Source organism: Pteropus medius, unplaced genomic scaffold, assembly GCF_902729225.1.
Source record: "Pteropus medius unplaced genomic scaffold, Ma_sr-lr_union100, whole genome shotgun sequence".
In the NCBI taxonomy this organism is placed as follows: domain Eukaryota; kingdom Metazoa; phylum Chordata; class Mammalia; order Chiroptera; family Pteropodidae; genus Pteropus; species Pteropus medius.
The window spans coordinates 4,550,261-4,622,349 of record NW_024340699.1 but is presented as its reverse complement, the minus strand read 5'-3'; the positions used below and the strand labels follow the sequence as shown (position 1 = coordinate 4,622,349).

The 72,089-nt window shown below is 35.6% G+C and overlaps 1 pseudogene; it reads right to left on the bottom strand.

Annotated features, from left to right (window-relative positions):
* Window positions 1–29,341: 29,341 nt before the first annotated feature.
* LOC120617263 (uncharacterized) lies at window positions 29,342–29,459 on the bottom strand (annotated as a pseudogene).
* Window positions 29,460–72,089: the final 42,630 nt, after the last annotated feature.

Below are 72,089 nucleotides of genomic sequence, written 5' to 3'. Positions count from 1 at the left end.
AACAGTATTCATAATAACATGCAAATATCAATAATATGATTTGGGTTCTTGTCTATTTACATTACAAACCCCATTATCCCCATTAAGCAGATGAGAAAACTGAGGCAGGAAAATAGGTTAACTACCCAAGAGTCTTTCTCTTAAACCAATTTAACTTTTTTGCTAATTTTCTTGCCCTAATTGTCTTTCTCTCTACTTCACAAAAAATGCAAACATGATACAATTCATAGAGATAATGATGATGCAAGGAAATTGTATAAAGGTTTGTAGGCACATACATATACACACATATACATACTCATTCATATTCAAAAAGCTGCATGAGAAGAATGAATAGTAGAAACAATAAATAATGAAGGAAGGAAGAAGAAATGAAAACAGTCTTGAAGAGCACTTGGGAACACATCCTTCTCCAAGTCTGGATAACAGTAAAAGAGGAATGTTTTGTGGTAGGCGTCAGGAATTTTGAGGAAATTCATGCCTGAAAGCAGTTTTTGGAGAAGTATCATGCAGAGAGATCTAGGAAAAAAAACACTGTTCATCTTTTTGCTGAGTCTACTGGTCTGGAGCAGTTTCCCCTTTTCTAACAATCCATCCTTTATCCATGTAGGATATAGATATTTGTCTTTGATGAACATTAAATAAATGTTTATGGAACAAATCAATCATGTGTGGTTGCATTATGTTTATATACATTCTAACTAACAGCTTTTTCCAGATCTCATAGGACTATTTTTAGAAATTTTATAATTTTTTCACAAACTTTCAGTTCAGTCAGGTTTTGTCAAAAATGCCAATGTCTCTGTTTTACATTTATTCTAAAATCATGAAAAATGTTTCAAAATCAGAAGTCATTTTGGTCAAGTGCCCCGAACTCAAATAACCTCAGAATCTAGGCAAATGGCATAAGTGAATGAAGCAATCTGTGTGTGAAAAAAAAAAAAAATTGTATGGTCATCTTTATCTGCCTCTCATTTGCCTACTTTTCATAATGGCCTGGAAGAAGAATAGAATCTCCCTTTAAAAAGTTACCACAAAAGTACAACAGTAATGACAAATCAACATTGGTTTTAGTCTCAGAGAGATGATGAGTGAGTAGGCACTGTCATAAATTGGCAAATGCACAACCATCTAGAGTGGCCAGCTCCCACCCCCCAGCCTTACCTATTGTGCTATACCTGAAGTGTGATTCCAATATTGTCAAATGCACTGAATTTTTAAGCAAAATGTATTAGATAACAAAAATGCCCCCTCTTCCTTTGTCTATGTCCTTTGCCATACATTTATGCAGCGTCTTCATACCCTGACTACAGGAATCACCTGTCACACTTGCTTAGACCAACAGAATGGCATACGAGTGACAGTAATGCCAGAGTTTCTGAGCCTAGAGCTTAGGAGGTCTTGCATGTTCTCATTTACCATCAGCATGAGAATACACTACAACTAGCCTGAGGTGTAAGAGAGACAAAGATGTGAGAAAGGACAAACTACCATGGCTGACAGCCAGATAGGTGACCCACCAAGATCATTGGAGCTGCATGGCCAACCCCCCAACTCACCCCAGACCCATGAGCAATAAACTTACTTTTACATGCTGTGGAAGCTCTGCGGTTGGTTATTATGCAGCATTATCATGATAGTAGATCACTGTGCACAAATCTAGGTTCTTGGGTGAAATATTCATGCCTGAAAGAAGTTCTTTGAAAAGTATTGTGCAGGGTGACCTGGGTGAAGGAAAAAAACCTTTTCAGTCTGTTTATTGAGTCTATTGGTCTGGACTATCTTTCCTTTATCTAATAACTCATTCTTAATCCAAGTATTGTATAAATATTTTTCTATAACAGAAGTATGCAGGGTTTTTTTGTTTGTTTGTTTTTTGTAATTTAGCAACCAATTCATTTTTTTTAAAAAACACAACACAGTGTTTCTGTGGATCTGATCCTGACCACAGAGTACTATTTTGCATTCTCTGTTATGGTCTAAGCCCTTCATTTGGCAATGAAGAAAAGACATTCAAAGAGATAAAATATCGTTTCCAACGCCAACTAGACCTCAGATAGGTTGAGTCACCTAATTCGGTCACTTTTTAAAAAGAATCTTAGTGTTCTCCTTTGAGTGAATGGGTATTTCCAGAATCACTCAGGTCTTTCCTCCCCGGCCTTCCTACCACTCTGTTTTTGTCCAGAGGCTAGACCCACAAAACGGACCGACACTGCATTGATCTCTACAAGACTCAGCTGAGCCCTGTCAACTACTTTTGTTTGAGCAGGGGATTTGAATTCTCCTTTTCCCAGGAAAGGTAATATTTCTAAAAATGTGCTCGAGGCCATGAACTGGGTACATTCTTTCAGCGTGAAACTCACACTACCTCTCTCTACAAAACAAATTAATAAATAATGCTTCTACTTTAAAATGGAATAATTTTTACACAATGCTGACTAAGGCCAAATTTCCATGAAATCAGGATAACATTGGTCTTGACCAAGCAAAAACAATCTAGGCTAAAAGCACACAGGCAATTCTAATAGGGCGTGTGTCCATTCACTTAGAAAACCATAGTTTCTTTTTTACAGAGCTACTGAAGGAGAACCCATATTGAAAATTGTGATTATTGTTTTAGCCAGGATTCATAAAGAGACTGAACAGCTGCCCACTTTATTAGATCTAATCTAAATACCTGCTCCTTGTATTTTGTGCTGGGAGATATTTATGATATCAATTCAACTTTATACTAACCATCAGGAAGTATACTCCCTGTAGCTCTGCCGACTCAAAATAATGATTTGTAAGGGAGCCCTAATGACAGAACAAGGGGCAATTATAGACACAGCATGAGACTTGGAATAACTGTGTGATATATTTTGTGCACTTGATTGACCTCATGTTCAAGTTCGTTTGTGCCTCACTGTTGTAGATATGACCTGTGCCTCAGGGTATATGCCTTGTTAATTTCAATATAAGAAGACAGAATGGATTAGATCAGATGGCTCAGAACAAAAAGCAAAGCTGCACTAGTGCTTGGTGGAAAAGTGATGGCACACTGGAGTCTACCAGAAAGAACCATCAAATATCTTTCAGGAAAGAATGAGAAGTTAGAATAATCAATATGGAGTGTTAATTTATATCTACTCTTGGGATAACTAAAACAACATATATTTTTTAGTGTCTTTACATAATTGTGTAGCTGAGAGAGGGATAGGAAAATAGAGAACAAGAACTCAATGTAAAATAAGGTTATTGTGAGATGTCCATAGATTGTATTGCTTTAGAGCAAAATCACTTGGCAGTCTCTTCTATACATGTCACTGAAATACACGCTTGCTGTGCTGTAATTCACTGAATGAGATAGAGGGGAAGTCTTTTCTCATGGGTTGTTTATAGTCCCAGTTCCAAACATGCTTCCTAGAATGGGAAGTAAAAGAAGGGGCATATAGGAAAAGAACTGTTCTTTGTTTGTGTTTTTATCAATTTTAGTATTTATCAAAAAAAAAGAAAGTAAAACAAATCCTCTTGTTTGTTGTACATAAAATTATAGAGGGAATTCAAGCACATAACGATATCGCAAACTGACTTGAAAACAACATGAATAACTGGCACTTATGCAATTTCTCAGAAATACAGCTTTGATTCTAAATTGGTTGAAAAGAGGCGTTTCGAAACAGCCGTTTCATCAGTCTTGGTTGTTTGCTAATAGTACCATCCAGTCAACTCCGCCTACTCTTCCAAAGTGGTTGTTAGAAAAACCTACAAAAGCTTTGGTAGAAATTTGAAATCGATGTTTTCTAAATGATACTGGGAACCACATTTTTGCTATTCTATTGTGAGACATGTAATCTTTGAGAAAGTACATAACTAATATCTAATATTGAATGAGGAAGTGCCCAACTCAGAATATACAAATAAACTGCCCTGCCAAACTAGAGAGGAATACAGGAAAACAAAGCCAAGCGATCACAAATTGGAACATTGGGATTCTATTCCATATTTATCTGGCCTGAAAATTAAGGCTGGAAATGAGTCATAATTGAAACTATAGGAATGTATGAGATATTATAGGAAGAGACAAGATTCTGATGAAAATACCTATTTTCACCTCAAATGTTAGGGAAAGAGTAGGAAATATATACTTAAACATATAGCACTTTTTTTAAAAAAAAGACCTAATTTTCAATAAACTAAGTTGGAAAAAAAATTAGCCAATTCTCTTTAAGACACTAGTCAGATAAATATACTGCTTTTAAAGAGTATCTAGAAAAATAGATTCCCAGATTGCTCTGAAAAATACATTTCTGACTGAAAGCCCTTGCTTTAGGAAAGATGTTTCTTCTCCACTGAGGCAATATCCTTTACTTAGAGTAACTAATAAGATGCAGGCAATCCTAATAAAACAAGTATCACACATGTGATTGATTCATTAATTTTAAATCACTGCCTTGCAATTGTATTTTAACAGCACTGCAAAATTAAACCAAAGAGAAAATTCTCAGAAATAAGATGGTAATGGCATTATTTTATAGTACAGTTGACCCTTGAACAACATGGGTTTCAAGTGTGCAGGTCCACGAACATGCGGATTTTTTCAATAAATACAATAAATGTATTTTCTCTTCCTTGTGATGTTCTTAATACTTTTTTTCTAGCTTACTTTATTGTAAGAATAAAGTATATTATTTATGTGTGTGTGTGTGTGTGTGTGTGTGTGTGTGTGTGTGTGTGTGTGTAATGACTGTTTCTTATTGTAAAGGCCCTGGTCAACAGTAGGTTATTAGTGGTTAAGTTTTTGGGGAAGTCAGAGTTATATGCGAATTTTCAACTGTGCAGGGGCCACTGCCCCTAATCCCCTGTTGTTCAAGGGTCAACTATGCATGTTTTTGAAGAAGTATGACCTCGCTGATTTTAAAGTCCATAAGTTAGAAAAGTAAAGCTATTTTTATGATATCAACAATTAGAAATTAGGAATTCAGAAAAAAGTTTTGTCATATGACAGCCTTTGATTCAATATTTCAGCATGTTATCCAACTAAAGCTCAAGACTGTTGGGTAAAAAAAAGATTATGATTTGAACATATTTTGGCTGGAAAGTATCTATTCATCATGCGAACAGTAAGGTGATTTTCTTCTAGAAGCCACCTACCCAACTTTCAATTTACACATTTGGGGATGTTCATAATTCCACTCCTGGCATGTGAGTCAAGTCTAGCGAATCAGACCTTATTTTTCCTGGTGATGGTAGTTGTTTCAAAATAAAATGACATAGCTGAGATCCACGAAAAAGTGAAACCCTGAAAATGTTCTGCAATTATTGAGTCACCGAATTTACACCTGGACACATTTGACTTGTTCTACTTATAGCCATCCTAACATATAGGGCCTGAAAATGACTCTATCAAAATAGAAGATAGCTCCACAAGATAAAGTGAAAATAAATTCTGATACGTTCATTAATTTATTAATTTATTCATTCAACAAACATTTACTATGGACGAGGATAGTTATAAATAAAGTAGCAAATAAAATAACAAATGTTCTTACCCTCATAATGCTTACTTGGTAGTGAATAAGACCAATTTTTAAAAAGTAAAATATTTTTAGAGTGATCTCAGCCCTTGTAATGAATAAAGCAAAGCATACTAAGAAAAAATGACAAAGTGGGTGTGCTATATTGTCTAGAGCATGGGTTGGCAAATTCCATGTCATAGATCAAACTTTTTGCATTTTTAAAAATTGTTAATGAGAGCTAGAGATGAGAGATAGGAGAGGAAAGGGACAAAAGGAGGAAGAGAATATGCAACAGAGACTAAAATAGTTACTATCTGGCCCTTTATAGAAAAAAAGTCATCGGTCTTCCAAGGTAGTTGTCAAGAATCCCTCCTGTCCCTCTAAAAGCATTCTATTGATTCTTTCAAAAAGTAGAGCCTATTATCCACCCCCTGTATCTTGGCTGTGCTTGTAAATATTGTTGGCCAACAGAATAATGTAGAAGTAGTATTCTGAGACTTCCAAACTTACATCTTAAGAGGCCTTGTAAAGAAGTCTAGGCTATCTTACTAGAGAGAGAAGCTTTAGGGAGAATTAGGCCCTGGAAGATGAGAGATCACAGATGGAGAGAAAAGCCACATAGAGGAGAATTGAAGCATCATAGGTAGTACTAAGGCCCTCGACATATTAGTGAAGCCATATTTGGTCTTCTAACCCCAGCTAAGGCACCCAACAGTCACCATGTGGAACAGAGAGAAACCATCCCTACTAAACCACACTGGAATTCCTGATTCACAGAATTATGGACAATAAAATGACTGTTGTTTTAAGCTACTAAGTTTTGAGGTGCTCTGTTTTGCAGTAATAGATAAGTCAAACAGAAATTGGTACGAGAATTAGAGTACCACTTTGACAAAAACCTAAAACACATAATATTGTCTTTGGAATTGGGTGACAGGCAGAGGCTTGAAGAGAGGTGAGGAACCATAAATGGAGGTTGGAAGAGCATCGAAAAAAATGCATGCTATGAAAGACTGGAGAAAGGATGACCTGTGTTACATAGAGGTGGAAGATTTGGAAACACTTGTGAATCTAGCTAAGATTTTCAGGCATAAATCTGAAAGCGTTAATTGGTTTCTTGTAGTTGTGTATGATAAAGTATAGGAGAGGAAGAAACTAAAGAATAATTACTCTATATACAAGCGGAATTTAAAGGGAATATAGAGGACACAGGACAGGTTTTCCAGACAGAAAAATGTTCTCAGGGTATGAAATGGACTCCAGGTAAAAACAAAGTCAAGAGTGCGGCCTTTGTTAAGGACTCAGAAGACATACTTCAGCTAAATTAAGTCCAAGAATCTTAAAGCATTGCCCTACATCAGCCTGACATGCCCAAAGTAGAGCAGAAAAAGAAATGTCATAACTTTGGGACATGGAATAAGCTCTGATAAGACATAAAAAATCTACAAATATTTTATTGGTAGAAGATCTACCAACTTGGGTAAAATGGGATTGAGAAAGAATAAAATGAAGAGTCCCCTGAGTCCTCAACTTTGTGTAGGCAGAAAGCAGGGTAGGAAGCCGCTAAACTGCAAGCACAGGAATTCTCAGGGAACATAGCCATGAGTCAAGGAAAACAGTGCACTGGAGAACCACTGTCAGGGAGCAGAAGAACCATACTCTAGTAAAGAAGCATTCTCTGGAGTATGGAAACAAGAGACTGGTGCCTAGATGGATATTGGAATTGTTATGAGCCAGTGACTGTTATGGGTCTTCCATTCACCCATTGTTGAATGGGAGTGTCTACTGCAGTTAGCCTGTCCTTGTCTCACCATTGTATGCTGGTGTGGGGAGATGATAACTTGACTTTTAGTTCACAAATCTCTAGATCAAGAACTATATTCAGGGGGCCTTATCTTCTCTAGAGCAGATATAGACCACAAGACACTGAATTTTGGCCCCGGTGCTATATTTGGATAGAATTCAGGGGTCTTGAGTATATTTTGCATATGGAACAGATGAGAAAGCCTATAAGCAGAAAGTGGACTGTAGATTTTCTGCAAAAATACTCACCAAAGAAGATCATCCTGTCCTTAGACACACATGACACAGCTGCCACTGGTAGAAAGTCTATTTCTCCATGACTTGAATCTATGGGGGTCTTATAACTTATTCTGACCCATAGAACAAGATACAAATGACATTCTGGAACTTCTAAACACAGATCTTTAAAGGCTCGATAGCTTCAGCTTTCACTCTTGGAAGAAAGCTACTATATAGCAAAGTCCGGAGAGGCCACATGGAAAGAGAAGGTCCAAAAGATGAGAGATCATATCATGTGAGAAGAGAAGCCAGGTGGAGAAGAATTGAGATGTCTCATCTAACAGCTGCCACCAAGACCCTGGCCAGTGAGTAAAGTTATATTGTTTCTCCAGCCCTCGTTGATCCACCCCACCCCACCACATTTCACTCCCCCCAAAAAAAACACATTGAGGAGAGAGAAGCTACCCACAGAGTCTTCCTGGATTATGACACAAAGAATCATGAGCAATAAACAGTTATGGAACTAAGCTTTACAGTAGTTATGAAGCAGTAGATAAAAGACACGTGGTCTATGTTAGATAGGGTAGCCAAAGAATTCCATTCTCAAAGAAGTGGTATTTGAACTGTGCTCAAAATATATGGATGAGGAAACCATAAGATTGAACATTTCAGTCAAATAGACATAGCTATAAAACTTAATTAATTTAATTTAATCTAGAAACTTCAATAAATTTACTGAAGCTGGAGTGGTGTGGATAAGATGAGTAAAAAGAGATAAGTGAATAGTAAGAAAATGGAAAAATTCAGATGTTCTAAGACCCTTTAGTTCAAAGAAAATAACTGGCTTTTATTCTAAACCTGTTTTAGAGTTCCTAAATCAAGCATACTACTCCAGAACTTTTAACTTTTATGGACCAATAATTCCCTAAGTTTGTTGTATTTGTATCTGAAAGAGCCCTAACTAAAGAATTTGATTCACTGAAATGATTGAATGATTGCAAAGTAACAGTATTTTAGCACCTTGCATTGAAACCTTAGGATAGTATTCCATTAACTACAGAGAGTAAGAGAAACTTTATCCGGATAGCACAGTTCTGCACAAAAGTAGGATCCTGTGAAATGAGGAACATAGTCCTGATCTAGAGTGTGTTCAGATTTGGCAGATTCTATATGTAAGTGCTTTCAGAGTTTATTTTAATTAATTTTAACACATATTTATATTCATTTCCTATGGCTAACATAACAAATTACCACAAACTTGGTGATTTGAAACAACAGAAATTTTTTCTCTAGCAGTTCTGGAGGCCAGAAGTCTAAAATCATGGTGTCAGCAGTTCTCTCAGCAGAGGTTCTAAGAAAGAATCCTTCCTAGCCCCCTCCACTTTCTGGTGGCTCTAAGTGTTCCTTGTGGCTACATTACACCAATATTGGCCTCCATTGTCAAATGGCCTTCTTCCATTCTCTATCTCATATGAAGACATTTGTCATGAGACTTAGGTCTCAACCAGTGCAAGAATGATCTCATCTCCAAATCCCTATCTTAATTATATCTGCAAAAGTTTTTCTTTATCCCATATAAGATCACATTCACAGGTATCAGTGGTTAAGGCTTGGACATATTTGGCAGGAGGACACCATTAGACCCACCAAAATATTAAAAATGCAAGAAAAAAAAAGTAAAACACTGCCTAAAGCACCATTGCAAGGAACCAAGTTTGAAAATTGTGACTTTAATTTCAGAGGCATGTTAATTTATTTTTAATGTTACAATTTCACAGGATGATGAAGAATTGAGTTCAAGGGGGACCAAGAGATGGAAGAAATGAGCTTTTACTTTATGTATGGCATACCCACAGCACCAGCCTACTGAAAACATTTGAAACTACTGAGAAAATCATTTTGAGAGTCCCAACACTTAAGATGCCGACCTCCATCTCCATACATAAGACATTTTTATTTTTCATCTTCCTTTCACTGAACCATCCTTACTCCATTTACATAGTGAATTACAGTTTATATCGCTGCCCTACATGCCTGAAGGTGACTCAGTAGGGAACAGAAGAAGGAATCACTGCGATATAGACAAGCTTGGCACTATCAGTCAAACAAAAAGAGCATCCTGTGAATGTTTACTGACTGTTGTATACTGCAGCCAGTTGAACACTTCAATTGAAAATAATTGTAGAGAAACAGAGATTAAAGATAACACTGAAAAGCAGTATATGATTACGCCAATCTAAAACTATATTTAATAGCAATTTTCATTTTTGACTACAAATGCAAATAATGGGTCCATACTCTTAACATGAGGAATGTTTCCATATCCTTTATGTGCATATTTATAATCATCGTGTCTAAGAATATAGTGTTGGTCAGAATGATTTCTGTTCTAAGTGACAGAAAATGCAGCTCAAATTGGATTTAAGGGAAAAAAAAGGAAAATCAAAAACAAACAATAAAAAAACTTAGTAACTTAATTAAAGAGTCAAGAGTTTCGGTTGTGGGTAGAGTCAGTTCCCCAAATGGCCAGTTTCCTAAATGACCTCTCTCCACATCTTAAATCTAATTTTCTACATACTGGCTTTATTCTCAAAAAGGGAAGACCTGATGTATACCTGCAAGTACTGCGTTACATTTTTTCAGGTTCAAATCCAATAGGAAAGCAAAAGTGTTTTTTTTCTCAAACACTCCAGCAAAAGCCTCAGATTTATTTCGGCAAGGTCACGTGCTTGATCCTGTACCAATCACTGAAAGTGGAAAGATATAATGCTCTGATTGGCCAAGACAAATACACATACCCAGCCTGGAAACTTCAGTGAAGTCACCCCATCATTAATGGAAATTTGCTTTTATTTTCATTATAGACTTCTCTTCAAGGAAAATCCTTATTTATGACTATGTATTACTTTCTGTTCTTAATAGGATAAATTTGTAGATGTGGTATTGCTGTGTCAAAGTGTATACATATTTTGAAATTTTTTTAAAAATGTATAAAATTACCTCCCAGGAAAGTGGTATCAATTTCTGTTTCACTAAATAGTGTATGAATTTGTCTTCTTGTGGTCTCATCATATTTGGATGTTATCACTTTTGCTAATCTTCCTCAGATTGAAAGACAAAATAAATTAATTCATGTTTATATATCATTGAGCACATATCAAACTTCGGTTGAAACTTTTGAAAATAAGTTGCAGACATTAAGACACATTACCTCTATATATTGTAGCAAATATCTTATATAGCCAAAATATCATAATCATAACCAAGAAATTTAATTTTGATATTACTTCATAAACAATCCATATTCAAATTTTTGCAATTGTCTACAAAATGTTTTTAAAAATATTTTTGGATCAAGAATCCAATCAAATCATGAATTACATGTAGATATCATGACTTTACTTCTTCTTTCCCAAATTATATTTCAAAACTTTTATTTTATTTTCTTGTACTATTGCATTCATTAGGACTTCTAGTATGACATTGAAAAGTAGTAAGGGAAAACTGTTTTGCCTTTTTCCTGATATTAGAAGGAAAGTTTCTAAGTATTCACCACTAAGTACAATTCTAGCAGTAGGTTTTTGTAGATGTTCTTTATCAAGTTGAGGAAGTTACCCTCTATTTCTAGTTTACTGAGAGTTTTTATCATGAATGTTGGATATTGTCAAATGCTTTTTCTACATCTGTTCATATGATCATGCGGTTATGCTTCTTCAGCATGTTGATGAGTTTTATTAATTGATTTTTGAATGTTTAACCAGCCTTGTACAGCTGAGATAAATCCCACTTGGTCCTGATGTATAATTTTTTTATACATTGTTGGATTCCTTTTTATACATTGCTCAATTTGCTAATATTTTGTTAAGAACTCTTGCATCCATGCTCATGAGAGATTTTGTTCCACAGTTTCCTTTTTTTTTTTTAACATCTTTTTTCTGGTTTTAGTATTAAAGTAATGCTGGCTTCATCAAATGAAGTAGAGAGTATACCCTCTGCTTCTATCTTCTGATAGAGATTATAGAAAATTGGTATAATTTTTGCCTCAAATGTAGGTAGAACAGTGAACCAACCTAGGCTTGGTACCTTCTGTTTTGGAAGGTTATTTGTTATTGATTCAATTTCTTTAGTATGTATAGAACTATATATTGTCTATTGTTCATATTGTCTATTTCTTCTTGTGAAAGTTTTGCAGACTGTGTCTTTCAAGTAATTGGTTCATTTCAATAGGGCACAAATGTGTGGGCACAAAGTCGTTCATTGTATTTCTTTACCATCCTTTCAATGAACATCATCTGTAGTAATGTCCCCTCTTTCATTTCCATTTTAGTAATTTGTGCCATCTCTTTTTCTTCCCTTAATTAACCTGACTAAAGGCTCATATATTTTATTGTTTTTTTCAAAAAATTGATTTTAGTTTTGTTGATTTTCTCAATGACTACCTGCTTTCAATTTCATTGATTTTGCTCTCATATCTTTTTTAATTTCATTTCTTCTGTTTTCTTTGGATTTAATTTGCTCTTTTTTTTTTTCAATTAGAGTTGATATTCAATACTATTGGGGTTTTTTTTGTATCTTTCAAAGGAGAAAATTCCTTGATTTTAAATTTTTCTTTTTAATATATGCATTCAATGCTCTAATTTTCCCCCAAACACTGCTTTCACTGTACCCCATAAATTTTGATAAGTTGTATTTTCATTTTGTTTAACATATTTTTTTTTTACTTTCACTTCAGAATTCTTTTTTGACTCATGTTATTTAGAAGTGCTGTTTAAAATGTTTCATCTCCAAGTATTTTGGTATTTTCCAGCTATCTTTCTGTTATTGATTTCTACTTTAATTCCACTGTGGTCTGTGAGAAGACATATATTTTCTACTCTTAAATTTGTTAAAGTATGTTTTATGGTGCAAAATGTAGTCTTTCTTGGTAAATGGTCCATATGAGCTTGAAAAAAAAATGTGTATTCTGCTATTGTTGGAAGAAGTAGTCAATAAATGTCAACTATATCCAGTTGACTGATGGTGCTGTTGAGTTCAACAATGTCCTTACTGATTTTCTGCCTGCTGGATCTGTCCATCTGACATAGGGATGCAAGAGTCTCCAACTACAATAGTGGTTTCATTTATTTCTCCTTGCAGTTCTACCAGTTTTTCCCTCACTTATTTTGCCACTCTGTTGTTAGGTCTTCTTAGAGAATTAACCCCTTTACCATTATGTAATGCCTCTCTTTATCCATAAAAACTTTCCTTTCTCTGAAGTCTGCTCTTCTGAAATTAATAGAGCTACTCCCTCTTTCTTTTAAATAGAGCTAGCATGGTATATCATTCCCCATCCATTTACTGTCACTCCATATGTCTTTAAATTTAAAGTGGGTATTTTGTATACAACATATATTTGGGTCTTGTTTATTACCTACTCTGCCTATCTTTGTCTTTTAATGTAAGCATTTAGACTACTGATGTTCAAAGTGATTATTGATATAATATTTGATTAATATCTCTCATATTTATTACTATTTTCTATTCATTGTCCTGTTCCTTGTCTTCCACTCTTTTTCTGCCTTTTGTAGTTATAACTGAGCATTTTATATGATTTCGTGTTCTCTCTTTTTTAACATATCAGTTACACTTTTTTTACTTTTATTTTAGTGGTTGCTCTATAGTTTGCAATATATGTTTACAACTAACCCAAGTCCACTTTCAAATAACACTATACCTCTTCACAGGCTGGTAGAAGTACTTTATAATAACAAATGATCCTCATTCTTCCCTCTCACCATTCCCTGCATCATTATTTTACTTAGACGTAAGCACACGTAAGTACACAATCAAATACATTGCTGCTATTATTATTTTGGACAAATTGCCTTGTAGATAAATTAAGAATAAGAAAAATAAAACTTTCATTTTACCTTCATTTATTCTTCTCTAAGGCTCTTCCTTTCTTTATGCAGATCTGAGTTTCTGACCTATATCATTTGTCTTCTGAGGAACTTATTTTAACATTTTTTTTATAAAGTAAGACTACTGACTGAAAAAAAAACCCTCAACATATGTTTGTCTGAGAGTATTGAACTTGCATTTTTGAAGAATAATTTTTAGGAGCACAGAATTCTAGATTGGCGGGTTTTTTGCTCTCAACACTTTAAAAACTTCATACCACTTTCTTGTTTGCATATTTTTTGAGGGGAAGTTTAATATAATTGTTCTTTGTTTCTCTCTATGTGTGGTGTTTTTCTCTGTCTGGCTCCTTTCAAGAGTTTGTATTTTTATCTTTGATTTTCTGCAGTTTGAATATAATATGCCTAGGCATAATTTTTTGACCTTTGTCCTACTACTGTCTCTGAGCTTCCTGGATATGTGGTTTTGTGTTTAACATTAATTTGGAAGAAATTCTCAGTCATTAATGCTTCCTATTTCTTCCATTCCTTTCTCTCTTTCTTCTCCTCTGATATTGCAATTACATGTGTGCTATTCTATACCTTTTATAGTTATCCTACAATTTTTAGATAGTCTGGGTTTTGTTTGTTTTTAGTCTTTTTTTTTTTTTAATTTGCTTTCAGTTTGGGAAGTTTCTATTGTCATATCCTCAAGATCAGAGATTCTCCCCTCACTCATGTCTAGTCTCCTAATGAGCTCATAAAAGAAGGTCTTCATTTCTGTTACAGTGTTTTGAACCTCTAGCATTCATTTTTATTCTTTCTTGGAATTTCCATCTCTCTCTGCTTACATTTCCTATAGTCTTGCATGGCATCTATTTTATCCATTAGAACCCTTAGCATATTAATCATAGCTGTTTTAAATCCTCAGTCTGATCATTTCAACATCCCTCCCACATCAGAGTCTGGTTCTGATGCTTCTTCTGTCTCTACAAACTGTTTTCTGTTATTATTTTTTGTTTGTTTTAGTTTTGCTTTGTTTGCTTTTTTTAGTATACCTTGTAATGTTTGTTTGTTTGTTTTTTCTTCTTGATAGCTAAACATAATGTATTGGCAAACAAAAAACCAAAAAAAAACTACAGTAAATAGGCTTGTTATGATGAAGTACAGTGGAGGGGGGAAGAAAAGCCTTCTATATTCCTGTGATTAGGTCTCAGTCTTTTATTTAGTTTGTGTCTCTGGACTGTGAACTTCTCAAGTGCTTCTCAGTTTCTCCCTTCTCCTTAGGTAGACAGGATAGTTAGAACAGGCTGGATGGAAATGGGTATTTTCCATTCCCTAGGTTAGTTAGGCTCCACCGGAATTAAATGCAATAGTTAGGCTCTCGTAAAATAGTTCCTTTGAGAGTGAGTCTTATTAGGAACAGAATGCTCTGGTGTATTTCAAAACGTATTTCTCCTCTTCTCTACTGGAACCATGAAAAGCTTTTTCTCTGATATTCGATGAGAGAACATGTTCGAGTTCCTGGAGATAAAACTCATATACCCCTAATGACTGTCCTCTCCTCTGCAGTTTTAACTCTCATGGTGAGCCTCCAGCAACTCATGAATTATAGTTTAGGTTTTCTAACTCCATCACTGGTATCTGTGATTTCTGCTCAGGAGTTTCTCCTCTAGTAAATTGTTATTCTCTGTACATTTCTTTCTTTCTTATTGTGGGGGCAGAAGTTTTCCCTCTGATCTCAGTTCTCTGATGAATCTAAAAGAGCTGTTGATTTTTCAATTTGTTTAGCTTTTTGCTTATTAGGACAAAGTGGTGACTTAAGAGCTCTTTACATACAGGAATGGAGACCAGAAGTCCCAAGTTTTTTCTCTAGTTTATCATGTCCCTCATTTCTAATACCCATGCTGAGGCTCAAAGAGGGCCCAGAATATGATCTCCAACTTCCATAATGTTTCCCCTTGGCACATAGCTACATGACTTTGTTTACACTCATCAGCATCCTTCTGCTAGAGTCATCTTCTGTTTTCTCATAATAGAATTCTTATCATAACTTTTAGCATTTTGATGAAGCCCATTTTCATACATCACCAAGAAAACTGATTAAATAACAAACAACTGGATTATGTAGTCTGTATATACTCAAATGAGTACTCTTTAATCCTTTTAGCTAAGTTTGTGCTCATGGCAACATGGAAAATAAAAGCACTTAATTGCCTGATACTTCCTTTATAGCAGATATAAATTTCTGCTATTAATTTTTTTATAGCAGAAAATTCTAAGTTCTTCCTCCACAATGCTGGCATTGTTTCAGGCCCTGAATTTGCTGGTATGCTGGAAAGTTATCATCTATCTCTGATGAAAATGTATTCTCTTACCCACAGTGAGAAACTAAGAATTGTCATCCCTTATATGCCCTCTTCATATTGCCAGAGCTTCAAATGAGAGAAAGCCCAAAGCAAATGATATTATGCCAAAGGAAATTTACTGGCTGGCTCTTATAAATGGAAAGCTCAGGGTAGCAGAGCTCACTTCAGATGCAGCTTGATGTTTCAAGGACACTCTTCCAACCCAACCCTGCTCCCTCTGTGAGCTAGCTTTGCTCTCAGGTAGGTCTCCCTCAGTGTTTCTATGATGAGTACATTGAATCCAGACCTTCTCTTCTCAACTTAAAGTTCAGTGGGGGAAGAATGAGAGATTGCCTTCCAGGATTTCAGAAAGATTTCATTGCATCATTGGTTCTGGGTGGTTCTAAACAGCCTGGGACCCACCCCTGATCCAATCACTGTTTCCCAGGGGAATGCAAGATGCTGGTTAGCTATGGTTCAGGCCACATGATCCACTCATGAAAAAGGAATGGAGTCAACTCCCCAGGAAATCCTTAGACAGAGAGTGGGATATGGTGAGTAGCATAGAAGAGAATAGGGGTACAGTTAGTAGAAGATGGATGAATGCATACCAGGCAGCCAAATCAATATATATTATCCACCCAGGAAGACTAGTTAATTGTGGTTATTTAGATCAGCAGATCTTGGACAAACAATTCAAAAATAAATTTTACTAGTTTTTGATAATTTTTTTCCCTTTTTTTCCAGATCATATTTGCATGACTATAGTATCATAATTTTGATATTTATTCAATACTTCCCTTAGATTATTATTTCCCATCTCAACAATGTCCTACTCATGACATCACAATTAAATTAGTTACTTTGGAAGAGATTTTGATACCATACTGAAGATTACGACTACAGGTGAAAAATAAATCGCAGAAATCAAGAACAGAGAGAAAAAAGGCTCTACTTTCATTAAAATACTCCTGCCACTCCACATGAGGACTGAGATTTAAAAAACTAATACATTTTAACTGTGATATGTGATTTATTAGTTTCTTTGTTTTTAAACACACACACACACACACACACACACACTTATTTTCTCATTGGGTATGCACTTGGGTATTATAATAGTTAATGATAATTTATAAATGTTAAATTGCTATGAATTGCATTTGCACTATTATTTTGAATCCAAAATAATAACTATGAAGTTGCTCTACAATGTATACAATTGTCGGTATAAGACAAACTAGAGAGTTGATAAAATCCAAAGTAAATTTGACAGGACATGTAGTCTGTAAGAAATAACAATTGTATAATAGGTGGTGTGCATAGGCAAAAACTAAAGATATTTTTCAGTAATCAATTATAATTCTGACTAAAAATGATGAGAAACTATAACCTGAAGTAAAAGGCTTCTTATATTCAATATCACTGATATGGTTATAAGTTGCAGAAATGATGGAATACAATAGAAACTGCATCTGACAAAGGAAGTCCTGAACAGTACTTCATTGGGGTTAAATGAATATTCAGCATTCGCTTTCCATAACATTGACATGCTGGCAGGCTGAATCCCAAAATCCTGGCAGACCTGATTCTCACAGACATGTGGTTTTGAATTAACAAAACATGTGGAGCTCAGTAAAGAGACTTTATTTCTCAGGCCCGGGAGGCCATGTGAGGAAAAGAGGGAGATGTGCTAAGATGTCAAATTTGGTTTCTGTTCTCTTCTCACCTTGTGGAGGAAAAAAGTAGAAATCACATTGCATCCTCTATAAGCTAATGAACTTTGTGCATTTTAAAAATATTTACTGAGCCTCTCAAAAGTGTCAGGTGTGCTTTCCAAATGTGTTTAAAGTTTTGAGTTCATGGTACACTTTCATATTCGCCAAAATCTCAGAATGATTCTCTGGAAAACTCTAATTAACAAGACATCAGGTGGGCCAAGGAAGAATATAAAGGTAAAAAAGGTGGCTTTGGTTCTTGGAAAATGTCTTCTCTGAGTAACCAGAATTCCAATATATTGTAGTGAGTGGGGAGGGGGTGACATCTGGAGTTAAGCACACCTAAATATGAGTCTTGACACCCACCAGCTGCAGACTACAGACTCTGGTCAACTTACTGAAGCTTGAGTATGATCACCCAGACTGGAGATCGCTCCAGTGTTATGGGTTTGTTTAGAGCAAAGACTCCATTAAATCTAAATGCTGGGGAGATTTCTTCATTGACCTGAAATTATGTGGAAAAAGTACATCTGCATATGTATTATTTTGTGTGGATAGCCATATCATTACTCTTAATGGTATACCATCATTAGGCAGAGCAATAAACTAGCATATTAAATCTTATATACCTTCAGATTTTATTTTAAAGTGTATTTTATGTATTATGTGGTAATTCATCATCTAACTCTCTATGTCCAGGGGCGGGGAAAAGGATCATAATTTCACTTTCACTATGTTTTCAAAACTGCCATGAATTTCTGTGTATCAGTTAAGATTTTGGAGCATAGGATTTCCAGGGAGCATCTTGCTTTACCTCAGCACCCAAGAGATTATTTTCACTATGTCTAAAATATCTTATCTAGTAAGGATGAGAGGGAAAAGAAACTTTTGCATTTAATTGCTTCTTTGATTTCTATCAGCTGCCCTAGCTTTGTTGCTGATGCCAAGCATAGTTAGACAAGTTGGAAGGTGTGAGATAACAGAGGACTAGCTCCTGTATGACTTATAAATGCAAAGCAAAGCATTTTTATTGATATTCTTTTTAAAGAGTTCACTGAGGTGCAGCTCACAGTTGTCAAATGAAATGGAAAACAGAAATCCCTTTTAAAATAAGAGATAGAATTCAAGGTCAGTCTCCCACAGGCCAGTAGTCTCTCTACCCTCACCTTTTTGGAAATAGTAAATTATTTATCTGGGTTTGTTCACTGCAAGCTGATGGTATCACACCTTATCACTGTCTAAAAGAACACTTCACTATCATATTTTTAAAACAACAATTTATCTTCTCTTGTCCCCTAAGCTAATTTGACCCCCAAAATCTCACTGGAAAAATATGTTTAGGCTGCAATGCTTTAGAAAAAAGTTAAAACTTTCTTAGATCTGTCATCCAAAGGTAATGAATAGTATATACATTTAGAGTAGATACACTGTGTCTCAAATGGACCCACTGTGCCTATTCCAATGACAAATTTTTCAGAGAATACCCACAGCATTCAAGGAAAAAGGAGAATTATTATATTATTCCTACGTAGGTGACAACACGATTCAGGTCATCTTTTCTCCATTTCTTCTATGCTGGATCTCTCAAGAAAGAAAACACTGGTGATAAGTGGCTAAGATCATCATATTACCATAGTATAAGATGCCTAAGCCTGAAGTACTCGAACATTAGCTCCACCCAAATTTCTGATTTAGTAGGTCAAAGATGCAGCCCAAGAATTTGGATTTCTAATACTCTCTCAGGTGATACTTACACTGCTGGTCTGCAGGCCACACTGTGACAATCATTGGCTTAAGCCATAGAAAGATAAATTCATTAGTCATCAGCATAGGGATTTTAAAGAATTATTTCATTACAGATTAAGATATTTCTAAAAACACCTAAACTATAAAAATATGGAATAAAACAGAGCAATATCTATATCAGATCTAGGACAAAATCAGCCCAGTGGACACAATATTTTGAGACTGAAAACACTGTTTAAAAAGTTAACTGAGGCACATTAAAATTTTCAAGAGCTCATTTGAACATACATCAATTCAAAATTGGGCAGCACCAAACCAAAGATGGTGGAGAAACATTCCACTGACAAGAGCTAGGGGGCATACTTTTTATAAAAATGATGTAGAAGCAAAGCCAGGAAATTCTTTGATGGGCCATAGCTTAAGCAGTTGCCTTATTTGAGAAAGCCTAGTTGGGTACATGTGATTGGTTATCTTTAACTTTCATTCCTCAGATTTTAGTACACTGACTCTGGCGTAGCCTTTGGTTTGCTTATGTAGGCCACCAAGGCGTTAGAACCACCCCAGTCTAACCTCCTTGTTCAATTACTTTAACAATATTACAACTGTTTCATTTATTTTTTTTTAGGGGCAAGTATTTACTGGCACTTTCCTATTGATGACTAAGGTGATGATTTTCTATCTCTGTATCAGATTTAATTAGTGTGTAAATTTCATATTTCCTTTGTCATATCATGATTCAGGTATAAATTTTACATTTTTTGAATTTGAATATTCATATCGTTAGATGCCTCCAAGTGTTCCTGTGACAATAGAGACACAAATACATATTTCTTCAAAGAATAGATAAGAGGAAAAAATGTAACTTTAAGTCAAGGCCAAAAGATAAAACAACAGCAACAAAAAAAAAGAGCTCCTGTTTACTGGGATACTGAAGGGCTTCGTATCATCATTATGCATGATCGAGCTGTAGGGGCCATAAACAGTTCTCTTCTAAAATGAAATGTCCTAAAGAACAACCAAGAAAAGAAATTATTCCTGGGGATGTTTAAATTAAAAGCAAGACAAAAAGAAGTGATTAATATATCTTCCACAGTTACAATTTAATGTTTTGAGTTTTTTAAGCTTGCTTCTCCCTCAAATCTGGTACTATTCAAAAGTGCCCTAAGAACACAGAGAGGATGAGAACTATCGACCTAGAGTTGAACTGTACGATTTATTTAAAAAAAAAAAAAAAAAAAGCAAAGAAGAATAAAGTAGCTATTCCTCAACTTTAGTGGGTATTGCTCATGAAAACTAAAGCCTCTTAAACTTTATTCCCAAGAAAATTGATTGATTAATTTGGGAGTGAACCTGGGAATCTATGTCTATAAATGATTATGACAAGAACGAATTTGGAAAACTCTGAAAAAGATGGTAATCCTTGCCCATAAGGACTCACCACTGATCACTAGAATTATACTTAGCTATAGTATTAAAAATAAATGTTATACTTTATATACACTCCCACTCCTGTAGTCAATGGAAATGACCAAACACATCAACTTCTTTTTAAATATTCCCTTTTAAAAGAAGTCATTTAAAAACTTATGAAGTTCAAGATATCCCTTTCTCTGAAAACCTTGACATAATTATCAAGGTTTACCCAAGACTTTCCCAGTTTTAACACTGAAAATCCTGTAGCCCAGGAACCCCTTTGTTGATAACCAGTGGGGCTGGTAACCCCACCAATCATTCTGTGATTGAATGTTCATGTTCCATTCTCAGATGCCTAGATAGCAGCTGAAGAAATGAAAACAGACAAACAAGAAACCTTCAATCTCAAGGTTTGTTTTTTTTTCAATTGTTCTTTTGTTCCTATTTTGCTGATACCCTTCACATATTTTTCAAAAAAAAAAAACAAAACAAAACAAAACATCAAACAGCCAGCAAATCCATGAATGACCTCAGGGCAAAAACAGCATCCTATTCAACCGTCTCTCCCTGATGTCTAGCCCAGTGCCTGACACTACGAGAGGCATTCGATAAACTTTTGGTAGATGAAAGAGGTTGGAGGACTTTAAAATATTGTTTTTCATATACAAGAAAGATGTTATTTCCTTTTGTGAATATGCTCTGAGTCAGTTCTCTTCACCCCCAACTACCAACAAATGTATTTTATCAATCTTAAGTTTACGTTTCAGGTGTATGCCCTGTTTGCAAACTAGGCTTGCTCATCCAAATGCTCATCATAAAATAATAGCTCACAAATTTATCTTTGGAAGAATTGTTGCAGTGCCAGAGAAGAGATCTGTTATCTATTGGGAAGTCTGCATCAGGAAAACAAAGAAATGTATTTGCAAAAGCAAAGATTAGGACATCCATGTAGGCCTTTTGATATCTATCAACAAGGATATTGGGAAAGTCAGATTAAGTTCAGATGCATTTCTCCTGGTTCCTAGTGACAGTTGAGAGGCATTTAACCACCATTCTGACTGTTTAGAAAACTATGAAGGAGAAAACTATAAGACCAAATACCAAGCTAAGCAAACCAGAGTGAACACTCTAAAGCTTTCTGGAGATTTTTTAATAAAGAGGCTTAGGAAGAAATTCTGAATCTTATTTGAAATATGTATCACAAAAACATCAGCAACAATTAAATGTTCAGAAATCTGTAAATCCACTATCACCTCCCCTCCATATCAACTGAAGTTATAAAGACTCCCACATACCTGAGGAATGAGAGAGAGAGAGAGAGACAGAGAGAGAGAGGAGAGAGAGAGAGAGAGAGAGAGAGAGAGAGGGGGAGGACGGACATATATATCTGGGCAGGTATGCTTAGGTCTGGGAGGAAAATATAATAGGACAAGTAACTTGGTAACTGGCAATGTAGCTGATTTGAAAACTATAATAATGACTCTTCTCCCTAAATCATAATATTCACCCTTGTACTAATTACAAAAACTCCTTTACACATTTCATTCACCCATTAGTAATGATGAAACATCCTTGGAAAATATCCTTTGAGACATGGCCTTTCAACACAGTCTTTCAATATTCTGTCGCTCCTGGCTATGCCACTCATATTTTCCCATCACCTCTGCCAGAAACATCGAGTTCAAGGCCTTTCCTCTGCCTCCCACCTATGCTCCATCACTTCGAAGCCTTTCCTTCAGCATTCTATCCCCTTCTGTCCTGACAAACAGACTGATGAAAAGCAGGAGCATATGGCTTATACAAAGTCTTTTCACTTAGGCAGTACTGTAAGATGACGTAGCCCAGTCAATTTCTTCAAAGAATTCAGCAGGCACTGAGGATACTTGTAGTATTTCTTCAATTGCACACCCTATCTCTCTGTGCTGACAGCTGGCTTCAGCAGTATGTTCCATTCTTATGTCACCCCAGGCATATGATAGTTAGGTCAAAGCTTTAACAAGAGTGATTCAATCTAAATGAAGAGAAAAATACACTGGTATTCTGGGTATACTGACTTGATAATAACCTAAGATAATGGAACCATTTATTTTTAAGTCCGAACAATTATTTTAATAGCACCTTCTACCATTAAGAGCTTTGCATTTGTTTTGTTTTATCCTGCTTCTGAGAGGAGGGGTATTTTGCTTTGTTTTGGCCTTAGCACTCAATAAGTGTTGTGATTTCCTTGGAGGAGACTACCACTACCCATCAGAATTGCTCCACAGATTATTTTTAAAGTTTCTCTTGCGAAATATGCCATTTGACTCCCTTGGGCATTTCCAAAGTAAATAGCAGTTTGAGTTAATAAATAAACAAATAATAAAGTTTATGTACACTCTGCAAAAGACATCGTACTTCATATATTAGATATTTAAGAGTAAGTCAATGATTCCTTATTGATAGAACCATAAAATCATCACAGAATAACAACCTTAGTTACAACACATCTCATATGGATCACAGGTTTGCACAGATCATAAATTTTTATAGATGTAGGCATGAAACTTTATATGGTTTGGAAAAACAAAATGCCAGGTCACCCAAAAAGAGACTGCCACAGGTGAAAGTGAGTCTGCATGTCCACTCCTCACTATGCACCCTCTGCTCCCACTCAGATTCAAGTTTAAACATTCCTGGATCAAGGTGGTAAATAACAAAGACTCTCTCCTTGACCAAACTCTAGTCAGGTTCCTCTGACTTCTCTTCGAGTAGGTTCTGTTCTTGGTCATGTCCTTAAGAGGCAAATTTTTGCAAAAATTCTGTCAAGTCGGATCAGCCAATATCCTCCACCCTTGATATCTGATTACTTGTAGCATGCCCTACTGTACCCCGGATGATGTCTGATCACCCCGACCTGCCTTTAGCAAGAATCCTACTAGGTCAGTTTAACCAGAATCCCTCCTTACTCCTGAAGTTTCCTCTTGGTAATTTTCTACCCTGTTTCTTGGTGATGCATTCCCATTTTCCTTGTATTCAATCTCTCTCCTTTACTGTAAAACCCCATTGTAGTAGTCCCTATACCTATTGCGATTGTCCTTAATAAAGTCTGCCAGACTGTTCTTTACCAAGCGCCATGGGTAATTATTTCTTTAACATAAGACATCCAAAAGATAGTTTAGGAAGTGATTAGTATTTTTGTTAACTTAATGCTACATCAAACTGTGAAGTTTATTCATCTGCAAAAAAGTAAGCTGATCTCTCTGGGTGTATTTTTGTTGTCCTACCAAGAAAAACAGACCTGGAAAAGAAAAGCTACATCCCCCTGTAGGGTATCTACTAAGAAAATGCCACGAGAGTAAAGGCAGAACAGCAAACCCTAGCAGAGGCGGAAAAGATGAAAGTTAACGATCTCGGGGATAGAGAAGTCTGTCTTGTGCAGATACTCTGGATGATGTTAAGAATTGTGTTACTATGTGCAAATTATGCTGCTTTGGAAAGTGAAGTCTGCTACTAAAGCACAAGTGACATCTCTGTCACCATCTTATTTGATTGGAGACTGTAGAGCTTTAAAAGACTGCTTTCATTTTTTTATTCTCTTTCACAAATGAACCATGGCAGATACATGTGGGTTTGGATGAAGAGAGATTTATAGGTTTGGAGGGTGGAGGTGAAGGTTAAGGATTTAGGGAGGGTATTTTAAACAAAATAACATTTAAAAAGTAGTGGACCACATCACTACTGAGCACACAGCTACTTTTTCACATTGTGCTCCTTGCCTCAAATTAGATTTGGGGGGGCGGGGGAATTCTTCATTCAATTTTAAATAATATTTGGATTTCAAAAGTGAAATCATATTCCTCATTTGGACTCAAGCCTGTGGATGGGTGAGACTAAAGCCCAGATCATAGAGGTTATAACATTCCGTCCTTGGCTTTCCTACTGTCCGTCGCTCTTCTCAGTTGCTTGGGACACATTAAAAGATATTTATCCCATACATGTTTTGGAGGTCTATTTTCCCTCTATTAACCCCTTACCGAGAAGAAGCTTTGATTAAGTTTCATTTACTGGTCTTTACCTAAACCAATATTCAGAGGCAAGATTACTTTTGATTACCCACAGCTGTTCTAGCCCAACCTGCTTCTAATATTTTCCCATTTGAGCCATTTTACAATATCTAGTGTCAATTTCATTGGGTTTTCTGAGTCATTTGGTGGCGGGGAGAAGTGGGGAGGCAAGGAGGTAGAAAGAGAGAGAAGAAGGGAGGGAGGAAGGAAGGGACAAAGAGAGGGAAGAAAGGCGAGAAAGAAGGAAAAATAGAGGGAGAGAAAGAGGGAGGAAGGCGGGGAGAAAAAGAGGGAGGGAAATAGATGTTAGGAAATATTCCCATACAAATTGTCACTTTATAATAAACTTTTTATATGGGAATATTTCCTAACATCTATTTCCCTCCCTGTTTTTCTCCCCGCCTTCCTCCCTCCAGAAAAAATCAGCAGAAGGACCTCTTAAATATTATAATGCATAAAATTGTAATTTAGAAGGTTAATTTTGTAATACATTTTAATTTCCCCATGTTTCATGACTTTCGTGAACGTAACACATACATAGAATATATATGCACATACATATAGATATAGATATACAGCTATATACATACATATATAGTATATGTATGTGTTGTGTGCATACATTTATATACTTACGTATCTATGTATCTGGAGACTTTAGTATGTCTCCTATGATCTCCCTTTCACTAGGAAATATAAAACAATAAGTCATGGTACTTGGTCTGGCATTGAGTAGACAAAATACATAAAACTGAAGAACAATAAAAATCATGCTCTAGCTTCTATGAAACAAAGTTTGCAAGTGTACGTAAATCTTATTCCATTATAGAAAGGCATGTGACTTAGCTGACCAGAGGGCAGTCCAAGTAAGAAATATCATATATGCAGAGTCACAGAGGAGGGTAGAAGCCTGGTGTGCATGCACATTTTAATATACTAGTGTGCACAGGAGCAGAGGCTGGGTGAAGAAGTAGTAAGTCCAGACGAGAGAAGAATGTATATCTATACTTACATGTTAAATATATTAAAAAACAAATTAAGTCGAAATCTTTTCATACATGTCTACACCAATTTAGAAGCATGGGTATCAGTTTGTCATTTGTTTATAAAATTTTCCGGGTTTTTATGTGTAGAATTTACCATTTGCAATTGTGATTTTTTTCCCATGTTTTTATTTAACTGAATCTATGGCAGGTGCCCCCAAAGCAAAGATTGTGGCATATTCTTTTTTTCTTCGTTTTAATTGTTTAATTGACAGCTAAAATAATGCTCTCATTTCCAAGAAAATGAAAGAGTAAAGTTGTTCGTTCTTGCTCTGATTCCACAGTCAAAAGCAGCTGGAGTTTATACAAGGTTCAGACAGTTCAGACCCAATCAAAGCAGGCTATTTTGCTTTTCCACTTCTGACTGTGAAAGACCCGGTTATCATTTCCAGAAAACATCTATGCCAGAAAAACCTGCAGATAGAGACTTTTTTTTTTCGCTTTCTGAATTGTTAGTTGGTCTCTCAGCACATGTTGAATGTAACCTTTTTAATCCCTGCATTTGCAATTAGAGATTAAAATTCCATTCCAAGAGCCATTTGGCAGATGGTATAGAATGCAAAAAAAAAAAAAAAAAAAATGGAGGTGGTTTAAAATTGTATTTATACAGAACACCAGATGAATTTGCCAGGCTGTTTCTTCCTGAGCTTATATATTCACTTGTGAAAATTGATTGTTTAAGATGTAAATTTCATTTGCTGGGATTTAGCATTTTTATGGAATTTTAAAGCATCAATTAATCCATCTCTTTTGTTCAGCACAGTTGCTTTCAATATGGAAATAAAATCTATATTTAAAGAAGCTTCTCAAGAAGATTAAGTCACCTGTGCAAGGGTCACCAAGGTAGGCTCAGAAAGACCCCACGATAACGGAACGAACAGGCCACTGAAACCAATGCATCTATGAAGTGGAAACCTCATCGCTTCTTAAACTATTTAGGCAGTTTGATTCTTAATTAAGATTTTTCCTTTAGCTTCCTCCACAAGATTTTTTTTTAAAGTCCTTACAGCTTTTAAATGCTTATTGACATACAATAGATTCAGAAAAGTGCACAAATCATAAATATATAGCTTAAGGTATATTTTAAGTGAACATACTCATGTAAACACCTCCCAGATGAAAAGGTAAAAAAATCACTAGTACCCCAGAAGCCTCCTTCTGCTGTTTCCTAAGTTACTGCCTTCCCAACATAACCACTATTCTAATTCTAGCACCAAAGATTAGTTTATGTCTTATTAAAATATATATAAGTAGATTCTATTTTACAATTTTGTGTCTGGCTTTATTCACACAATATTGTGCTTGAGACTCATCCATTCTGTTACATGCAGAAGTATTTGTTCATTGTCATTGATGTATGTAAGTATATTTTATAAATGTGAATAATTTATCCATTTTATTATTGATGAACTTTCAGGTTTTTTCAAATTTGAGGTGATTACAAATAGTGCTTCTATGATGATTTTTACACATGTCTTTTGATGAATATATGTATGCATTTATGATAGGATTACACCTAGCTGTGGCTTGGTCACAGCTTTTCAAAATAACCATATCCACTAGCAGCATATGAGGTTTTCGGGCACTCCACAGCCTTGGCAGCAGTGGATGGTGTCAGTCTTTTTCATGTTAGCCATCCAGTGGGTATGTAGTGGGTTTGTATTGTATCTTTAACTTACACTTCCCTGATGACTAATAAAATTGAGCACACTCCCATGTTTATGGGTTATTTGTGAAATGTTTGTTGAAGTTATTTGGCCGTTATTCATTCGATTCATTATTTCTTTTTATTTATGCTAGATGCAAATCTCTTGTGAGATACACATATTGCAATTAATTTCTATCTTGTGGCTTGTTTTCACTTTCTTGGGACCTTAAGAGGTTCTTAATTTAAAAAATAATAATAATAAATTCATCGATAATTTTTTTTTTCTGTATGCCTAGTGCTTCTAGTGTTTTGTTTAAGAAATCTTTGCCTCTCTGAAGTTCACAAAGTAAACTATGATATCTTTTAGAATCTCTATTATTTTATCTTTCAAATTGGGTCAACAATCTAAATATATTTTTCTATGTGGTGTCAATAGGGATTAAAATCATTATTTTTCATTTAGATATACTATTGATTTAGCATCTTTTATTGGAAAGACCACCCTTACCCCTTACCCTCACTGCATCTTTTTCATAAATCAATCAATCTTGCATATGTGGGTCTATTTCTGGACTCTATTCTATTTGTCTATCCTTGTGTCAATATCACACCATTTAATTGTGTAGCTCCATAACTGGTGGAATAAGTCCTCCAATTTTGTTCTCAGTCAATAATTCATTCCTTAGCTATTTTTGTTTTTTAAATTTCCACAAGAAAATATAATTTACAGGAATTTATTTGAAATTTCATTACTAATAGATACTTTTGGTGAGAACTGACATCTCTGCAATACTAAATTTTGCCTTCCGTGAATATGGTAAGTCCCTCTATTTACTGACATCTTTAATTTCTCCCAACATTTGATATTTTCTGTGTAGAGTAAATGTACACCATTTAAAAGGCTTATGCCAAGTTCTTTGCTGATTTTGCTACTATGTAACCAAACTATTGGGTTTTTAATTGCTACTTATTTTTCAGTTCTAGAATTTCCAGTTGATCCTTTACTATTGATTCTAATGTTTAATTTTCCTCATTCTCCTATATTTTCTTGAAAATAATGATGAGCTATTTTAGTCTTTAATTCCATTTTTTGCTTTGTTAAAATCGGGATTTTAATAGAAACTCTGCTTAGATCATCAGCGTCCATTCCTTTCTGCTTGACTTTTTAGCCTTTTACAAATGCTTCGGTTGGGAAAGAACCACAGAATGTCAGGTCTGTTTGACTGTTGTTGTTTCCTTCTCTCTAGAATCGTGGCCTCTCAGGTCCTGACTTCCTTCATAGCCATGAACTACTCCATCTTTAGTCTACTCTACCCCAGGGGAGAGCCAAAAGCTCTGAGCCCCTGTTATCTGCCTATACCACTTATGAACCAGAGAATACTTTTAAAGAAAAGTGGAGGAGAATGTTAGATTTGCCTCACCCTTTTCTACATCATCTTTAACCAGAGCATCAAATCTTGTGTGCTCTGGTTGCTTTACTGTGTCTCTTGCAATTTTACTCATCCTTTATGATTGTTCTCCAGAGAGGGTTGGTTGGACACAAGCTAATCCAGAATAGCCAAAAGCAGAACTCTTCTATCTCAGAGTTTAGTAAACTTCAAAGTTTGAAGCTGTAAGATAAACTGTAAGAAAAATAAACTGTGAGAAAAATCAGAGTATTGTTCTTCAGAATTTTTTTTAAAGTGGTATTACAGATTTATATATAAGCTAAAAAATCTGTAGACCCAAACTCATAATCAACTTACTCATTATGAATATGGAGAAATGGAAGGATTGTAGAATGTGGAATAAAAAGATCTATTTTTAAATCCCAGTAATGAGATTCACTAGCTCTAGGTCCGTGGCTATTTACATAAACTTTTTAAGTGTTTTATGTTTTTGTTTGTTTTTGTTTTTGTTTTTGTTTTTTAGGCAAAGCAATCCTTGGTTGATCTCACAGATTGCCAGGACTTTGTCAGCTTGCAATCCCTTTTTTTTTTTTTTTAATGCCTATAGCACCTGGTCTTCCTAGGTGGTCTCCATCCAAGTACTAACCAGGCCCAACCCTGCTTAGCTTCGAAGATCAGATGAGATCGGGCTTGTTCAGGGTGGCATGGCTGTAGACTGAATGTTGGTTTTTACCCATAAAGAAGAATAATAAATGAGATTAAATAATATTTTAATGTGAAAACCATTTATAAATTGAAATACAAGATGAAAATATAAGACAAAACCAGTTGTGTTGCCAAAAAAATACAGAAAACTTCAGACATATCTATATTAACAAGATCAGAATTTGAAGAGCTAAAATTGACTTGCCAATCTGCTCCACACATAAGAGCACACCTTTTGTGGGTTCTGAGAAGCTATTTTTCAAAATATACATAACTAAAATATGATCTAGTTAAAGGGAAATAGAAAATATGACAAGCAAAAAGACTAAACTAGTAATCAAACAATACCCACAAAGAGAAGCCCGGGTGCAGATGATTTCATTGGTGAATTCTACAAAATATTTAAAGAATCAAAAAGACAACAAAAGAAAATATATAGACCGATATCTCTTATAAACACAGATACACAAATCTTCAATAGAATACTAGCAAGCCAAATCCAACAGCATGAAAAAAGAAAAAAGATTATACACCCTGATCAACCGCAATTTATCCCAGGAATACAAGACTGGTTTAATATGCAAAAATCAATTAATGTGACAGACCATATCAACAGGTAAAATTAAAAATCAAAAACCACATAATCATCAGTAAGTTGCAAAATAAGCATTTGACAAAATCTAACACCCTTTCATGATTAAGAAAAAAAAAAAACCCACTCAACAATCCAGGAATAGAAAGAGACTTGCATTTATAAAAGGGTGTTAATAAAAGGCATCTATGAAAAACCCACAGCTAACATTAACTTAATTGTGAAAGACTGGATGCTTTTCTCTAAAGATCAGAAACAATACAAAGATGTCTGCTCTCTTTACTTCTGTTAAACATTGTACTGGAAGTGGTAGCCAGGGCATTAAGAAAATGAAATTAAAAGCATCTAGATTGGAAAAGGAGAGATAAACCATCTCTACTCACAGATAATATGATCTCATCCATAGAAAATTCTAAAGAATCTATAGTTTGAACTTATAAAAGAGATCAGCAAGATTGCAGGATATAAGATCAATATTAAAAATCAATATTTCTATACTCTAGCAATGAACAACCCAAAACTGAAATTAAGAAAACATTCCCACTTACAATAGCATCAAAAATAATAAAGTCTGCTTAGAAATAAATTTAACAAAGGAAGTGTAAGATTCACACTCTGAAAACTACAAAACATTACTGAAATAAATTTACAAAGCTCTAAATGAATGGAAGGACAGCCCACAATCATGGTTCAAAAGGCTTAATATGCCAAGATGGCAAGACTACAGATCCAATGCAATCACTAGAGAATTTCAACTAGCTTTTTTGTAGAAATCGACAAGTTCATCCTAAAATGAATATGGAAAGTTAAGAGACTCAGAATATCCACAACAATCTTGTCATTACAAAGCAACTATACTCAAAACAGTGTGGTAATGGCATAGGATAGACATGCAGATCAAAAGAACAGAATCGAACACCCAGAAATAAGCTTTGGATTTGGTTGAGATTTCTTAGTCATGACACCAAACACAAGCAACAAAAATAAATTAATTGATTAAATTCATCAAAATTAAAAACATTTGTACTTCAAAGGACACTAGTAGAAAAGTGAAAACAATCCATGGAATAAAAATATTTGCAAATCATACATTTGACAAAGTCCTTGTATTTAGAATATATATAAAACTCTTATGACTCAATCATAAAGAAAGATGAATAATTCAATAACAAAATAAGCAAAGATTTGAACAGATGTTCCCCTGAAGGATATATACGAATGACCAAAACCCTCATGAAAAGATGCTCAATATCATTAGTTATTAGGGAAATTCAAATCCAAACCTCAATTACATACCTCTTTATACTCACTAGTATGGCTAGAATCAAAAAATCAGATAATGGGAATTTGTAAGAATGTAGAAAACTTGGAACCCTCATACATTCCTTGTAGGAATGTAAAATGGTGCAGCTGCTTTGGAAAGCAGTTTAGCAATTCCTCAAAAAGTTAAACATAAAATTACTGTTTCATCAAGAAATTTCACTCCTAGGTTTACACTGAAGAGAAATGAAAACATACATCACACAAAAACTTAAACACAGCATTATTCATAATAATGAAAATATGAAAATAACTTAAATGTTCATTATGTGATATAATATGTGGTATATGTGCATAAATAAAATGTGGTATATCTATTTTAAAATAGTATTCAGAAATAAAAAGGAATGAAATCCTGATACATGCTTTGACATCTACTAATCTTAAAAATATTATGCTAAGTGAAAGACTGCAGTGACAAAGGACCGCACATTATTTGATTCTATTTTTATGAAATGTCAATAATAGGCTATTTATAGAAAAATAAAGTTAATTTGTGATTGCCTAGGGATAAAGGAAAGGGTAGGGATAGAAGAGTGACAGCTAAAGGCAGGTGGTTTCTTTCTGGAATGTTCTAGAATTGTGATGCTGCTTGCACAACTCTGAACATACTAAAACCATTGAATTGCACAGTTTAAATGAGTAAATTGTATGGTATATAAATACCTTAATAAAGCTAATACCCACACCAAAATAATACGTAGATGTTCAGCCTCATACTAGGTACTCAAAGGGCTTAAAATATATTAATCCCTACTTTTGATAAATAGAATGAGATCTATAGAAAGAAGGCATAGATAACATTTTTTTTTAAGAACTTAAACCCCACACTAACAAATACATATTTGTCTCATTTTTTAGATCCTAGATGTCGGCAGCTTTCAAAACCTCAACATTTCTAAAGTAGAATCTATCTTAAAATCAAGGTAAAACTGAATATAGGTTACTACTCCTCAAAGAACTATGAGTTATCCTTCCTCAACAACTTAGAGTCAAATAAATATTGAGAAATGTAATGGAAAATAATTTGTATTATACAGGTCAATCTTCATTGCAAATTCATGCAAGAATTTCATGCATTTGCTACTGAGGTTTGAAGTATTCAGAAAAGGCTTTGTCAAGATTTGTGCTCAAAGAAGTCTTTAAAAAATAAGTAATGTACAGATTAAGGAGGAAAGCAAGAAAGAACTTTTCAGGCACTTCTCATGGCATGTCTGCAGATGTATTATACTTTCATTCCCTTTTGCTTGTGCTTCTTTGCCCCTGCTTTTAAAACAGATTGGATGCACACATCTACTACATACAATCATCCAAATAAAGAATGAGGTTCGTGTCTTCTTTTTTATGTCACACATGTTACCAATCAATACAAATACTTCACCTCATTCAAGATAAAATGAACAAAAATAGAGCAGTTTTTAAAGAAAATATGAGGGAAGTACAATGATTCTCTGATAGTCTATTATCGCCTTATTCATGATGAGCAACAATTGTTATGTATAGAAAATCAAATTCATAATGATTTTATATTTTATATAACTTGTTTCATCCTCAAATATTACATCACTAGTTATACAAATAATTAATCCCACAAAACAATATAGGATAAGCCCAGTCATTATTTCCTTTCAAAACTAACAGTTACACTGTTAAGAGCTCAGGCTACATTCAAAGCCAAAACTCTGTCATTATTACCTGTAAGAACTTGTGCATATTCCCTAAGATCTAAGTCTCAGTTTCCTCATCTTAAAGTGAGAATAATAATAATATCTAGCTGCGGGAAAACAGCTTTGTTTTCATGGTCCCCAGGTGAATTTACTATTAAACTGTGCAGATAAAAAACTACTAAACCAGAGCCGAGGTAGACTTCAGGAAAATGGATCTCTATAGTTTAAGAAAACTGGAGGAAGCTATAAATCTGCCTTCTGCTTCCAGATAAGGATACAGATTTGATGCTACTAAGTTTGTTTCAGAATCATGAGTGTCTCCTTATTGAAGAGTCCCTTAAAAAGAGAATATAAGTATTGTTAGTGCAACTTTCTGAATGGTTGCACAGTCGAAAATGGCTGTGACACAGCAAAGATGATGCTCCCAGGTACGACAGGATCCTACCTTCTCAGCACAGCTGGGACATCTCCCGTTAAGGGCTCTGGAACACACGAGAAGTGCTCAGATATGCTGAAACTGGCCCTGCTGTCTCTCAGCACCCACCTCACTTACACAAAGATTTTGTATCCTTGACTAATTAACTCAAGGCCACAATCTAACCCATGGAGGATATTTATATAAGTGCCAGCCTCTCCTAGGATCTGTAACCTCACAGGCTGTTGTGTACACATAACCATGTAATACATTAAAAGTATTTGGCAGGATGCCTGTTATAGAATAAAGCTCTAAACAAACACTAGTTAGAACTACAGTGAAGGTGATGATGTTGATGATGAAATGAACAGATGCAAAGGTAATGCCAGCATTCTATGCTGGTGGGTAATTAATAAGACACAGTAGGGGAGATGCTACCTTTACTCCTCTAAAAGTTACTGGCATTAAGAAATAGGGATTTTAATCAGTTCTTGGAGAACCCTGCTTCTCCTCATTTTGTGACAATTTTAAAGAGAATTAATGGCAATGTGGTAGTCCAGAAATTACATCAAGGAACACTTTTTCCCTTTGTCTTTAAAGTAAAAATGCAGTGATAGATACTAAATCAAGTTTGAATCCGACATTCCAGATGTGGTCTTTTTTGTGATTCAGAGAGATTCTGTGTTCAAAGTCCAATTCAACAATGGTTCACTCAGTAGACAACCCTGCAAGAACATCCAGAAGACATGACACAGATACAAGATCTAAAGGATCCTCAGAGTGAAAGTAATACAGAGGGATGAATTACCGCAGGCCTCCTCCTCTGTCTTCTCTTATGTAAAGGCTCTGCCATTACAAGCTCTGTGGCCACAGGCAAAATACTTAATCTCTCTCAGTCTCATTACATTCACTTGTAAAATGGAGAAAGTAGAAGCTACCTCATAAGCTGTATGGGCATTATTATTATCATTTCACTATTATTAGCATTATGAAACTGTCTTCATTAAAAAAAGGAGGAAAAAAAGGAAGTGGGGATTATTCATAGGCCATGATATTGTATCCATCTTCCTTTCCAGTTTCATCTATAAAATAGCCTTTAATTCTTCCTACAATTCATATACATCAAAATATTAACTGTTCCTTAATTATATCCTAATTCATTTATTCTCAAACATTAGTTAAGCAACTATTATCTTTCAGGGCCCTGAAATACAACAATGAAACAATTTGGAACCTGTCCTCAGAAAATTTACAATCTGGTAAGAGACCATTATTATATCATTATTGACATTGCTTCCTTAATACAAACATAATTCTCTGATGCCATCTCCACCAAGGAAGCATTTTCCAATACATCCAAACAGTCTAGATGCATCTGCCTTCCTTCTCTTGTTACGTTTTCCTTTATTCTTGAATACAGCACTGAAAACACTGGCTCATACAGAACAGTTAGTTGTATATATGGTAAATTCCATTATGGAAAGGATGGTGTCCTTTTTACCTTTTATTTCTGTACACCCAACATTAGTAAGCTATTATCTATCAGCAGATATTACTCATAAATAAATGTGCAATGCATACAAATAATAATACTTATATTCACTTGTAATTTTATATTTTCAAAATACTTTCTCACAAATCTCTTTTTTTAACCTCACAGGAACTTCTAAAGTGTATAAATGTGAAGGAAAAGAAGACTGTTTTTAATGATTCACCAAGTCGCCAAAAGATAGATCTTAGAGTCTAGAAGAAAAGACTTCCAACTATGATTCCAGTTATTTTTCTACTATGGTTCTGTTGCCTTCTAAGAGTCATCATATAATATGTCAATTTTGAGATGGATGTCTAAGAAACATTTAGGCAGAAGACTGGAAGTTAGAAGTCAGCAAGTTCAGGAGAGTGAAAGATTTACTTCTTTCTTAAAAAGGACAAGAAGTTATTGTTAATGAATGACAAGCCTAAATTTTGAATGCAATTCTAAATCAATAACTCCTAGCACTATATATTTACCAAAATATAACTTAAGTCAAAACCTTTTTAACTGTGGGAGCTGCTAATGTTTTCGACTTCATATCTGTAGCACTAGGGTTCCGGGATATGTCTCATTAATAAACCTTAGGATATTGGTTACTACACTCATAACAGACATGATGGGTTTCCCTACATATGTACATATATAGAGAAATATATGTGTATGATTGTCATTGTACAGAAGAAGCTCTAGACAAGCTCCAAGTTCAGAGCACTCGCTTGCCAAATATTCTATACTTTCAACATTGTGATTCTCATTGGACAGAATCCAGTGACCTAAGCCTGAAATTCATGAGCCATCATTTTTGATTGAGCTGATTCTTTCTGTCATCTATTCTTTTCTTTTTTAAAAAATTAATTGATTTAAATGGTTATTTTTCAACATATATGATTTGCTAGTCAATGTTGGTACTAAATATGTATGCTTAAGGTATTTGGGTCAGTGGCTGCCTAAAATGGGGGGACAGAATTGCCTAACACAGAGTGGGCTAAAATTGTCATGCTTCTACATTCCCAAAGATGAATAGGCATTGGACTTTCCTAAATTCCAGACCTCTGTTCCTTAATCCAGTCTTTATCTCCACAGTCATTTGTGTAAGCCCATCCGGTAAAGCAAAAACTTTCCACTGATGCTGAGCTCATCACTTTCTCCTCAACTTCAGGGTGACAGAAAAAAATGATATTTTACTGTCTGTAAAAAAAAAAAAAAAAAAAAATGGCTTTGTAGCCGGGGGGAAAAAAGGGAAGAGACCAGAGGACATATTTTAAAGTAAGAAGATAACCCCACCTGTTGAAAATCACCAGGTTCAAAATGTAGCCCACACACAAACTTTCCCAAGTTTTAATTATCAATTTACATGATAGGTCTAAAACCAAGAGCAGAACCGGATTTATCACTGTGGGGACAAGGCTCTACATAAAATATCAGTCCTGTTAGCCAACTGGCAGCTCTTTTTGTTTGGACTCTCTTGCAATTACTTCAGGTCATTAGGCCCATCTTGAGTAGATATTTTACTGTCATTAAGAAAAGTGGTGTAATGACATTCAGTGATTTCATGATTACAGCAATAAGAGAGCAGGGAGGTGATTACAAAAAGAAAGACCTAGAGGCATTGAATTGAGCTAAAATTTTATATAAAAAAAAAGAAAAAGAAAACAAGCATTTCCATACATTGATTATCAATAGATTTGTTTCATTCAAAAAAAACAAACAGGGGGCCTACAGTGAGCCAGATAATGTTCCAGGTGCTAAAGGATAGAGCTTTGAATAAGAAAGACAAGGCCCCCAGTTCACAGAATTTATTTTTAAGTGGGATGAAATAGACAGATGACCAGATGTATCAGATACTATTAGCTAGATGTAAGTGCTATGAAGAAATTACATTAGATGATATAATAAAAAATGACTAGGAACCTATTATAGGAGTTCTTCCTGAGATGTCACACTAAAACTTAGACCTGAATAACAAAAGGTATCCAGTCATTCAGAAATCAAGTAAATGTTGGGACAGCTGGTAAAAAGGCTGTGCGACAAGAATAAATTTAGCATGTTTTAGGAACAAGAACCAAAAAAAAGGTCAATGTGAATAGAGAATATTGACCTAGAAGAAAGAGACGGAGAAGTGGTCGGGGTTAGATCATGTAAGATTTCGTAGGCCAAAATAATTGTACAATATTCATTAAAAACCTAGTATATGCCAGGCACTATTCTAAACTCTAGAGATACATCTGTGAACAAAAAGGGCAAATACCCTGAGCTTAGGGAGCTCACTTTCTAGTTGTTAGAGACAGATAACAAATAATTTTTTTTTAAATGTAAATGCTATGGAGAAAAATAAAATGAGATGAAGATGATTAGTCTTGATAGTGAAGCGCATGCTATATTATACAGAGTAGTGTGGTAATTAAAAGATAATTGCAAATTCTTTGCAACTCCTTGCATTAAGATGGTTGAATGATTCCCTTACACTTGAACCTGGGCTCGCTTTGATGACTTACTTGACCGAAAGGATTCAGTACAAGTGATTTTCTGAGACTTTTGAGGCCAGAACATAAGAATCCTTGCAGCTACTGCCCAAGTCTCTCTAGGAACCCTGAGAGCACCAGGCTGAAGATGTCACATGTAGACATTCTGGTTGTGGCAAGCGGTATCTAAAATAGCTCCCCATGATCCAAACTTCCTAATATTCATATCCCTGTATATTCTCCTCCCATTGAGTATGAGCTACACCTAGTGACTGATTGCTAACAAAGAGAATACCACAAACATGTTGGGATGTCACCTCCACAATATTAGGGTACAAAAAACTATGTTTTCTTTTTGCCTTCATCTCTCTTGCTCTCTTTCTCCCAGATTCCTCACTCCAGAAAACAAGTTGCTATGTTCTGATCAACCTATAGACAGGCCCATGTAGAAGGAACTAATGTTTCTGGTCATCAACCAGCAGGGACTTAAGACTTGCATGAGTTTGGAAACTGCTCCTCTCCAGCTATGTCTTGAGAACACTAAAACCCCAGAAAGCACTTTGACTGAAGCCCAACCCTGAGCCGGAGGACAAAACTAAGTTCTACCTGGATTTTTTGACCCTTAGAAACTGTGAGTTAATAATATTTGTATTTTAAGCTACTATGTTTGGGGGTTGTTTGTTACATAGCAACAAACAACTAACATACTGGAAGGCAATCCTCCTTGTGGCCAGGCTTCTGTTTATCCCTGCCAAAGTACCAGGCACAGGAGTGAAGCCTCACTGCAAGGCCACCCCCTAACTAAATGCCACTGAATTTTCTCTGTTAATGTCAATTGCAATAGAAAATTCATCCAGCCAGGCCCTGCCCAAATTCCTGACCCGTAAAATGGTGAGCTACAATAAAAATGGTTGTTGTTTTAAGCCACTATGCTTTGGGGTAGTTTGAGATGCAGTAACAGATCACTGGAATAGGTGGTCAGGAATGCCTCTTTGCTAAGTTGACATTTGAGCAAACATCTAAAAGAAATAAGGGAGTGAGACATGTCAATATAAGGCAAAGGGAACAACTAGTAAAGGATGTAGGTGAAAGCATGAAAGGCATGCTCAAAGAGCATCAAGTGGCCCTCTGCTTAAGTGGAGTAAGTAAAGAATAGAGTGGTAGAAGAAACAAGATAGAAGCCCATGAAGACCATTTCAAGGACTGACATTTATTGTGAGTGAATTTCAGAGTTGTGAGCAGTAGTTCAGTGGCTAGAATATTCATTCTCATGAAATTCTGTCTCTTAGTCCTGCTCCCCTTCACTTATAATAGCCATGCATAAACGGTGAAAGCCTACAACAGACCCTTCAAGGGCATCAAGCACCCAATAACCAGGCATCTTCAAACTTGTCTTAAGAAAATGACTCATGTACTCTGGAGTCTGTGTGTGACCTGTGCCTTCGCTTTCTTCCATACTTCTTTGGCCACATTTGCAATTCAACACTGGTGCTTTCATTTTCAGAGTGTTTACATTAACTTGAAGTTGTTAACCTAGTTGTGTTGCAGAATGTTTCAGACAGCGCCAGAGGCTATAAATAAATAACAGTAATTTCAGGTCTGCCTGGCAAACAAGCCTCTGGATTCTACTGAGACCCCAGAGACTAGAACTGCAGCAGCGATGAATACCTCAAACAGGGCTAAAAGCAGGTATTCTCAAGGAATACTAAGCAGACACACTCCAGGTGACACAGTTATGTCTGCCATCAACATACATCTCCTGATTTCCACTGAGACCAATAAATAGACCTCTCTGTCATACCCACTTGGAATAAACCAAAGCTAACCTAAGCCTGATTATTTCATATTACCAACAAGATTTAACTCTCCTCGAATTTTAGCAACCGACAAATGACCAAAAAAAAAGTCTTCCAAGGATTTTTTTTCATTTTCCTAGAGTAGTGGGTCCCAAATTTTTCAATTAGAAAGACCTGTTTTTCAACATCTCATTAATTACCAATATCCAGCTATATGCACTTGGACCAGATAATTCATCTCTCTGTGCTTTGGTTTCTATATTTGTAAAGGGGAAATGAAACTACGTACCTCATAGAGTTAATTAGAAATTAAATGAGATAATATATGTAAAGTACTTAGAAAAGTATCTGACAAGTTAACAGTCAATAATTAGTTTATCATCATTTAAAAATATTAACTATTCTTCTCTCCACATAATAATAGTAATAACCCATTTTTCTAAGAAAAGCTGTCATGACCATGTTACAATAAATACAGTAGCACCAAATATGTGAATTTATAATTCTTTATCCATTAGAGAATTGCATATACTTGAAATATACATCATATATGAGAAAGACACAGTGTTCATTGAGTCAGTCATGCCTCAGAAATATGTGACCATTATAGAGTTTAGGAATCTCTGGTCCAGGAGTCAGAGCATTTTTATTCTCATCAGCTTTACCATTTATGCCACTAGTATTATGTAATGGAAACTGTTCAGAATTATGATACACTACCCCAGAAAGAGTCTCACTTCCAATAAACATAATTAAAAATTACATTAGTGCATTTTAAGAGAAAGATGCAGATAATCTGAATTTGGAACACTTTAGCAACAAAATAGAAACCAAACAAAAGTCCTGATTTATTTTCAGTTAAGTAGAAAATTCAATGAATCATAATTCTTTTCATTGGCAATCTAGCTGGTTAAGATTGCATAACAATGTCATTTCATTTAACTCCCTCAGTCTGCAAAATGAAAGTCCATTGCTTGGTCTATATACTTTTAATTCTATGGAACTCAGCCTTTTGACAAAATTTACCTAATATATAAAGAGCCATGGGAAATGGCTAAGGATGGTCAATTTTCTCCTCTGGTAGACTTCTGACCTCCTTATAACTAAGTAAACTGTTCATGAAAAAATAACATTATCTCATCTGATCTAATTGTTAGTTTACATATTAATTGTGAATAAAAATAGAAGTAAATACTAATTTTCAATTTACTAAACATTTACTAGGTTCTCATGTATGAGGGAAAGTCATGGAGATAAAGAGCTGAAAATGTCACCCAATCCACATTCACAAGTATAACAACGAAATTATATGATATACCATAAATTTGAATTAAGGCAAAGTCTTAGTTACTAGGTAATAATTGCCTTTATCTAGTAGAGAAAAATACCTTCTGATGAACCGAAACAGAACAAGGTTGTAAAGGAGCAAATATATTTTAGAAACAAAGGAAGGAGGATAAATTAATATGGTTTACTGTGAGAACTATTTATAGTTTCATTAATAAATCTACCCATCTTTAATAATTTTTCCTTTATAACCATTTTCACATTTGCTTTGTTAGGAACATAAAACACTCCCTACAGACAAGCTGAAGTACAAAATTAAATGCTGTCATGACATCTAATTACTAAGAATAATTTTGTCTTATGAACAAGAGAACATATTACTGCTAACCTTCAGTACTGAACCTGGATCAAAATGTTGACTATTTTTTCTTCTCCAAATAGTTGGTCACAATCATTGAAAGTCCTTGCCTTCATTCTCTTTCTAGTCTTGGAATTCACATGTCCCTAACTCTCATTTGCAGACTAAGGTTGGACTAGGAATGCTTCACCCAGATCTTTACTCTAAGAAACACTTGATAGTATGGGTTCATTATCTCTCACCTCTCCTCCCACTGCTGCTCACACAACTGAATACAAATTTGCATGGAAAAAGCAGTTTTCTTCCTACACAAAGTTTTGTTTTTAGCCTCACGCGCTTTCCAAATAACTGGTTGCCATAGTGGCAGGCACTTTGGACAAAGTGTCTCAGAGTGAGTAAAGATCATTTGAAATGACTATTTGCCATCAAATAGGAAGCTGCTATTTTAATGCTCAGGTGAGAACCAGAATTATTCCTTGAGGATTTCATATACATGCGCATACTTTAGGAAAGAGGTGAAGATGAAGAAAACCTTTTATCCTTCTTTCTCCCCATCAGGACTCTATTTCAAAAGCACATTATGGCTACAAAAATTGCTTGATCTTGTGGCTACCTGAGTACCAATTGCTGCTGCCTTTTGAGAAATCCATCCAGTACCTATCCTTTCATAGGTCAGTTGTGATGTATATGAAAAAAGTCATGGTACTTCAGTAATAATTAGATTCTGCTACTTCCTTCACCAATTCAAAACTCATGATTGCATTTCCAGAGAAATATTTCTAAGCACAAGGTCATAAAACACTACCAATTTCAGTTTAACCTGCCTCTTCAATTGACTACTTAAACTGACAACTCTAATTGTCCACTAGCAGACACATTTATGCATTAAAATGTCTGGTTACATTGTTCTAAACCAAAGGATAATCTGACTTCAATAATCAGGTCTGAATTTAGAGGCTAATTGCATCTCATCCTTTAACCTTTAAAATGAGGTGCCCTTATAATTTAGCAGGATCCTCTGAACATTTGTCTAAAACTAGCGGTTCCAAAGGGGATGAAAACGAAGAGATTATTCTCTGTAACTGTAAAGTGACAAAGCAATGACACCCCCTACCACCCAGCCCCACTCTTCAATTGCAAAAGGGTCATGAAATTTATGTTCATACTGTGTACTTGCTGGATCTTTCATTGACCGTTGCTCTAATTTGCATGAAAAAAAAAAAAGAGAGATGTCAGTATGTTCCTTTCAAAGTATCTAAACTTCGATTCCAGAAAGCCTCTTTAATGGATAGCATCTCTCTTTTCTCCTCTTCTTTTCTTTCTCTTTTCCTTTCTCTCTTTCCAAAAGATGAAACCCCATAGTGTAGCTTGGGTTTGTTTCTGAGAAATCTGAGTCTCAATCCTAACGCTGCCCTAAGATGTCAAATAGCCCAGGGAAAACATTCATCTTTCTTTCAATATTGTTTTTTTCTTGAGTGAAAAGATTATTTTTACAACCTACTCAGTTACTAGCAGTAACTTGCATATATTTAACAAATAGTCATCACATGTTTGTTTCCTGCCATATCACTTGATACATTTGAAAAAGGCTGAATAGAAATGAAATAAATTATGTATGTTAATTAGGGACCACCGTCACTGTCCTCAAAGAGATTATAACCACACATTTATCTAGCTTTAAAGAAATAATGAAAATGTGTCCTGAGAAAGATAAATCCATATATAAATATCAGTCATTATACTTGTTTAGATTTTTCTACCACTTGCCTGTTCTGCTTCTTAAAAGAAAGAACTCACAAGTCATATGTTTTTCTTCCAATTCCTGGACTGACCCTAAACTGTAGTTTTCATTTACATTCAACACAACTTTCAGCTGGGTAATATTGGTAAAAAAAAATAATAATAATAATTCTAGAAAAATAAAAGTACAAGTATGCTTACGTATGCTGTACTATTTGAATTCTTGACATTTTGCCAATTTAATGGAATAAAGGGAATTTCTCTTCTCCAGTTGAAACTGCTCTATCAAAAGTCTAGGAAAATCTAGGAGTGAGAAGAGTTGCTATTTGATAGGTACAAAATTTCGGTCATGCAAGATGGAAAAGTTCTAGAGATCTGCTTATTATTAACAATGACTACTGCATACTTAAAATTTTGTTGAGGTTAGATCTCATGTTAAGTATTTTTTACTACAATAGAAAAAATAAGACTAGAAACGTCTTTTTACTCCATGGATAATTAAGAAACAATTGACATTTGAAGAAAGCATTTGAATAATCAGCTATTCATCACTCATAGATTTAATGATAATCTGCTGATTTCCATAACTGAAATGCTATTGTTTTTGGTCTCCTACAGTGAGCAGACTAGGCTTTGTTTGCTAGGATTCCTAAAGATTCTAATTCAGTAGATTAGTTTAATAGCCCCAAAATCTGTATTTTTAACAGCTTTTCAAAGATTCATAGACATAGGTCTACAGACCACAGTTTGAGAAGTCTGGGGTGGTGTGCCTCCTCTACACCACATGCCAAGGATGGATCTGATGAAATCACGTGTGATATCTTTCATGGTTTCTGTTGAAACGTTAACATGGAAAGCACTGGCCTGGACGTACTTGGAAGCCTAAACACTATAATATTAAGGGGTCGATTCTGGAAATAAAATCCATGACTCTGGTGCTATTAATACCAACAACTGGTTGCTATGGTGACAGGAACTATAGCCAAAGTGCCTCACACAGAAAGTAAATTTTATTAAAAATGACTAATATACCATCCATAGGAAATTTACTAAAACAGCTATAGTTCATCAACAAGTTAGCATAATAAAGAAAAAGAGGTAAAAAAACTACCCTTGAGTCAGATCTCAGAGCCTGTATTTTGTTCAAGCTCCTTATAAACACAACAAGACATCTCAATGGTGATGCTGCATTCATTTGGCTTTTTTCAGTGTGGCATTAACATTGACCGGAAGATGCAAATTCTGGTAGTTATTTCAATTAAAAAAAATATATTAAGAAAGGCTGATGGTAACAAAGACATGGATAAAATATATTACCAAGCCATAGGTTATTTCAAGCTTACATTTCTCTTCCTTTTTTCTACTATTAGAATGAAAACCTTTTTCCACTCAAAAATTTTTCAAATGTGTTCATGACATCTTGGTATTCTTGGAATATCTTTTTTTATATAAGGTCCAATGATTATAAATCAAAACCGTCAAATAGAATCATACTCCCAGACAATAATTTCCTGGATAACTAACCTTGTATATTTTAAGATGTCTCAGAATATGTAAAAAACGTTCCTTCCTTAATCAGACCTGCTTCAGGAGGAGTCTAGGAAAGTCTTTCATACCATGGGTGATTAAGAAATCGTTGGAATGTGAAAGAAGGATTTAAATAATACAATCTCCTACAATGTCAGAAAGTTGTCAAATCATTCACAGATCACCTGAATTTGTATTCTTCTTCTTCATATATGTGAGCTACAACAACACTCACAAGACCAAGTTATCAAGTAAAAACAAAATCAGACGCAAGCAATTTTTGTATTTAGATTTTGATGGATATACTAGACTGATTAATTCATATCTCACAGAGTTTAAAATTTTTTCAGTTTTCTATTTGTTGAAAATATAATGCTACCATCAAAAGAGGACTTAGAAATTGTAAACACTGTAAATAGAGTCTAAAACCCATGTTCCATCTTTGCAATCCAAAGAAATGATCTCACATTAAAGACAACTTGAATAACAAAGATTTTTCTTCCATTAATGTAGCCAACACTGATTAAGTGATTATGGGTCTTTGACTACATGTTAGGCAACAGACACACAAAGCTAAACTGAAGGAGCCTACATTCTAGCAGGCCTGACCATCACAGGGCCACTTTCAGCCAAAATAATAAGAATCATCTTCCATGTATGCAAAACCTGTGTGGGAACACAGCTGAACTTGAGAATGACCCTCTCTGCTAGGGGAGTCACTATTAAGTGAACTATTCATTTCACAAATCCCACTCTGCCCCACGAGCTGGAGTAGAACCTGGGAGAATAGAAAAGAATCAAATAAAGAGAGGCACTTGTGATGCAGGGAACATTTGTCAAGTGCATAGACTGCTTCATAGGGCTAAAGGATAGAATAAATGGTGGGCAAGGCAGGAGATGACAATGGAGAAGTCTGTCCAACCAAAAATCTTTAAGACAAGTTTGTCTTTTCTTCAAGTCACCAGCATGTTCTGAGGGCCATCATTCTCCTTTTCGACTGTTTCACAGTGTCACACACACACACACACACACACACACACACACACTGAAAGTACGTGTGCATGGCACACTGAAGTAAAAGTATCTTCCAGGACTGAAATAAGCAAAGTCTCAGCAAACCTGAAACTCACTCCCAGCCCACCGTTTGGAAACCCCAAATCAGAGAAAAGCATGCCCTGGTTAAGAATCAAGCTTCTCAGAAATTAAATGCTTGATTCAAATTCTGAATCACCAGCTGTGTAAGCTTGGAGAACTTCCATTCTTCTTCTTCTTCTTTTTTTTAGCTTATTTTTATTATTTGTTCATTTTTTTTCAATTACCTTGATATTCAGGTATTATTTTATATTAGTTTCAGGTGTGCAGCATAGTGGTTAGACATTTACATAATTTACAAAGTGATCCCCCTGAGAAGCCTAGTATCCACCTGGCACCATACATAGTTAGAAGAACTTTCTTAATCTAGTTAAGCTGCTGTTTCTATACCAGTAAAATGAAGTTGATAATATCTAACGACCATATTGTGAGGGTTGAATAGATAATGGAAGTAACTAAATACATGTAACAGCTCACCAAATTTTAGCTACTAGCAGTCTCATTATTAGTTATCACAGGAATACAGAAGAAATAATAATAAAAATGGCTGTTGTACACTGAAGATCTAATAAGAGTTGGGAGCTGTTTAATCTTTATAACATTTAAATGAGGAAGGCACAGAAAAGCTAAATAATTGCTGTTGGCACAGCTAACAAGTGATAGCCTTTTGAAACATGTTAGGAAAATTGTCATTCTAAGGGATACCTCTATCCCAAAAAAGAGTTCTTTAATAAACAAAAACTAATAGTGTATTCTTAGCTTTTCTTAAGGGGCATCATGCCATTTCTAAGTTTGTCTAAACCTTCTTTATGTTCATTTATGTTTACTGCCTCAGCTATCTGCTAGCTATTCTGCTGTACTTTTATTTATTTATTTTTTTCTATATTTAGATAGCACATCGTATTTCCTTGGGCTGATATTTCCAGATTTGAATAGAAAGTCTGTTTTCTCCTTAAACTAATTCTGATTTCTAACTCTGGATTCATACAATAACCCCTTGTCTCCAGTCCTTTACTAGGCAATTTTTTAAGTGGTATTTTGTCTTTTTAAGGTGTTACTACTAGAATGACACCCAGTATTTTAGGATAACTTAGGAAGTTGTAGTGAGTCTGGTTCGCGGTCCTTTTTTGTTTATAAAAACTCTGCTCTCAAAAAGCTTAGAATATCGTTGAGAAGAGAGGCTAATATATTGACATAATGTTTGTTGAATGATAATAGATGTATTTTATGTTTCTCCCCTATCCACAATGCCCTTCACCTTTCTCTGTTTACCCAAAAACCATGTACCTTTCCATCTTGCAGGATAAATAAAATTTTCACACACACACACACACACACACACACACACACACACACACAAACAGTGAAAAAGTTGAATATCTTAGACAAAGGAACAGCATGAAATGATGCATCTAGAACTGGTTGCCTGCCCATCAGTGTTTTGCAGGCCATTGATGAGTATGCTACAAACTTGCTCTAGTTCAAACAAGCTGCAGAAAAATTGATTTAAACAGAGGGAAAAAATTATGTTTTTGTTTTGGGGGTTTTAACACTGTAGGAATTTTCAGAGCTTTCAATATGCTCCAGCACATTGTGACTCACCAAGGCAGGCAAAAGGTAGACTAGTTCCCAAACATACTTGACTCTGGAATTTTAGTTAACAGATCCTGGAAATAACATGCCATAGAACACAGTTGTGGAAAAACAGTTTTTAAAAACCATAGGGGTAAAACAAGCATTACTTAGGGGATCCAAGAAAACCAGTAAAACTTAAGTAGAACATCTAGCATGAAGATTCCTGGAATCTGATACATGGAAGTAGGGAGCAAGACCCAGTGAAGGGATGCAGTCTTGATACTATGTGAAATTGGAGTTCATTTTCATAGAGTATACTATTAGAAGTACTCAGTCATGTAAAGGTATTCAGATTTGACAAGAGTACAATATTCACATTCCAGTTATGTTTTTGCTGAGCGAAACAGAGCTCCTACTATTTCATTATTGTTTTCATGGCGCACGGAAAACAAAGGTAAAACATCTGGCCTTCTGACATCATTGATTTTCTACTTTGCACAAATAATTTCTGTAAATTAAATTGGCACCTAGAAAAAAATTGGTTGTCTGGTCAATAAAAATTATGTTGCGACTTTATTCAGAAGGGTTGAGGTATAAATTAAGTTTTCAAATCACTAAATGAAAACTAGTTATTGTTTTCTGAAGAAAGACCAAATAGATTTGCATGATAGAAAATTTCCCAAATTGTCACTCTTGGCGAAGCAAATCATTCAAAAAAAAAAAAAAAAAAAAGAAGTATGTGGGATAATTTTATTGTTTAAAAACATGGAGGTAAATCCTAGGTGAGACAGCTAAAATAGTTTAAAATTGTTTTTCTGGAGAATGATGTGGGGGCGGGGGGTGGGGTGCAGGAGGTTGGTAGGAAAGGAGCCAGGAATACCTGTTTTTAACTATGTCTTTTAGTATTATTTGCTATTTGAACACTTGTTTGAATTTTTTGGTCAAAAGATTAGATACTGTTTAAAAATTGGATATATATTCGCCACTTAATGTTTATTTGCTAAAATATGTAAGTGCAGAAGTGAGTATTTAACCTGAGGATGATATGGCTATGGCATACAGCGAATATTGTGATATGCAGTCTCTTTAAGATTTGATTACTAATAAAATGTCTACCCTCTATGTACAAAGCAGAGAGTTTAAAATAAAGCCAGTGAAGGAAATCTATGTTTAATCAGGAGAATTTTAAAAACTTAACTCACACCAAATGGGGTTTTCCCCCTTCAATTTGAAAATGTAATTTACTTTATTCTTTCCTGTGGCATTTCTTATTTGTATTATTTATCAGACAATTAATCCTTTACAATTAGTCCATAAACTCTTTGATGGAAGGTCCATATTGTCTTCAATTCTTATCCCAAATAGTCACTTCGCACTGTAGATGCATGATGAAGAAAGAAAGAAAGGAGGGAGGGAGGGTGGTTAAAAGAAACGAGTGGGGAAATTCTTACCCAGGATTTTTACAAACATATTTTAAAACATTCTTGAACTTTTGGCAGTATTGCTTTTCTGTTCTTTGCATGTTTGTATTTAACTATACAAGAATAATCTCGAAAGCCCATGGTTTCAATTTATCTGATAGAGAAAGCTAGAGAATTACCCTTCATAATATTTAATTAAACATTTCTATCAATTACACTAAATAAATATACAGTCACAATTACTGCTGCTTCCGTTGGCATTTAAAAAGATAAGCATATATTAAAGCCCACGTTCGGCTAGGCAATACATTAGATTCAGTTAGCAAACACAGCAATTGTTATTCCTAAGGAAATTGTTCCTTTTAATTAAAGCATTTGCTCTTCTCTTAGTACCTCACAATGTGTGATGCCAAATAAACATAAAATCAGTACTGCAGATTTTTCCTCGGCTTCCTCGGTCCAGATTCGGAGTAATTTGATTCAGAACTTCTTAAGGGTTTATTTACTTGGAGTGGAAGAAAAAAAAATACTACAAGCAATTTTAGTAATCAGCAAAGCTGCTTTATCAACAAATCATACTAAGAAAACTCCTATAGAAAACATGATGAGATATTAGGGTGTGGGATCTTTTACCTCCTTTTTGCTCATTAACCCACAAAGGAAATCTTCAGTTATATATCAAGATGAACGTTGAAAAGAATTGTCTCATGTGAAAATGATTTTTTCAAACACTGGAGATCAGGTAGGAATAAAGAATATGAGTCTTGAGCCTCAGGTAATTTATCAGAACTGGGTGTTCTTTCTCTTCAAAATACCGCAATTGAAGAAAAAAAGGAGAACTGCATTTGAGTTCATTTTGATTTTTAAAAGTAATCTCTGATCATAATGTAATTGATCTATTCTTCAGTTACAATTTTAGAATGTTGCAGTTCTTTCTCTCTCTCTCTCTCTCCCCATCTCTCTCCCTACTCAGTTTCTCTCTATCTCCATATAGTAAATCCTCACTTAACATTGTTGATAGGTTCAGCAACTTTAAGCAAAATGATGTATAACAAAACCAATTTTATCATAGGCTAATTGATATAAACAATAACTAGGTTCCTATGGTATCTCATCAATGTTGTAATAAAGCAACAGTATTCAAGGATCTGCTGTATATCTAACTCATGCCCTGGATCCTCTTTTTAAAAATGGATATTAGATGAAAGAGTGTTCATCTAGTAGGCTTGAACCATCAAAAGAAGAAGTGTGATTTGGGTGAATTTTCTTTTTAGTGACTGTTAGCAGAGATTCTAGAAGCTCTGGAATCAATTCCTCCCATAGAACCACTTCCAGTGGAAACTAAGCATAGAATTGTCAGTCTATACACACACCTGCATGAATGAAGTTTTCAAAGAAAAATTCAATGAAAACATTTTATGATTCTATGTGATGCCAAAAATAGGTTTCACTTTTTAATTATTTAGAATTTACTGTTTTTTTAACCTACAACTAAAAGAAACAAACGCCCACTCCTATCCATCCAAATATGTGTGTGCCTGTGTGTGTGTGCATGTGTGTGTGTGTGTGCATATGTGAGTGTGCATGTGTGTGAAAGTTAAAGGAATAGGTCACAAAACTAGAGACAAAGTTCATCTCTCCTTGTGAGAACCCATTACAAATTAGAGCTAGAATTTATACCTTTGTCCACCCCTCCCTTACAGGTACCAGCCTGTCACCTGCCTCACTTATTTGTCCCTATCCCCATATTCCTTCTGATTTTCCTCTCTCTGGCCTCTTCTCAATGAGAATCTCCATTTTGTTCTGAAGTCTGTAATTTCACTCCTTCATTTTGAAAAGATAAAATTAGAATGTCTAAAGTTTGTTTTACCAACTAACAGGGAAATCTTTGTCAAAACTCCAGTGGAAATTGACTAAGTCAGTGAGTGCTGTGGAACCCGCTTGACAGTCACTTGAAACAAAGACTAGGTAATGTGACGTGAGCCTTTCAGGGATGCATGTCCCACAGATGTGGGCACATAGGAAAGGTGACCAGTTCCTATTATCCATAGAGATGAGCCCCCAATGACTAAATATGTTTCATAAACAAAGAAATAAGGACATTTATAAATATAAAGCACTAGAACAGGGTTAAAACAATAAGATTCCAGTTTGAAGCAAGATAATTAGCTTTAAAGTAAAAACATCTTGTACTCATTTCTGATTGAAATAGTTGTTAATTAACCCTGGGAAAATAACTTCCATGTCTGTCTGTTTCTACATTTGTAAAATGGAGTAATATTATCTGCTTGGTAGGGTTGGAAAAGTAATAAGAGAATGTATATAGAGTTTGGGACGCAGCGACAGGTTAGCCTTTACAAAGGGTTTGCATGAGCTCAGTGGGTGGGAGACATAGGCGATCAAATGTAATTCAAAGAAGAATGAAGAGAATCTGTCATTTCCTAATCTGATCAGGGCCTTCTGGATTGTGTCTTTGTCCCTATAATTTCTTCCTATGAAGTGCTCAGTGCTAGAATAAAGGGTATTTGCACAACGGGCTTAAAGATTGTATGGAACATCTGTCTTCAACACCGGCTAACTTCTATCTCTCCTTTCATTCTAAACCTCATTGCTCCAAGAAGCTTGATTTTACTGACAGGCCTGTCTCCCAAAGCTTAGGATAGGTCAGCAATCCCTCCAGTTGGTCCAGGAGCTATGCTCTATGCTATAATATAAATCACTAATTTGTCACATCTTTTCTTTTTAATCATACTGTGAGAGTCTTTAGAGCAGGGAATGTTTCCTGTTCACTACCGCATTACTAGCAAATAATGCAGAGTCTGACAAATGAGTGGCCAGAGTTAACATCTGTTTTCTAGTAGTCTAACAACCAAACACCCTTCTGGCTTTTGGCAAAACCTCCAGGGCATGAGTCTTGGTAGCAGGAAGGTCTGATAGAAGCCACGTGGTACCAGAAATTCTCATTTTCTTATACCAAGAAGGGCTTGAGCGTAAGACCTAGGCTTGGCCAACTAGACAGCCCTGCCCAGGACTCTGAATCCACAGGAAAGAAAACAAAGTATATGAAACAAGAGATTATTTGCAGTGGCATCTGTGCTATCAGGAGTTTAAAACTGCCAATCATAGTCATAAAAAGACCGTGGACTAACTCTGGCATCATCTTGGCTGTGGTCTCCACTGTCATTTGCCTTATCTTCTCCAGTCAGGTCTTTGATTCTATTAACCGCATAGTTTTCTACAAATAAATTTATTTTCTGCTCAAATTAGTCAGTAGTGATTTCTATTGTTTACAACCAAGCCACCTAAACAGTAAAGGAAGAATTCAAAATTTTAATAAATAAATGTTCAGATAAATGGACTGATAATGCAAATAATTGAAACAAATAAATGAAAGAAAGAAAAACAAAGAATCAATGGAAAACTAGGCTCAATTTACATAATATTTACCACTCTTTCTCTCCCTCCTCCTATGACTTGGCCTCCTAATCTTTTCCTTAATAACAATTAATTTTTAAAACAAACATTCTTGTTTCCTAGAAACTCTTACGGTTCTTAAATAAGTTATAATAATGATTCCTAAGATATTGGTTTAATTATGTTCAACTAGACTGGGAACTAGTTGAATTAGGAGCCTGCATCTTCTCCTTTAAGCTCATTTATTTTTCTGAAACTAAGAAAGATTAGAATAAAGGAAATGAGCATCATTTCAATTATAGAAACTAGTTGAACTTAGCACTATATTAAATCTTGAGTTTCAATAAATAACTCTACTCATGACTCTAAACAGCACTTAGAGATCTTCCTGTGAATATCCCTCTGGTACCTTAAATTCAACAAGTCTTTAAAAATTAATTGACCTCCTTACTTCTAAACATGGTTTAAAACTTTGTTTATTCTTCAGGTTCCAGATGAAAATATGAGCCCATAGATAGACATCTACCACTTTCTACCTTCAAATTTCCTTAAAATTAGTGAGAAATACAATATGACAAATCTGTATTACTGATAGGAAAGCATTTTTAAACCATTCCGTACAAATGCTAGATATTTTGAGGCAATTCTGAACAATGGAAGGAAAGAATAGAGTAGAATTTTCATTATGCAAAGGAAATGCCAAGATGGAGAGTAAGTCAAGGACCCCTCCACCCTTGCCAGTAGAACCATCCTCAAACCTTGTACTCAGAGGATAAGCTCAAAAAAAAAAAAAAAAGATCCTATTGGAGCAGGTTTGTAACATGACAGCAGATTCTTTCTTTGACACTCCTCCAACTGGGATGTAGACATCTACGAGCTTTTTTTTAATCAGAATAGACTTATGACTGCCTTGACCAATAGAGCACAGCCAATGTGACTGTGACTTCCAAGATTTTAAAAACAGCTAAAAGACCATGCAATCTGTGCCTTGTTAAACAGAGCACTCGCTGACGGAGTCCAGGGCCCCCATGTAAGGAATGTCATGGCTCTGAGAAGTACATGTCGGGGAAAGCCACATAGGGGCACTGTGGTCAACACTTCCAGCTGAGTCCTGCCTCCAGTCATCTATGCCAGTGTCCTAGACTTGTGGTTGAAGTCAATACATCTAACTAGCCCTTTTATCAGCAGAATGCCATGGAGTACCCTCCATCCATGTCCCCTTGATCAAAAGAAAAAACTAGTCAAACTTTGCCCAACTGACTCAGAAATTTGATAGAGAAAATAAAGTGGCTGGTGGTTTAAGACCGTAGCTTTTGGGTAGTTTGATGTGCAGCAACAGAATTTGATAACAGAAGTGGTAAAACTAAAGGTATAACACGCAGCATGGTGTAACGACAGGTAATGGATGGAAGCACGATGGGCCTCAAGATGGCTGTCAAAGGGCTTGGTGGAAAGTAAGGAACACTTTTTTGAAGGCTAGAGGAAAAAATATTCTTGTCATGCAGTAGCAGAAAGTCTGGCAACACTGTTGTTACCTTGGGTAGTACAGAAATTAGGAGAAGTACCTATACTTTATGAATTCAATGACCTAGCTAAGGAAACTTCTAGACAGTAATGGAGATGCCATCTACCTTGTTTTAGATGTCTATAATAAAATGAAAGAGAACGATGAATCAAAGAATAAACTATTCAGTTTTTGAATTGAATTTGGAGGGCATGTGACAGTCTTTCCAAGCAATTCAGTTTTCAAAGATATAGCCTTAGGAAAATGATCAAATTCAGAGCACAGCAAATAAAACACAGCTTCAAGGAATCTAAGTTTTGGCTGTAAGACGCTCTCTTACGATGTGAGAAAGATTTAAGTGAGCACCTCAAACACTCTTTCACCTACACAGAAAGGCCTCTAAGAACATTGAGAGCATGCCTCAGAGACCCTCTCAACTAGACAATAGTGCTTCTAAGACTCATAAGAACCCCAACATCTACAGACAAAGAACAGACTAAGAAAGTTTCTTAGCTGCAATACTGCCTATGATTTAGGAAAAGAAAATATGACTCTGAGGACAGAACCAAGAGTTGCAGAGAATCATTCCCAGAGAGCAGGGCTGAGCCCTATTCATCAACTAACAATATGTACGCAAATGAATTTCAGAATTGCTCTACTAATGGGTACACGTAGGTCTCATTTTCTCCGTTTTGAATGAGAGTATTGTGTTCTCTAGTTCCCATCACTGTATCTCGCCTGTGCATGTCCTGGGGAAGGGAGGGAGGCAAGAGATTGTCCTGTAAGTTCTCATTTCTTTGGAACAAGAGGAATTGTGCCCAAGTAACTGAGCTCAAAGCTTTATCTGTCCTGGACATGATTTAATATGAAATCTCAATCTCAAGCCTGAGTTTGATGCTATAAGTAAAGGGGATGGCTGCTTCTCTGACCCTATTATACTAACTTGCTTTGTATAAAATCTCCTGAGAACAAACAGAAATGTGAATATATATATATATTTTTTTATCCACAGCCTAACATTCAGGGTCACTTATCCAATCATCTTGATAAGCATTCTCTAATCACCTTGATCAATTGACTAAGTAACAGAAAAGTTGAGCAGAATTTTTTGTAGTCAACTCCTTTATCCATACATATAGAAAAATTTGATGGATCATAGAATCAAAGTAAAAAAGAGCAACATAAAGTTTCAGAAAAATATAAAGAAGTTATTTTTCTAATTGTGAGAAGGGCTGGACGAGACACAAAACACATGATACCAGAAGAAACATGATAAATTGGACTTCAACATGACGTCTGCCTATCAAAAGGCAGCAAGTAAGAAAATGAATAAACAAGCCACAGACTGGAAAAGATATTTGCAGCACGCATATCTGACAAAGAATTTGTATTTGGAGTAAAGAACTCCTAGAAATTACCAATAAAAATGCCCTCCCCTCCCCAAGTTTCCAAATTAAAAAGTAGGTTCAAGACCTAAACAGATACTTGACAATAAAATCTATTTAATTGGCCAAGAAAAACAAGTAAATTTATAATATCATTTTCCTGTCATGCTAAGCTCCACCATTTTTAGTAATACAGCAAAGTCAAGTAATTTTATTTTGAATGATGAACCTTTTAACTAAATTTTACAAAATCGTCCACCATAATATCAGATATTTCACATTTGACAGAATAAATATCCAAAATCTTAACTTTGATTCTATAAATTGGATGGGAAAAAAATTCAACCATTATTGAAATTAGTTTTCTTTTTTGAAGGATCTGAACATTCTGATATAAACTTGTCACCCTTTAACTATTAAAGATATTCTTCTGTGAATGCAGCCAACACATTCACAGCTACTTCTTAAGTTTTCATACATGCACAAGAAAATCTGGAATAAAAATGGAATAAAAGCTATTTTAAACAGTCATTTTATCTAAATGATGAATTATATTTCACAGGGTGATATATAAACATACCATCTGCAGTTGCATATTAAATCACAGTTGTCAGCCACATTCTTCTTAATATAATTATTAATGTTTGAAGTAAGTTCTGATGCTTCTTCAGCATATCTGTCTTGTTTCCTATACAGTCATTGATATCACTGTGGTCCCCACAGCAGGAAGTAAGTAATTGTCAACAAATACTTTGCATAAGCTAAATGTTCTTCATCAACTTTTTTGAAAAACAAAAATTTAGTACTCTTTTTTTTAAGTATTCACTTTTAGTTTTTGAGCTCATTGCACCCAAAAGAATTAATTCCAGTATTAAATGTATCACCATACAATGACATACATATTTGTATATTTGTCCATATGATAAATATCAACATCACTGTAGTAATAATGTTCAGAACACTCTCAATATCCTCAGCCTCTCTTTTCTACACACATTTATGTACACCCAACACACGTGTTCATTTTATCCACTGATTCCACCAACTCAGGGGTCCCCAAGCCCGGGGCCACAGACTGGTACCTGTCCATGGCCTGTTAGGAACCAGGCCACACAGGAGGAGGTGAGCAGTGGGTTAGCGATCAAAGCTTCATTTGTATTTGCAGCCACTCCCCAGAACTAGCATTACCTCCTCGGCTCCACCTCAGATCATCAGGCATTAGATTCTCATAAGAACACCAGTCCCTGGTGCCAAAAAGGTTGGGAACCGCTGTTCCAACTGGTAATCTGTAGCTTCATGTATCTCAGTGTCCATAGCACAACTATCTGGAACACCAAGTAGAGAGAATGAGTATTTCTTACAGCGACATCAAGTAATGAGTTAGCAGTAACTAGTTATTCTTAGGAGGTAGTTGTTGCCAGGTAAATGAAAAGGGTAAAAAATATAAACCGATCATAACTGAGTATTTTGTCTGATTTTGCTTTGTGATAAAGTGAAACCTCTGATCTCTGAACGGCAGAAGCTAGAAGGCCGAAGTGGAGGTCTACAGAACCTCAATAGGTACGTACACTTTCCCAACAAAAGCTGGAAATTGGAATTAAAGAAATAATACCATATACAATAGCATCAAAACATAAAACACTTAGGAATAAATTAAACAGATTACGTGCAAGAATTATGCACCAAAATCTATAAAGGATTGCTGAGAAAAATTTTAAAAGACCTAAACAATGACAAAAAAAAATGATGATCATGTTTCAGAAAACTCATTATTGGTAAGATGTCAATGCTTCTGAAGTTGGTACTATAGGGACACTGCAATCCCAATCAAAATATTGGCAGGTTCTTTGTAGAAATTGAGGAGCTGATTCTAAAATTAATATGCAAAGACAAAGAAAATTTTAAGGATCTGAACAATTTTTAAAATGAAGAACAGAGTAGGACAACCTACAAAACTGGATTTCAAGACATCCTAGAAACCAAGAAAGTGCGATATTGGACAGACATGTAAATCAAGAAACAGAATAGAGTTGGGGGGGGTGGGGAATTCACACATACATATATGGATAAATTCATTCATGCGACATTCTGAAAAAGGCAAAACTATTGGGCCAGGAAACAGATCAGGGACTAGGAGTAAGAGAAGTTTGACTGCGGAGAGGCAAAAGAGAACAACTTTATGGTGACTGAAATGTATCTTGGCCATGGTAATGGTTATACAACTGTATCCATTTGTCAAAAGGTGTGGAACTGAACTCTTTTTAGGGGTGGATTTTATTATGTGTATGTTTTACCTCAGTAAAGCTTATTTAAAAAAGAAAAAAAAAAGAATGAGGAAAGGGAAACCTCAATTGAGCTGTTACTTCCTCTTGGAAATATTTCTTACCTTCATTATTTTTAGCCTAGCATCTCCCTCCAGCAGTTAAACAGCCACCCTTATTGACATGTTCCTATACTTGTGGTTTGTTCTAAGTTAAACCCATGGATGTTTCTGTCTGTTCCCACACTGGACTGGGTTCCTTGAGAGTTCTCCCTGTCCCAAAGCTGTATTCCTGCTTCAAGTCACATCTAACATGTAAAGATAGTCAAAAATTGTTGGGAGAGAGAGAGAAAGAATAAATGAAATAAGAGAAAAAGACATTGTTTTCATTACTATTTTCTCTCTCAATCCTTGAGTGGATGGGGGGAAATGCTTTCTTCGGTCATTCTCTTGACACCAAAGTGAATCTTAATTATAAAAATGTCCTGGATTCATGTTTTAAAATGAACCCAGGATTTTGTTTTGATGCAGATATAGTGAGTCCAAGAGATCATCAGATGCTTGTCATGGAAGAGATGGTTTGTGACACAGGCAGAGTAAGCAGCGGAGTAGGCTTAGGACCGGATAACTTCAATGACGTCACTGGGCTCTGGATTGTAGGTGTGATCTCTAGTTTGCTAGTACCTGGTCTCGGGATGATTCATCATAAGGAGATGGTGTCCCAGACTTTAGAAGCCTGCTTAAAGGAGGCAGAAGGGGGTAAGGACTCAGGACTGCTTGGTGTGCATATGAAAGGCATGGTCACTGGCAAGTATTTGCTGTCTTTAAGAGAGGAGGCAATCTCTTCCCCCTTCTCATTCCCACCCCCTAACCCTGTCAGTTAAGCCCCATCTGCCATACATTAAGAATACAGAAAATAAGAAAATAGAGTTAATACAACTGGCATAGTATCTTTCCTCAACACATTATAGTTTATTCCATAGCCTTAGAATAGAACTGGGTGTGCACTGCTGGTTATCTAGCCGCGATCACTATTTTTAGCCTATAACATCAATCTAACATCTTGCTAAATATCGAGTGAAAAATTGCTTAGATGATGTGCTAAGGCATATTCCTCTATATTCTGCAATAAGCACTATGTAAACATTGAGAGAAATATTTAATTTGTGTATGGAAAGATGGATTACACAGTCAACTTCTTTAACTTTTATTTCCTACTGTGAATCAACAAAAGCCACGCTTTAGTGCCTCCCAGGATAAGTAATAGAAAATGCCACAGACGTAAACTGCTGAGTTATCTTCGCCCCTGTTCTTTTATTTAATTTTATGTCCATGTTATTTCATTTAATAAAAGGTACAAGGACTGAGAAAACACAAAAGTGTGTCTGTGCATGTAAAGATATAGAAGAAATCAATTATAATATAATAGAAAGTATTATATTTTCTTACATACATTTTGTTTAAAGTATTAGGGAAAAGTCACACTATATTAGAACTCAAAATATATTTACCTTAATACAAACTCCACTATAACAAGGGAACAAAACATTTATCATTGTTCTAAGATCACTATTAGGTTTTCATTTGTGATCTCTCTCCCACATATCTGCTTTTGGCATTATTCAGGGTTAAAGGTAGAAATAACAATAATTACATCTATGCCGTCAAACACTTTCATCACAAGGTTCTCGACTGCTGGGTAAATACACAAAATAACATATTCATTTACGAAATTGTGTTGTGTGTCCGAAATGGCCTCTTTCAATTTCCAAAAATGTAAATATAAACATTGGCTAACTCCAGAAAGAGTTTTTTAACATATCCTATAATAACGATAGTAACATTAAAACAGCTAACATTTCATTCCTTACTACATGCGCTTATTAAGCATTTGGCATACATCATCTCATTTATTCCTCCAAACTCTACATGAGGGATGTACTTATGTTATCCGTATTTGAAGATGGAGAAACTGAAGGGCAGAGAGATTAAGAAAGTCACCCAATCATTGAGTGAGCTAGTAAGTAGTAAACCCAGGATTTAAATGAAGGGCTCTCTTGACTTCTGAACCTAGGCATTTAACCACTCTATTATGTTGAATCCCAAGTATAAGCTGCTTGGTTGGAGCACTTTCCCTTAGAAACCACGGTGCAGTGTTTATAGTCCTATGAATACCCACAAAAACATATTGCATCCATATAAAAGTAAGAATGCTATTATACAGAATCATAACGTGTAAAGTTGCATTCTAAGATTCTTGTTCTTGGCATAGTAAGAACAGATTTTTTGATTTATGTACTCAAATAACACAGTCTCTCCCCTTTCACCATTCCCTATTAAACCTGAATACAGCTGATTAAGCAAGATTTTGTGATATAGTAAGAGAGCAAAATAAAAAGCATCATCACCATTGAGGGGTGAAAGAAAAACTAAAATAACTACAATGGGTATAGCAGAAAATGAGAATCTGTTCCAAGTCTGTTTTCGAGAAAACACATTTCTATTATGCATCATGAACCTAGAGTTTCTAAGCCCTGGCTAGATATTTCACTTTTTAATTTTTTCAATTATAGGTGACATTCAATACTATATTTGTTTCAGATGTACAACATAGTCATTAGACATTTATATACCTTATGAAGTGATCATACTTTAAAGATGTTACCTCTAATTCTCACAGCATCCTTGCAAGGTAGATATAGATATTCTTACTTTATAATTTAATTTAAAGTCACTTGTAACTAAAAGTACTCATTTGAAATGACAGCCAGGGAGCAGTAGAACCAGCCTCTGAATTCCTGGTATGTCTAGATCCAAAGTCTCCACTCTGTGTGGTCATGGGTGATGAAATATCTCTGAGAGAAGCAGGAAACCGTCAGCCTGAAGGTCAAGATTGTTCCACAGTCATATTTCATCTGGTGTACCAAGTGTCTTAAGTAATTTTTAACTTAAGTTCCTTTGCTCATCAATTTTTTTACAGTTGCCAGATACACAATTTTTTACACTCAGCTTCCAACAGTTACATTAATTTCATGGCTCCTAAAAGAATTTAAGAAGTCTGGTGGAAAATGATGATGGTATCAAGACATTATACAGAAGCATTTCACTAAATGTTTTAAACATATTATCCCACATTTAATCATAATATCCACCCAATGTGGTAGATATAGTTATTCCCATTTTACAGATAAGGAAATTAGTCAATTTGCCTAAGGTCATACAACTCTAGTGGTAGAGCTGAGATCTGAATCCAAGTCTACATTACCCAAATTGGGCATTCCTAACTACTATTAGTATGCTTTTGCTAAAAAATTATGTTGTGAATGTTTCTATTAAAAACAACTCTCATTAAAACAAACAAAGCAAAACAAAACAAAAAAAACCTCAAGATAAACTGGATGTAAAGTTAAAAACACACACACACACGCACACACACACACACACACAAAAACTCCCAAACAATTGCTAAAAGCATCAGAATATGATCTAAGAACTAGCAGAAGATGATTAACTTGTTTTCATCAGTAAACTTTTTCCCTTCCTTTAAAAAAGAATCAGCCAAAATTTCAATTCAACTCAATTGCAGGCACCTTATATTGAGAACATGTTCACCCCAGAGAATTGACTTAATTGTCCAGAGAATTTGAGGCTAGTTTGTCCTTTGATTTCCCTCTTGAATCAATGGCCCTCCTGTCCTCCTGTCACTGAAGACTACAGCTTCTCATCTCCAGACAGAAAAGAGCAAGTGTACTAGAAGGGAGGTTAGCTGATGTATTAAGGGGAACTGCAACCTGGGCAGAGGATTGATGGTGGCTTCAAGAGAATGTGCTCTCCCATCAACTCACAAGTGTAATTTAAAGAGGATTTTTCAAGGCATGGATAGACATCATTATTCACATCAATTCCCACTGCCTTCTCCCTCTATAACTCTTTACCAATTCTGGTCCACAGCTACTCTGCCCTGTTTAATCAACAGCATGCATTTGAGAACTATTCTTTAGCATCCCCAAGTGAATTTCTTATAATGCAAATTGAATGAAGTGGTGAAAATGATAAATATGTCTGCATGTGACAAATTTGTTTCAAGCTGCATGATCTGCCTGAGGGTAAAAGGGACTTCCCAAACAAACTATGCCAACTTCAGATTTGAATTGATCTATTTTGACCCTGATGTTACTCTGTTTTTTCTCCAATGATTTTTTTCTGTGAATTACTTTTGTTTTATCTGCAATGTTTTATGATATTGAGGTCAATTCTCTGCATTGAAAACAAAGATATAAATAAGTCTAAGGACATGAGTTTATGCAGGACAAAGATTTCCTAAACTAGGATGCATCTGTGATTTGTGATATTTTTCTCACCTTTTCCCTCATATGACAATTGTGGTGGACAGAATAATATATGGCCAGAGATATCCACGTCCTAGTTCCTAGAACCTGGGAATATATCATGTTACATATCAAGGGTATGAAGGGTGCAGATGAAATTAAAGTTGCCGATCAGATGATCTTGAGATGGATTGATTATCCAGGATTATCTGAGTGGGCTCAATGTAATCCCAAGGGTTCTTAAAAGTGAAAGAGAGAGGCAGAAAATTGAATGTCAGAGGGATGTGATGTGAGAAGGAAGGGGCCATGAGCCAAGGAAGATGGGCAGCTGGTAGAAGCTGGAAAAGGCATAAAAACAGATTCTCCTCTAGAACCTCTAGGAAAAACTGCAGCCCTGAAAACACCGTGATTTTACCAAGTGAGATCCTTGTAAGATTTCTGACCTTCTAAACCATAAGACAATACATTTGTGATATTTTAAGCCACTAAGTCTGTGGTAATCTATTAGAGTAGCAAAAGAAAACTTAATACAGATATTGGTACCTGGAAATAGGATGACACTATAACAAACACCTAAAAATATGGATGTGGTTTTATCATTGAGAAATGGAAAGAGGATGGAAGACATTTGGGGATCATAAGAGAAAAGTACTAGATTGCCTCAAACAGAGTGTTAGTAGAAACATGAGTGATAATGACTCTGCTAGTGAGGAATCAGAAGGAAATAAAGAGAATGGTAGAGACAACATATATCTCAGAGAATAACTAAATTGTCATGAACAGACTGTTGGCAATAAAGCTGTGAGCATTAATGTTGTCATACAGCTGCCAAGCATGAGATAACTCTGAAATATTATATATGTAATTATTAATAGTACATATAATATATTTATATTATATATACTATATAATATATATAAACCTCATTAATTTTTTCTAAGAATAGGAGTTTGGTAAAAACTTAGGAAGTAGAAGTAAAAATGCTTCATAGGGTAAGTAATCACAGGTATGATTTAAAAAAAAAAAAGGCAGATGAGTCTTGTTAGAACTCCACTGCCCTTAAAGAGGGCTCACCCAAGCTCCATTTCTAGATAGGTTTAGGTGTGCAGGTTGGGTTAGACTCTTGGGAGAAGAGAACTACTCAGTGTAGTTACTGTTGAAAATGTTGGGTGTGAGGAAACCTCAGAATATGAACCAGTATGATGGGGCCAGTACACGGGCTTAGGAGGGAGATTTGAAGCCCTTAGGAGCAGAATGGCCCAAAAGAGACTTGAATAAGAAAAAATAATTTTAAAAAAATATCCAAAAGCCAGTGTTTTCAAATATGAAAAGATGCTGGACCTCATTAATCATCTGGAAAATCTATGTTAAAATCAGAACTAGATACCATTGCCCTGGGTAAAAAGATTGACAGTGTGCAGGTTAACAAGAATATGGAACAATGGTAATTCTCATTAGCTGCCTTTAAGACGTAAACTGCACAACTCTGACTTAGCAATTTCACCCCAAAGTCTGTCTAAGAGCAGCATCATGTGACAGCTCTAACCTGGGCACATCCAGAATATTCATCAGCAACGAAATAGATACATCATTTGTGTTAGGTTCATAGATTACGATATTGCATAGCAGTATAAATGAGTGGCATACAGCGGTGTAGAATAACTTGGATATCAAACATATACTCACATGTTTCTGAACTAAAGGATACTGCACAGAATATTTGGTGTTCATATAAAGCTGGAAAGCAGAAAAAAAAAAGCTATCCCATATAGCTTAGGAGGCATACTTAGGTGTAAACTTGTAAGGAAAAGAAGGGCAGTAATTCCCATAAAAGTCAGGAAGATGGTAGCCTTTAAGAGACACTGCAAGAGACAGGAAAGGGGATCAGGCATGTTGGTGATGACCAAGTCCTGACCAGAGGAGTGGTCACACAGGTATTCCTCTTTGTCTGGTGTCCTTTTCTGCATGTGGGTTATTTTCACAACAACAAGAATGGCAAAGAGGATATTTAAAGCTGCAAATAGAAAAAACGCAGTGCTAAAGTTTCTCGAAATCACCACAAAGAATTATGTCTCAGCTACCTTTTCCCAAGACAACATGGTTTATGAGCTCATGTCATGATTTTTACTCCATGGATATAAATCATTGCCATTGTGCATTACAATATACATGCAATTACTTTCCATAAATGTAAATGTATGTTTCTTTGTCCTTTTAAAATCTTATTCGGAGAGCATTCCTTACCTAGAAACAGCAGTGCAAACTAACAGTATTCTAATACATGCCACTGTGTCCTTTATCTCTGTGATACTGGACCTGGTCATCACAGTTATAGACTCCCTACTCTAAATTAGAGAGGGAGGAAAAAATATGTTTTTAAAGCAATAGTTCTTACACATATAGTGTGCATGAATAAATGAATAATTATAGACTGATGGAATCATACTTTTTTGTACTAAAAGTTACTACACCTAATTCTTACACATTTCAGCAAATGGATATTATATGGTCATTATTATCTCTAACAGCAGTTCCAGGTGTCCCTCTGATGAGACCTTCAGACGTGTTTCCTTGGTATGAGAGAATGCAGTATCAGTATTCCATGTGTAAATAAGTTCAATTAACAACGAGTTATAATTGCACAGGGAGATGAAAATTAGTTTAACAAGTCAATTAAATCATAAACATTTCAGAAATAAGAGGATGTGTTTGTAATCCAATTAGTGTGTTAATATACTAATAAATTTACTGATTTGAATGGTATTTTAATTGTATAGTAGGGCACCAGAAGAAAAAAACAGTATGTCTTAATTGTCATAAAGGGAGCTTTGGCTGCAGTATGACTACATAAGTTTGGAGAAAATTATCCATGTTAATGAGATCAAAATGCTTCTATCTAGAATAATAAATAAGATTACTTGATGGTTTGGCTAATAAAAATGCATCCAAGGGACAGGGGAAATGACTGAACACAGTGTTGTCTGCCAGACGCTAATTACACTAAGTTCCTGATGGGAGAGAATGGGACATTTTATACTATGACCAAAGGAACCACTTTCATATTTGAAACACTCAGATAATCATGGGAATAAAATATTCCGGGGATAATTCTTTATCGCTACCTCAATTACCACAAATTAAGCTGATATTAATATACTTTACTACTGCTCAGCCGTAAGTGAAATCAGTTGCACTTCACAGATAACTCCAGGGAATGAACTGATCTCCTATTTCTGCGTAATTACCTGTAATTTATGGAGCACAGAGGGACCTGTGAGCAGCCTAGTCAAGGTCGCCTAAGAAGGTTGAATCGCATTGTTTTCAATCACCATCTGTGATCTGGGCCGAGGTTGCCACCTCCCCAACTGCCAAAAGGGGAAGGGACCCCTCCTCAGGCCAAAGGGCAGAATGCTCATGACCTTTACACAAAGTGTGCATTTTTATGAGTACATAGAATTCTGATGAAAATGCTGAAACAGATGAATAATAGGTTTTAGTGCTAAGTGCAACTTTTAAAATCCATTAGAATGCCTGCAAAGAATTTTTGACAACTCGCTTTGGATGAATCCCACCTTACTTCTGTAAATTTGACCTGTTCCTCAAGCCTTTTACTCTAGTGCTGTAGGTGTCCGTAGCATCCTCTTTGAGTCTCCCCAACTTGGTCCAATCTCCAGCTATTTTAAACTTCACCAGACGCCATTATTACTCCACAAAAATGTCTCAATATTTACCTCACTCTAATAAAATTCATTGTGAGGATTTTCTATTTGCATTTATGCATGTTTTCTTGATTTAAAAAAAATCAAGTGGAAAAGCAATTGGGAAATGACATGCAAGGTAAATCACTCAACCCAATGATGAACTGGGAGCAGCTCAATGTCAGGGAAAAAGACAATCTGGGGTTTCTTGGTGAGCACTGTGTGTAGAATTTTAAGAAAACGACATCATTTTGTAAGCCAGAAGTGGGAACCTCAGAAAATTATTTCATATTAATTAATTTAACAAACACCTAATAAGCACTTGCTTTGTGTTAGCCACTAGAATACAACAAGGCCCTTTGTGGAGTTCACAAACAAGAGTAAATATTAAATATAAATGAGGGAAAAAAAGAGGACAGGGAAGCAAGGGAACGTAGTGGAGGGATGGAGAAATGTTTACTGACAGTGATATGAGAAGGCTTATCTAATAAGAAATATCTGACCACAAGTAAGAGAGAAAAAGCCATGTGATTATTGGAGAAAGAATGTTTCGGAATGAAGAAAGAACATGTGAGTTTGGACCGTGATGTAGAAGTGTGCGCAACGTGTTCGAGGAAGGGAAAGGAGGCCAGCGTGGCCGAAGTTTAGAAAGCATGCAGGACGTGACATCTGAGAGATCACGATGGGATGGCCCAGAGGTCAAAAGGTGTTAAAAGCCATTGTAACAAAATATGCTTTTGCTCTAAGTGATATTCCCATCTCACTGGAAGCCGCTAGAAGATAATGTGACCTGATGTGTTTTAAAAAAGAATCACGCTGATCACTGGGTTGCGAATGGTCATTAGTATGTCAGCTCAGGGAAGAGAACAGTTAGGAAGCTATTGCAATAATCCCAAGTGAGAAATTATGGTGGTTACAGAACAGATTGATGGCAATCGGAGACCGGGGGTAGGGAGTAGGGAAAAAAAGAAATTATGGTTGTTGAATCAGTACAGTAGCAACACTTAGAAATAATCAGAATTCTGATATATAAAAGGTAGAGCCAACTGGTAGAGGAGGAAAGGAGAATAAGACAAGAGCGATAGACGAATTCGAGATTTGGCATAAACAACTGGAAGGATGAAGTTATTCTTTACTGAGATGGAGAAGACACGAAGAAACAGGCTGAGACGGGGAGAAGAACTGGCAGTTAAATTATAGACATATTAAGTTGTGATGCCAATTTGTCATCCAAATGGAACTGTTTTGAGAGCAGCCAGATAGATGAGTTCATATTGGTCCAAACTGGAGATACAAATTTAGAAATCAACAGTTTTTAAATGGTTTCAAAACCAAGAGTCTGGATGAGATCACTCTAAAGTGACAGTAAATAGAGAAGGGAAGAGATCCAAGGACCAAGATAAGGAGAGGAGGAAACACTAGTGAAAGAGATGGAGAAGTATCTAGTTTCGAAGAGGAAAACAGTAACCCTGGATCTAAGTTTATATCTGAGGTCAAGAAATATAAAAACTAAGATGTGATCATTGGATTTAGCTGCATAGAGGTCATTGGTGATTTTTGACCAATGTTTTCAGTGTAGTGGTGGGAGTAAAAACAGCTCTGAGTATGTTCAAGAGAATATGGGAGCAAGCAAAAGACATCTCTTTCGAGAAGTTTTGCTGGAAAGAGGGTCAGAAAAATAGGGTCAAAGCTGAAGGGAAAGGTGAAGTCAGGATGTTTTTTCCGATGTGAGAAATTATAGCGTATTTGCATTCTGATAAGAATAAATCAGTAAAAAGAAAGAGGGGGCAGGGGAATTGCTGGAGCATAAGTGTTGAGTTTGGACTTAGAGAGAAATACAAAGATTTCATTCCTAAAAATGAAGGAAAGACAGATTATATGAGTATATATAATTTCACGTAGACTGGCAGATGTCAGAGTGGGACCATTTAGAAGTTTTATTTCAAGCGCCTCTACTTTATCAGTGAAATAGAAAGCAAGGTTATCGAATGAGAATAGCGATGGGAAAGCATGTGTGCTGACAGTCTGATGAAATGAGGTGAAAAAGAGGTGTGCTGGTTAATGCCACACCTGGGAGAGCAAAAGGACCAATGGACTAGGAAGATGAGGTAGGATGGGTCAACAGTAGACAGGCCTGCTTGAAGAAAGTGGCCCCAGATTTCAGGCCAGAATATTCACAGCATAGCTTTGTTTTTCTCCAGTCATGTTCAACCAAGTATAGAGTTGGCGTCAACCAGGGTTAAATCTTTCCTGGTGAATACAACAAAGGGATAGAGAAAGAAAGGGCAATGTGAGAGTATACGCAGGGAAGTGATTATAATGGCAGACCTGTTCAAAAATAACCAAAGACCAGAGATAACAAAGCTCAATCTATTAGTCTTCTAAGCAAGGGAAAGTCACCCTGGAGTAGACGGTGAATTTCTCTGAGTGTGAAGTCTGATGCTAGAGATAGGGTAAGGAGGAGGAAGTTCTAGCCAAATAGGCTAGGGTCCAGAATGGCACCTGTTGATTATAGAGAAAAGTAATGAAAGCTTTTCTCAGGACTAGTCATTATCTCAGCAAAACTGGCCATTTGTGCAGAAATAAAATAGGCCTGATTCTCAACAAGATGGGATAAAGTAACTCCGTGTCAAACTGGCTTAAGGTTAGGAGTGATCCAATCCTTATGAGCAGGTGCAAGATTGGAGCTGACTTCGGGTCAAGCAGAGATTACATCCTCAAGTGCCAGTGCAAGGTTTGAGCAGACACTTCATAATGAGATCAAAGAACTCAAGCTTACAAAGGTAGGAGGGGGGAGAATAACAGTGAAAATGTGATATTAGTGTAAAATCGATGAAGTGAAAGAATTGTCAGTGAGTATATCAGAGGTGGTGGTTGGACGAGTGAAATGCTTATACTTAAAATTATGAAAGGGGTATAATTTTAGGGAATCTCAAAGTCTGGGATTCGACTAAGGGAGTATATGGCTATATTAAAGTAGAGGACAAGATCCTGGGAAGGGAAAGAACCAAAGAACTCGAAAGTTAGGGTGGTGGAAGGATTATTAACATAGAAACTAAAATCAGGCACGGCGATGATGAGAATGTGTTAGAGAAAATGACAATGAGCTAACATCTTCACAAAATGAGGAAGCGATGTGTTTATGAAGACTGCAGCAAAGGACGGGTAGCAGAAAGTGCTGTCTGACCTTTTGAGTTTCAAGACGAAGGACTTTCTGGGAGGAGGGAGAGACAATGATTTCTAATTCACAACAATAAACAAAGAAAGCAGACTTTTGGAAAGATTAGAAAGAACCAAAGATTGGGAAGATAAAACCAGAATAGGAGATGTACAGAAACAAATGAGGATGAAGGTCAAGATCCTGAAAGATGACCTGAGAAATCTTAGACTTCTTGAAGAGGCTGAAACATATAGAAATGAAGGGTATATGGAATTATGCCTGGTGGACTTCAAGTCAAATTGCAGAGGAGAGACCATGCATATGGAGGAAAAAAGAGAGAAGCAGAAATCCTGCCAGGAGCACACTGAGCTATGGAGCTTCATTATCTCCCTTTTAGCTTTCTGCATTAGCTCTGAAAAAATGACTTCATGCTTCGTTAAGAGTGCCACCGTCCTTGGTTACTATCCCCCGCTTTAAGAAAATCTTTGTATGAGAGACTGGGTCCTACACAATGTGGAATCAGATACCACATATCCTCAACAGAAGCCTGAGTTACATACCTCTTTTGTCTGGAGCTCTCCAAGTATCACCGAACGAGGTACATCTTATTATAAACCTTTATTTTGCACTGAGGCAAGCTGAAGAGTTCAGCTAAAATCTGAAGCTGTAACTTCAAATTTTCTGCCTTTCCCTTAATCAGTATTCAGTCAATACTCAACCAAACTTTCCATTTTATTTCTGTCTCTTAAACTTTGTCCCCAATTTATCACCTCCCTGAATTGTTTCCTTCTTTAGACAAAAAGTTATCAAGCACCTATTATGTGTTACTTGCTACAGGAGATACCAAGATGAATAAGATGTTATTTCTGCCCTGGGGGAGCTCAGAGCCTTGGCTGAGTAGCAAACGTGCAAACAAATAACACAACACTTTGTGGAATGTGGCATAATAAAGGGATGTACAAAACACAGCCATTGTTTCCAGACTCCAGAATCCACTTTAGAAAAGATCATCAGAGTTTTTATTGCCTCTTTTTAGCCTGTTGGTCATTTTCTAAGTCAATTTTCTTCTTTCTTATATTCAAAGTCTTGCTTAATTAAAGCAAGAATTCAGATCTCCAACTCCCACAACTTTCTTCTCAAGATTACCTGTCAGCAACTATCATCCATCTAGCCTCTTCATACAGGTGAGAGTACTTACATGGGAGCGGGGCGGGGGGAATAATAGAAATTGAAAACAGAAGACTTTCACCAAGAATCCCAGCAAGGGACTGCTTAGTGCCTTAATAAGAACAAATTAGGGGACAATTCAGAAGGGAAAAATATCACCAACTAGAAAGACACAGGGGCTAGAGTGAAGTTTCGCCTATGCCCTAATCAGTTATGCAGAGGGAGAAGAATGCTTCAGTCAGGCAGTAGACAATGGGGACACCTTTTTCCTCAGGCAGTCTGGACATGAGGTGTCCTTGCCAGAGAAGGTTCAGTGCCAGTGCAAGGTCCTACTTAAGGAGCAGTTTTCCCTTGTCTGATGTTGGGGTTCAAGCCACATAAAGAATATTTTCATAATATACTTGGACCCGCATGACATGGACAGTATAGGATTCTAGGATAAGAGTGGAAAGTAGGGGATGATTTCAAATTTGTCTCTGTAATCAGTTACACCACAGTAACAAACGACCTTTCACTGTGCTGTCCTTGTCTTCTTTAACCTCTTAGCACCAAGTAACACATAGATGGCTCCTGTTTCTTGAAATACACTTCTCTCTTGGCTTCTCTGACTCTTCACTTTGCTAGATGTTTTGCTATACTTCTTGTTTCTTCAAAAAAGGTGTGCCAATTAATGCCACAATGAGAGAACAATACACCCAAACTAGAAGATTAAAATTAAAAAAAAAAAGATAACACAATGCAGTGTTGGTAAGTGTGTGGAGCAGCTGAAAGTCTAGAATTTACTAGAAAAGATGTAAAATAGCACAGCCACTTCGAAAAGTTTAGCTGCTTCTTAGAATTAAAACGTGCCCATTCCATATGACGACAATCCTACTCACAGGTCTTTACTCAAAAAGAAATAAAAATTTAGCTCCATAAAATTACTTATACATGAAAATCATAGCTGCTTTATTCACAACAGCCAAAAACTGGAGAAGAGAAAAATGTCATCATGTGAATGAAAAAAGAATCAGGTGCAACCATATTCCAGGGTACTAACCAGCAATCAAAAGAAATAAACCAATGACACACGATGTTAGTGGATAACATAGATGAATCTCAAAAATATTATGTTGGACAAAAGAAACAATACAAAAGGAGTATTATTTCATTTATATGAAATTCTAGAAGAGGCAAAACTATGCTACAGTGACAGAAAGCAAATCAATGACTTCTTGAGGCCAAGGACCGGGGAGTAGAGCAAAAGGCATGAGGGAAGTTTGTAGAACAGGGACCAATGCTAGTAAATGTGTAACAACCAGTCTTTGAACAAAACACATGTATACATGCATATGTAAGTTTTAATGATACAAAAAATGTACAGCACACAACTTCCAAATGCTAAAATATAAAATACACTTTATAGTAAATCCCATATAGCCAATTAATTCTCACAAAATGCTGTCACTGATTTTTGCCAAACTCTTACATGCTTAAGTTACCTATGATTCCAATTCCCCAAGTTTTCACAAATGAAGTTGCATCTCAATTCTCTAATTCTTTTCCCAATAATTTCCATTACATCTGATACGTGACATACTGTTAAACTCTTCCTCATTCAGCTTGACAATTACACATATTAAGCTTCATCGCTATGTATCTTAGACTCTAACTTGTTCATCAAAGACATGAGTTTCTTTGCTGAACCAGAAAATAATTTTCAAATACGGGAAGTCTATATCCTCAAATATTCTCAATTTTTTGTACTATTTATAATAACGGTTACAGACATGGTACTTTTAAATTTAATCTACATTATTAATATTTATCCTTCACTTACTTATATCTAAGCAATCAACTAAAAAATAAATCAAGCTTTGACTTGTAGCGTTTGCCAAATTCCGTAGTATAAATACTTTTACCATGGCCAAATTCAAGTTACCAAGATGAAATCACTGAACACATATCAATATATAGTATTTCCTCTGTTCAAACAAAACACATGTAAATAACTCCCAAGATCATAGATGATATTAAATGCAATAAATAACTAGGTAGTGTTAAGTTGTGAGTATATTTTGTTTTTAATATAATTTCTTTAGTTGTAAGATCATATAACTTTTATCTAATGGCTGCATTTAATAACCAGCATCCAATATTCCTAAAAATTAAATAATTAGAACTCTCAAGTCAGACCCAGCACAACACTAGATAGTTTCGGTATCGTGATTAGTGTGTTGGTTATAGGGGTGTATGTATTTGTCAAAGTCATTGAAATGTCTACTTAAAATGGGTGTGCTTTGCTGTATATAAATTATACTCCAACAGAGATAATTTAAAGAAAATAATTGGTATCCCTTAGAGTTCTATTAAGCCTCCTTTCCCTGTACTTGTACTCCTTGGGCCAGTTTATCTCCTCCCATTGTTTTGATTAATATCCATATCTTGATAGCTCCTGATCATACATCTCTAAATTTCTCTATCTCCCGACTGTCACTTTCATATAATCAATCTCCACTTGGTTGTAACACAGACATTCCAAACTCAGTACATCTAAAACTGTACTCAACACCTAACCCAAACTATCCTCCCTCCTCGCTCTCTATTTTTCACTTCCGCTCACTGAGATGCACAAGCCAGAAATCAATATGAAACTTAAATCTCCCCCCTCCCTAACTCCATACCTCTAATCAATCCACACCTGCCAATGCTGCTCCTAAATTTCTCTTATGTTCATCTGTCTCTAAGTTCCAACCCTTGCTGCTTTAGCTCAGACAACTATTTCTCACCAGGATTACCCCCAAGAGCCTCCTAAAGACCTCTCAATGTTGAGACTTGGCCTCTCGAATCATTCTGCACACTATGTAGAGGGGAGAGTCTGTATATACAATCTGTCTGACCTTGTTATAAAGCTGACGAGTATCTACATGATTGGGCCCTGATTACGTTTCCTGCTCATT